Genomic DNA, 72089 nt, shown 5'->3' with positions numbered 1-72089 from the left:
AAATAGAGATGAAGCAGAAGGAATTGAAGGATACATTCCTGGTGGCACAAATGAAAGCCGCTCAGAGAGGAGGTCTGAGTCACCCTTCTGCAGAACATTTTCCTCCTATACAATGAGTGTATTAGCAGGGAGCTCCTGGGATGCAAGGTGGAGGAGGATTCCAGACACAAGGTAGAGGTTGTGTTGTCTCAATTAACCCGAGTTCTGGGATTGTTGTAGCTACCTTGAAGAAGCCCAACCCATGTCACTATTGCAATAAGTTGGGGCAGTGTAAGTAAGAATGTCATCTTAATCATGCTAATCAGGGTCAAAATTCTGGATTTGCACAGCCTCAGAATAACAACACAGTGCAATAACACAATTTGCAGAGACTAAAGTCGCAAAATTTCAATGTGCCCCAAGACCCAGTGATGCAAGTTCCACAACCCAAGATGCCACAGCAATCTTCCAATGATCCTAGATTTACTTACAGCCAACTTCCAAATATCAATCAGAATACTTTCCAGAATAACAAGCCTTTCCAGCAGTATCCCTTGTTTGATATGGTTGGCAATTATAGCTTTGATCAGTCTGCCTCACCGTATCTGAGGAGGGAGCAAGATTGCGTGCTTAGCGCAGTCTTGGCGGTAGACCGTATAGGTCCATTTATAGATGGTAAGGTAAATGGCCACCCCATATCATTTCTGGTTGATACTGTTGCTACCCACTCTACTGTTTGAACAGTGAAGGTGCCAAACCTACCCCTCTTTGAAAAGGGAATCAAAGTTGTAGGAGTTGCAAATAAACAAATGACAAACCCTATAACCTAGGAGTTATCTTTGAAAATAGGGAATTTTAGGACAACCATCAATTTTCTGTATGCGATTCCAGTCCTGTTATTTTGTTGGGATGGGATCTGTTGTTTAGGATGAATTGCACCATTTATTGCACCCCACAGAGTGTGGAGTTCTACACTCATGATGATGTTTCTTTCAAACAGGCTAAACAAACCTCAGCAGTTGAGCTGTTCTCTATAATGACAATTGAAGAACTTCCCCTGGATCTCAGAGATACGGTGCAGTCATAAGTTTTGGATTTCTCAGGGCAGGATTTTGGACTCATCAAAGGAGTTGGGCCGATCTGTATGCAGATAAAGCCTAATGTTGAGTATCCAAGAACCCAGCAATAAAATGTGACCCTAAAACCATTGTTTGAATTACTTCGGTATGCAAGACAATGATCCAACAAGGTATTTTGAAGGAGATTATGGGGAGCCCATGTAATTTGCCCATTATGGGCTTACAGAAGCCTAGCAGAAAGTGGGGCATACTTACTTCAGGACCTCCAAAAGATAAACAATATTGTGGTTCCCTGTTGTCCCGTGGTACCGAATCCAGCTGTGATTTTGTTTAAAAAAACATGTGAGGCTGAGTGGTTTACTGTAACTGATCTTTGCCAGGCCTTCTTCTCTATACCCTTGCATGGGGACACTCAGTTTCTTCTCTGCATTTTGGTTCATGTCTTGGCCTGGTGCTGAGTCCCACAAGGGTATATGAAGAGTCTGTACATTTTCATATGAAAATGGTTGTAGGCTAGAGGCGCGCATGGCCAAACCACATGAGCCTCTACCACGTGGGTAAGATCGCCACTACTCTAAACCCCTGCCCTAAGCTACCTCCCATCCTGAGGCCCAAAACCTTCCCTGACTCCCTCCCACCCCGCGCTGTCCCTAAAACTACCCCAACCTCTTCCACTGCTCTTAGACCTAAAACCCTGACCCCTAATTTAAAAAACAACCGCAACCCCCCTTATCCCAAAACCTACCACGCCCACCCCTAAGCCCTAAAACTATCATGACTACCCATTCCCCTCCCCCTGCCCTGAGGCCTAAAACCCTGTCCATTTCCATAAATTACCCCAACCCCCCCACTTTCCCTAAAACTACCCACCCCCCCTGCCCTTAGGTCTAACACCCTAACCCCTGCTTAAAAAAACTACCCAACCCCCATGCCCTAAAAACTACCCGACCCCCAGACTTAAAAAATATCCTGACCCCCAGCCCTGAAAACTACTACTCCAGCCCCCTCAGTCCTGAAAACTACCCTGACCACCCCCAGCCCTGAACACTACCCTGACTCCCAACCCATGCAAACTACCCCTCACTTTCCAAAAACCCATCACCAGCCCCACTTACCCCACTGCGTCCGCCACTTCCTTGTATGACTCTTTTTGCTTCCGAGTGCTGCTGAGCAGCAGCTAGTCCGCGCATTGCCTTAACCACGCATATCTGTGGTTAAGGCATATGCATGGTTAAGGCAAGTATGGTAGCGCTTGCGTAGGCGGAACACACTGGGCTGAGGCCGCGGTGTTCTGACTGTTCCCCCTGGGTTATGCCCTGTAACTCTGTCCTGATGCAGTATATCGACAACCTGTTGGTTGAATTAAGTACTCAAAAAGCTTGCATGACTGATACTATTGCTCTATTGAACCATTGGCTGAAAATGGACATTAGGTGTCCCCCAATAAGTTGCAACACTTTTTGAGAGAAATCTTGTATCTCGGTCATCACATTGAGAAAGGAGTCAGGAAGTTGTCACAGGAAAGAATGTTTGTGATTCTTCAAATGAAGTCACAAACAACACAGAAAGAAGTCAGGATGTTCTTTGGAATGGTGGGCTACAGTTGTCAGTGCATACCCAACCTTTCCCTAGTGGTCCAGCCTTTACAGAGGCTGACACTCAAGGATGTGTCAGATCCAGTACTCTGGGATAATGATTGTTTGGTTGCCTTCATAGAGTTGAAAGAAAGTCTTAGCCATACCCTGGCACTGGGAATTCCTGATTGCAACAAAATGTTTTTGCTTTTCTGCAATGAGATTGATGGCTGCACTCTCTCAGTGCTATCACAGATGCATGGAAGTGCCGTAGACCTGTCGCTTATTTCTTTCCTACCCTTGATCAAGTAGCTGTAGCGTTGCCTGGGAGTCTCAAATACGGTGCTGCTGCTGGTGTCAGCATTGAGAGTTGTGAAGGTGAAGGCATTGTTATGGGTCATCCTCTAACTGTGTATGTGCCCCATTCTGTGGAGATCCTGTTGACACGTACTCTCACTCAACACTTGACAAACACCGCTTTGACCCGGTATGAGCAGAGGTGTACTGTTTGAAGCCATGCCACATTGTTGCCTCTTCCCAGGAGTGACATTGATGATGGTGAAGTGAAACATGAATGTCTCAATATTATTGGACTGTGCACCAAGATGAGCCACTGCCTGGATCTGATTTTGCCTTGTTTTGAGATGGCTTGTGTTTGCGAGACCATGGAGGAAATGTAAGAGCTGCCTAAGCAGTCTGTACAGTTTCAGAAGTAGTTGAAGCTTTATGGCTCCAATGAGTATTTCCTGAACAAGTGGGTGAATTATTTGTTCTTACAAGAACATGCTGTCTCTCAGACTTGCAGAGAGAGATAATTTTCACTGATAGTCATTATGGCTTTGGTGTTGTTCACAATTTCAGACAGTTATAGTCCAAGAGGGGGTTTAGGACATCTTCAGGGTATCCTATCCGGAATGGAGAGCAAGTGGAAAAGCTTCTTGGGGCATAGAGTTGGCAACAGATTTGATGATGAGGTCGCAAAGTATTTTGCTCAAAATGCTTGCACTTTTAACTGGTAGGACACTAGTGAAGGAACAGATGAGACCAACTACAACCTATTGTTAACAACTGTTGATATATAGGAGGAGGTCAAGAGGCTTCAGTTAGAAGTGTTAAAGGAGGAATGAGGATGATATTTGGGTTTCAGGAGATGGAAGACCTGTGTTGCTTAATAGTCTATTGCCACGGATGTCCAGGCATTATCAAGATCCTCCTCATGTAGGGAGAAATGTCATGGTTAAGGTTTAGAGACAGATGTGGTTTAATCCTAGGTTTAGATCGATGGCTGAAGCATTGTGTCACAGATGTCTAATTTGTCAACAGAACAATGTAGGAAAAAGAACCTCAGCAACACTGAGCCACATAAAAAGATCACGTGGTCCTTTCAACAGGAAGCAGTTGGATTTAATTGAGATGCCTGCATGCAATAGTTTCAGGCATTTTCTGGTTATAGTGAGCATCTTTTCACGCTGGGTCGAGGCATACCTGACCAGAAGGAATGAAAAGGAGATTTATAGAGCGCAAAACATTAACCCAAGGGTGTCAAGGCTCTTGCTAATCAAAAACAGGATTAAACTAGATGGTTCAAAGGCACCTTAGAGACTGAACAGCCATGTCTTCAAAGCCTTCTTAAAAGCCAACATATGTGTTTCTTGTTTCAACCTCATTGGAAGAGAATTCCATAATTTGGTAGTGCCAACCAGAAAACTTCTTCCCCCCCAGGAACATTTTTTGATCCTGGGAACAATCAGGTCATGAGCAAAGGACGAACAAAGACGACGGACTGGAATATAGGGTAGTAAATTCCATTTTAGGAAACCAGGCCGTATGTCATGCGTGGCCTTAAAGACAATGCATAGAGCCTTAAACTCAATTTGTCTCTTTATTGGCAGCCAATGTAGATCTTTAAGCGCCCTTGATACAGATCTATGTCTTGGGATATTCAACAAGAGCCGAGCAGCAGCATTTTGCACTACCTGTAGTTTAGACAGGAACTTTTTCCGAAGATTGATAAAAAGCCCATTACAATAATCTGCTCTTGATAGAACAAGTGCCGAAACCACTAATTTGCGTAGCTCAGCTGGGATGAATGGGACGATCTTTCTCAGAAGCTTTAACGTGTAGAAAGAGAGGGAGGTGACCTGATTGACATGACTTCCAAATGAAAGTTTAGAGTCAACTATAACTCCCAAATTCTTCTCCTTGATTACTGGCGTTGGTAACGGACCCAGCTCCAAGGGCCAAAGATCGGAGGACCAGAAATTGGCGTGGGCACCAAAAAGTAAGACCTCTGTCTTACTAGAGTTAAGTTTTAAACAATTGGTAGCCATCCAGTCACCAACATGACGAAGGCAGGTATGAAACTGAGCCATAGTGTCAGTGGGCGAACCTGAGACTGAGACAATGATCTGTGTATCATTGGCATAAGATATAGCCAAAAAACCCAGGGACCTGATCAACCTCGCCAGTGGTGCAACATAAACATCAAAAAGGGTCGGGCTCAAAGACGATCCTTGTAGCACCCCGCATGGTAATGTAAAGTTATGTGATTTAAACTCATCTAGGGCCACAAATTGTTCCCTGCCAGACAAGAATGATTCAAATAGAGCTTTCCCTTTGACACCGATCCCCCTCAGAATTTCCAATAGTTTCTGATGGTTCATGGTGTCAAATGCAGCGGAGAGGTCCAGCAGCGCAAGTGCTACATTGCCACCCGCGTCAACTGTCTGCCTAATCAGTTCTATGACAGTGTCATTGCAGCAAAGTTGATTTTGAGGTAATTGATACCTAGATTTGGCTCCCTGGCGGCTCTGGAATAAGACTGGGAGCGCACTTAAATGATTAAATGTTGAGCATCTTGTGTGCAGTTTTTGCATTGTAGCTATAGACCTGAGACTTCAGGTCTAGTGGAGCAGGTCAATGGAACATTGTAAATTCAGGACTACAAATGTGTGTGCTTCTACGTCTCTGTAGTGGACCAATGCTTTGCCTCTTGTGTTGATGAGTCTATGCAGCATACCTGATCCGAGGACAGGATTTTCTCCCATGAGATCATCATGGGCAGAGATATGAGACTGTCATCTGTACCTGCAAATGCACTTGTTAACATTACCGATTATTATTATTACACTTGAATTCTGCAAATGACTGGCTGACGTGGTGAGATGTGTCTCATCTCATTGATGCCACAACAGCCCTGCCTCATCGGAAGCAGTGCCATGACCTTAGTCCTGGTGACTGGGTTTTGGTGACGAAACATGTACAACATAGTTGTCTGGAGCCCCACTGGTGTGGTCTTTTCCAGGTGATTATTAACAACTGCTTTGAAGTGCGGCGGTCTCCCCACCTGGGTGTAGCTGCCCCCACTCACTGAGTTCTGTGTCTCCTTGAAAATGTTACAACACCTCTCCCATAAGTGACGGTAGTGGTTGAGAGATTATGTGAGCAGGGTAGTCAAGCTGCAGGGGACCAACAAGAGCCTAAAGCACCACTTTTTTGTCCTGAGGGGGGTCTAGATGAGTCGATAGCTGTTGCGGAAGCTGGAGAGTCTTGTCCTGTGGTGACGACTGAGTCCAACTCAGTTCCAGGTGAAGGGCCTAGTACTGCAGAACAAAGAGTGGTAGCAGAAGAACATTTGCTGAGAAGGCAGGAGAGAGGGAGACTGAACCCGCGAGGAGAAGGTGTGCTCCAGACTATTCCAGACGACAGTGAGGATTCTAATCTGCGTGACAGAGGAGGTGAAGGGATTGCACTCAGAAGATCAAAATGAGCTAGAGTACCCTGTTGGAGGTGCTTATCTTTAAGGGTGGGCGCAGTGCTCCGCTCCGCCCACGGAGTGTGCGTAGTACTGCCCACTTTGCGCTGCGCAAAGTAGGTGTAGCAGGGGGCAGACTACGCACACCCCGCGGCGGAGCAGAGTTGCCCGCCACCCGCCTCCCTCCCGCCCTCATTTTACAATAACTCAGAAACATTAGATAAAGAAAATTACTTACCTGAGCTGCCGCGTCCCGGGGCTCCATCTTGCTGCTTCCTGGATAACTTCTTCCTCACGAATGCGCATGCGCGGACACCCGCGCATGCGCATTCGTGAGGGCTACGCGAAGTGTGCGGGTGGGCGTAGATTTGCCCCCACTCCGTAATGCTTCACGTAGCCTCACTACGCCCACTACGCCCAGGGCTGCTTATCTTCTGAATGGACTTACTTTGCCACAAATGACAGAGAAAGAGTTCTTGGAATTTTGAGATAACAGTGCCCAATCCAACTGAACCTCCTTGAACTGAATATTTTGTCAAATCGACTGAGACATTTCATTTTGGATGTGATTATCAGTGAATTTGAACTGTGCATTTATTAGAGACATACATGTAGATTTGGTAGGAGAAGTGTACCGAGGCCTGAGGCAGCTGAAAGAGCATGAGGTTGCCCTTTAGAAGGCCACAGACTAGGGCTAAGGAAGGTTCATAAATACCTTGTACATAATCTTATTGCATATTATTTGGACTTTGGTTTTGTTATTTGAACAGGTGGAAATCAATAGAGAAGACTCTGCTGCTGCTAAGTTCCACCCAACGGTTCGGTTTCAGAGAAAATAATGGAAGACAATCCTAATATTAGTAGACATAGGCATATGATAGCAGCCACATTAATAGTTGTAGTACTAATCATTTTACTTTTCGGATTTTATCCAGCTACATCTAATTTAGTAGAGACTAAGGGCCTGAGTTAGATCTCTGCAGATTGGTTATTCCATTACAATGGTGACAGATATCCCATCCGACAAAATGTAAATCTCATAGGATACAATGGGATTTATATTTCGGCGAATGGAAAATCCGTCCCCGTTGTGACGGGGTAACCCGTCTGCTGAGATCTAAATCAGGCTTCTAGTCTGCAGTCATTTCCAAATCCTCACACCCAAGAGATAATAGCTTGTATTCATTAGATGAGACAGAGTTGCACATAGCTACATCTAGAGGCAATTATGTTGCAAATGCTTTTTTCAAACTGCTTTATGAGTATATTGGCACTACAGATGCCAGGGATTGCTATGTTTGTACGCAATTGCCTGCATCAGCTGCGGAGTGTATCACTTATCACCATATTCCTTTGACTTATGGTGTTACCTGTATTATTTTGAGGAGCCCTATGTATGGAAGGGAACATTTTGAATATTACTTTTCCAATCAGGATTTAGTTTTTAGTCCCTATACTTGAGCACATAAGTCGTCTCATTGATCCCAATGCTAAGTTTCTTGAAATTAAAAAAGACTCAATAAACCTGTCATGACAATAGACACTGCCTACGCTCACAAATATAATTTGATGTGCCATCTGACAGAGGTTGAGAAGGCATTTTTACATTTGGTTGAAGACAGGAGGAGAAATTTGGAATCTAGGTCAAAAACAGACAAGAACATTAAGAATGAACATAAGCGGACCATGGAGGAAATAGAGCATTTAGAAGCAGGGATTTAAGCAGCATTGACACTAGATTGGAAACATAAAGGGAATTCATGTATATTTGGGGAGAGATCTTCATTTGACAATCATTATGTGGGAAAAAGTGAGTGTGACCATATATTTGAAATTAGGAGAAATTCTAATGAATTTTTGGTGTGTGATGATCCTGTTATTCTTGGAGTCTACTATATTTTTGGAGGCCATGCTTATTTCATGTTACCCAGAGGATGGTATGGTAATTGCTACCTAGGTGTAGCTATTCCAAAGATTTATCATGTGGAAAATCCCAATGTACCTGTGATGAAACAGAATTCCAGGCCTAATCGAGGTGTCATAGCTGGAGAAGTAGTGGGAGATATTTTTGGTGTGGTGATCCCACTTGTGGGTGTGATTTTGAATGATAATACGATTAGAAAGTTGTCCAATATAGTGGATAAGTTGGCTACTAGTACAGCAGGAGCTCTATTAGTTATAGAATACAGAAATGTGACTGTCAGTTCCATGGTTTTGCAAAACCACCTCGCGTTAGACATCCTGCATGCAAAAGAGAGTTGAGTCTGTCGGACGTTAAAGGTCCAGGTATGCTGAACCTACATTCCTGACAAGGGTAAGAATTTGAAGAAGTTTATCAAGAATATTTCTGACTTGCACAAGGATTTGAAGGAGTTGGAAGGAACAGATGCTTGGGAAGTCAATGGGGAGTGGATTTTCTGTAGTAGGCAAATAGTTTGGAAACCTGGGAAGTGGAATTTTGGGTACTATCTTGAAACCACTTGTGAAAATTTGTCTTTGTGTAATATTACTATTTGTGATCTGTGTGGGATATAAGTGCATGAAAGTCAAACGGGGAGTGTATAGGAAGAGAGCATATGTTGAGCTGGAGGACAGTCGGAGTAAATACTATGATGACATGAAAATTCTGGAAGAACCTAGGTGGAAAACACTAAAGACTGCAAAGTTTTAGATGGTCCATCTGATTAGAATTGTGATGGCTTGATTCGCCATCAGAGGGGAGACTGGAGCAGTGTAATTTTGGCTCCACCCTTTCACGCCATGACTATGCCATATATATGTGCATGTAGTACCATACATTTGTGTGCTTTCATTATCATTAACGTAAAGTGGTGCACTTGAATGAAATACTGAAAGGTGCATTTACTGTATAATCCAGATATTTACATGTGTGTGCATACTAATGTTTTACTTACAGTGTCACCAAACTCAGCTGAGGCCGGTGCAGGTAAGAGTGGTGGGGTGGGGTGGGGGAGTCAGAATACGACAATGAGGGAGAATAATAAAAAAATACAAAACATTTATCTTGTGTGGGCCGCATTGTCGACTCAGCAATGGAGAAAGCGCAGGGTAAGTGATTTTTTTTATTCTCCCTTGTCGTCTTATGTCAACTCCCTCCCCAATGCTATGCAATACCCTTGATCTTGGAGAACATCTACAGAAGTTCTACCATCCTCACACCTTCCTAATTTACTGGATCTAATTAGGGTTTCCCAATTCATGCTACTTAGTTTAGGCTTAGTTTAGGTAATTTAGATTTACTGATGTACAGGCAAAGACTGAAAATCATATACTGATCACCAGATTTTGTTCCTTATTTTCTGCAGTGTTATCACTGAATTACTTTTATGTTTTATGCTCTTGAGATAAACTTTTGTAAAGCGATTTGGATTGTCAGTAGTGATACTGTATTTTTACAATATTTTCTTCAGACTTGTATATAACATTTTTATCTTTGAATTTGTAATAAACCTACATTTAATCTAATTTACCGACTTTTGGATCCTCACAAATGGACTAGACTATAAATTGAACTCTTGGATGATGTTAACTCCTCTTTATTTCTCAGGCATCCACAAGGTTCCATTGCAGGGGAATTTGGATATTTGACTCAGTGCTTTGACACAACCAGTGCCCATAATGCTAATAACATTTACATTACAGAGTACAAAGGAAATCATATGCTTAAATATTTGCTAGCAGTTAGTATACAACATACTTTGTCAAACACAAAACCAGGAAATGTTGTGATTTGCTTCGCACTTTGGGTTCTGATTGTGGGAGAGAGGTTTAGTTCAAGCACCAGGCCAAAGTTGCCCATCTTTAGTATTTGGTAGTTATTTACCCAGTGACTGGCTCCTCCGCTATGGCGGAGGAGCGTCGCCCCACTGCTTTTAAGCAGTGCGAAGCAAAAACATAAAATGATAAGTCATGCACATTTCCCCCGTTCTCCTGAAGTACTGGGAATTTTAAGCCCAGCGGTTCAGGGGAACACACCCTATGACTTCGGGTTCTTCCTGTTTCAGACCTACAGAAACACAGAGTCTTCTGGGTGAAGTCAAAGATCAGTTTATTGGCTGCAGACCAATTACAGGTATCCAAGAAGTACAACAGCGTGTATGTTCTTAGGAGACTGCTCAAAATTACAGAAACGGGCTTCTCCTTAAATACAAAATATCCTGCTTCAGGCACACATTCCTTGGTTTACGATATGGCCATCTAAAGGTATACATTACAAACAAAAGGCAGTGTCATGATGACCATCCCACATTCCAGTTAAGCCAGCCCACAATTATTTACCCAGCAAGGCTCAGATGCCACATCAGATATCGATAGGCCCCAATAAACAGGAGCATCTCCTGTTTGGAAAACAAGCCATAAAGCAGGAACAGTCAGGTGTGAAAGAGATTAGCTGGAGGCTCGTGTAGGATGAAAAGGCTTTATGGTGTGTCAAGCCCTGATGCTAATCACAGGTGGCCAGAGGACGGGGAGCTCGTGAGACCGGACTGACCTGGGGCAGCGGAGCCATGCTGCCCAGGTCACAGAGAAGTCAAAGGAAGGCACACGTGCTCTAAAAGGCCCGTATTTGCTTCATGATATGTAGCCTATGTGAGGGCAACCATAAGATGGCCACCGCTCTAAGATGGAACCCACGGAGTCAATGTATAATAACGTATACACAGTGCATTCATAGCTAAAACGTTACACAAAGCACTTGTACATACCGCATTGACCATTCGCGGTTCGCTAATACCGGGATAGACAGGGGTAGGGCCCTGCCTCCTACGCGGTCCCAAATTGCAAAGTACGACAGACCCTCCTTTTGCCCTTACATAGGCAATAACTATACTCATTTCAATCCGAGTCTAGGTCAATATTCACGAAGTCATGGAGATGTTGCTGTAGCATCATCCTATTACTTAGCTCGTCCCTCGATACAGGTTTCCTTACACATAATGTAGCACAGAGGCCACATATCGCAGGAGCACACTGTATGCACAGACAGAAAAGGAAAAGGATGGCTAAGATCATTCCAATGACCATCAGAACTTTCCAACCCCAGGCAGATATCAGTTCCCAGAACCACCCCAGCAGTGACCAATCTCCTTTATCCACGTGTATGGACTCAGATATTTTATGTAGTTTGGAGATGGCTTGATAAACTGTTGGAGCGTTGTCTGGTATGAAAATGCAACAACTAGATTGGATAACCTTACATACCCCACCGCGGTCTGCAAATATGACGTCTAGAACCAAAGTCATGAGGCGATCCGCTTGGAGCTCAGCTGTCAAATTACCAAGGGCACCAGCCGTAACATTAACAGTGGATTCAACCACACGAGTCAGTTGTCTCAGGTTCCTACTATTAACCATAGGTCCCCAAAACGGCAGGAAACCCAAAAATAAATCTCCCGCTTCCTGACCGGCAGTATCCTCCTTACTAATCACGCCTTTCACAACTCTGGTCTTGTGATAGTCGGAGGCAGCAGTGAATGTTGGCGGTAGCAAATTTGCAATATAACATGTGCCCGAGAAGTCAGGGGGCAACCATGTATATGCTCGGTCATTGCAGATAAAATATGTGCCCTTAGCAGCCAAAAACGCTGGGGAAAACTGTGACGGAAAAGTGTACGTTTCAGTACAGTCACTTCTCCCCAGCTGAGCTCTTGGATTCTGACCATTACCTTGTAAACAGAACCGGCCTATGTGGGGTACAACCCAGATTGGGGATGACATTTTTCGTTGTCTTTCACCCAGACTAATACTATACCCCGTCGCGTTCCACCCTACATAAGCTCTCAATTCTTCCTTGGGTATAGATGAGTATGCGTCGATATCTCTGCTCATATCGGCAACTCCTTTCATTAAAGCTTTATTATTTGTGCTAGGTCTGATGGAACGCGGTTGTCGCGGGGAGTAGGCATCTAGTGCAAAGAGAAACATGGTCTGGAATGCCCATGACGATCCATTGTAACTAAACGGCAGCACTAGATAAGGAATACCCTTATTAATGGTATGTGGCATTAAACCACACACCCAACAATTGGTTGTATTCATAACTAGTTGGTGCTGGTGCAGGAGCTGAATAAATGAGTTGTTTACAAATTCTGATCGTCTAGCTTGTTCGTGTTCAGGCAGAGGGTGAAAAGAGTGTGAGCAGACAGTAGGAGGAGGTATAGGCTGTACAGTGGGTGCAATGGGCTCTTGAGAGGAGAAGAATACAAATCCTACAGTAAACACTACCATACTACATAATATAAACAAACATAAAAATACAAAACGTTTGCTCTTCATTATTTTACATATTTTTGCTTTAAAGGTCATTTCCTCAGCGAGTCTCTCCATCTTGAAAAACTCCATCCTCTAATCGTGCCGCTCGCGGCGGGTGAGTATCTTCTGCTAAGGAGTACGCCTGTCAGTCCAGGGAACGCCCTAGACCAACCAGAACCGTTGACCTAACGTCTTCGGCCTGTACCCCAAAGTCTTGGCACCACGACCCTGCGGCTGAACCCGGATGGTGGTTCGAAAAACAAAAATCAAGAAACTCCTTCAGATGGGAGAGCTATGGTTATCAAAAACCAAAAAGGTAAGGAAAAGAATATTTATTTGTCCATAGGCCTTGGTCTTAGATTGTAGTGGAGACAGCCAGGTACTGTCTGATCTTGAAACAAGAGTTCAGGCTCTGTGGTGTCCAATCGAATTGACGGTGGCACAGCTTCTTGCGAAATATCGTCACTCTGTTGTGCTGAAGTTGTGCCTTTTATGCGTGCATCACTGAACGGCACAAAACGAGGTACAGTGTCTGTTTCAGAGTCAGCGATACCCTCCTGGACCCACTGGTCATACGGCAGAGGCAAAGGTATCCTATTGACGTGGGCGCCGTGGATCCAGTTCTTTTTCCCCTTTACTCGAACAGCTGATCTTGTAGACAGAAGTACGAGATGAGGGCCGATCCAACGAGGCTCATCGTTGCTTTTGCGCTGGAAATTTTTCACCAGAACCCACGTGCCAGGGTCAATAGGGTGTCCTGGAGCCTCAGAGACCTGGGGAAGAGTATCGTGCACCTGTTGGTGTAAAACACGCAATTTAGCCGTCAATTCATACAAGTAATCAAGCAGTACTGGATGTTCTATTTCACTGAATTTCGCCGGTCTTGGCACACCCCATACATTGGCCGGGCGGCCAAAAATAACCTCGTATGGGCTAAGTCCCACTCGTGAGTGTACGGTCATTCTGGTGGACAGGAGTGCTAGAGGCAGAGCGTCAGGCCATTTAAGACCTGAGCTCGCCTGGATTTTGGCCAGCTTGAGTTTTAGAGCGCCATTGTAGCGCTCTACTAATCCAGCTGATTGGGGGTGATTTGCAGCGTGGAACTTCTGCTTGATCCCTAATCCCTCACATACATTCTTCATTACTTGGCCCACAAATTCACTCCCATTATCACTCCACACCATTCTTGGCATTCCAAACCTAGGGAAAAATTCCTCGACAAGGGCTTTGGCTGTGGATAGAGCAGTGTTGTCTCTTAGGGGATAGGCCTCTATCCATTTTGAAAAAGCGCAGACAACCACCAATACATATTTCAGGTTGCTGCACCTTTCCATTTGGATAAAATCTAGCTGCAAAACTTCAACTGGATATGATGGAGGCGCAAAATGACCAGCTGGAGTTGGGGTTCCCCTACCAGGGTTGTATTTCAAGCATACCATACAATTCTTGACCACATTCTCTGCACACTTGGGAATTCCAGCATTCTGCCATACTGGAGCCAACAACTTACAGATTCCTTTCATACTGATATGTGCCATCCCATGTGCCATAGTAACCACTGGAAGCACATATGCATCAGGTAACAACCATCGCCTATGTTCTGACAAATCGACCCAACACCCATTCTCATCCAACTTACCCATACTTTCTCTCCACTTGCTCAACTCTTTCTCTGTGGCTTCAGCTTGAAGGGACTTTACACTTTCTATTGTGTTTTCACACATTCCAACATCACCAACCCATCTGGCAGGGCCTGCAACATACATTCGAGTCTTCACATCTTTTGCTGTTTCTTTTGCGACTTCATCAGCAAACGCGTTACCACGACCAACATCATCAGTGATTTTCTTGTGCGCACTGCATTTCATAATCGCAACTTGTAACGGTAGGGTCAGTGACTCAAGAAGATCATTCACCAACTTGCCATTCTGAATCTTAGCTCCATGCGAAGTCAGGAACCCACGTTCTTTCCACAATCGCCCAAAACTATGAGCCACGCCAAAGGCGTACTGGCTATCCGTATATATGTTCACTTTCATTCCTTCAGACAACATGCATGCTCTCGTAAGGGCAATCAATTCTGCTGCTTGAGCCGAATTTTGTGGCACACGTGCAGTTTCCACAATCGTGTGCAAAGTCGTGATAGCATATGCAGCAGTCGTATCATCATTTGGAAGCTTAAAACACGAACCATCCACCCATAAGGTACCATCACACTCAGTCAGGGGAGTATCTTTAAGATCTACTCTCCCTCTCGTCTCTTCTTCGGTTCTGAACAGACAATCATGTTGCTCAATCTCATCTAGGTCTGCTGGAATTGGTAATAGTGTAGCTGGATTCAACGTGTTGCATCTCTTTATGTGTATATGATTTGCTAACAGTGTCAGCTAATAACCGGATAATCGCGCACTAGTTAAGTGCTGTGTCTTGGTCCTGTTTAACAATGTGTCCACAGCATGTGGAACCATAAAAATCAATGTATTATCCATTACTAGGCCAGCAGACTGTCGAATAGACATAGCTGCGGCAGCTGTAGCTCTCAGACAACTTGGCAATGCCCTAGCTACTGGATCCAAGGTTGACGAAAAATATGCGCATGGACTTTGTCTATTGCCAAAGGGCTGTGTTAACACTGATAATGCGCAACCATCTTTCTCATGAACATACAATGTAAAAGGCTTGCTGTAGTCAGGGGTACCCAACACAGGAGCTGAACACAATGCATTAAGCAATTCCAAGAAACTTTTCTGACACTCTTCAGACCATGGAATAGGATTCGGTGTGTCTTTGCATGTTAATGCTAACAAAGGTTTTGCCAGCAAGGAAAAATTGGGAATCCAATGCCTACAGTATGAAGTAATGCCCAAGAAAGCGCGCACTTCTCTCTGTGTTCTTGGCACACTCAACTGTGTAATGGCTTGAATTCTTTCTGGGGTCAGTTTCCTTCCCTCCTTCGATAAGAGATGACCTAAGTAGGTCACTTCTTGTCGACAATATTGCAGCTTTGAGAGAGACACTTTGTGATGGAAGGCAGACAAATGACGCAACAATGACAATGTAGCTTCTTTGCAAATCTTTTCAGTATCCGCGGCGATTAGCAAATCGTCAACATACTGAATAAGGATAGCGCCACTGGGTAAAACCAGTGCATCAAGATGCGCTTTTAAATCCTGACTGTATATTGATGGACTTTCACAGTATCCCTGGGGAGCGCGTTTAAAGCGGAAGCTGCGACCTCCTAAACTAAAGCCAAAAATGTCTCTGCTCTCCTCTGCAATTGGGATGCTAAAGAAAGCATTCTTCAGATCGATCACTGAGAACCATGCAGCGGAGGCTGGAATCATGGTTAACAAGGCAGTTATATCAGGGACAACTGGAAACTGTGGCACAACAATCTTATTAACCTCTCTTAGATCAATCACAAATCTGTAAACAGGTGGCTGTGAAGGGTCCGTTCGTTTTAAGACAGGTAAAACAGGACTATTGCAAACGTTGCCTCTTGTCTCTTCAATTACACCCTTTTTAATCAAATCACTGACAATTGCTAACAATGCTTTCTGACCTTCATTGGAGATCTTGTACTGGGGAATGCGTGGCAATCTGACATTGGCTTTCAAAGTCACCACATATGGCGGTATTTCCAGGAGACCCACATCATTGGGACCAGTAGCCCAAAGGACATCCGGAAGGGACGATAATTCAGGTGGCATTGCATTCTTAGACAAATACATCGGGGAAATCACTTTCTTACCTAATGTAAGTTGTACTCCTGAGGGAGAACAATATAACGTTGCATGCAATCTTTTTAGCAAATCCAAGCCTAGCAAATTTTCACCACAACCTGTCGTTAGGGTGAGGGGTGCTTTTAGCTCACAAGGTCCAACAGAAAGTGACATAGGACTAGAAATCGGGTTCCTAACTGGGGCGCCAGAAAAACCTACTGAAACATTCATTTCGCCAGACAAAGGCGCGCCAGGGAGTTTTGAATGCATGATTGAACTCTTTGCAGCACCAGTATCCAGCAGAAAGGGCTCCGTTACATTTGCTGTAGTTACTTTAACATAAGGTCCGCTCTGATCCACTGGCACTGAAACAACTCTCTCTCTCTGTCTATGGCTGTCCTAGTAATCATTATCTTCTACATTGTCGTCTTCTGCATAATAATCATTATTGTAGTACTGAGCTGTATTACCAGTTGTGTTGGCTTGCTGATCAAAGCTATTTATGGTATTTTGAGGCGGAAGAGGACGCGCGTTCTGGGGAACATTTCCACGCCCTCTGCCTCTAGGAGCTTGCTGACCACCTCTACCTCTTGCGCCATCCGCATTACTGTTACGCTGCATTAATTTAGGGCAACTATATTTAAAATGACCTTCCTCTTTGCAATATGAACATTGGTTGGGACCTACAGGGATACGTGGTTGATAATACCCATTCATTTGTTGATTATTCTGAAACTGTTGGGGTTGCTGATAGATACCTTGGGTTTGCCTATAGTTATTCTGTCCTTCACGTGGCGGATAGGCCTGCTGCAAAAGGACCTTTGTCTTCAGTTCTTTCGTTCTCTTATCTGTTCTATCTTTCTCATCTTTGTCTCTATTTTCATAATACTGTGCAGTAGCCAGTATTTGCGCTGAAGAGGAAACAGCCCAAGAACTTTCTGAGTCTTTTAATTTCTTACACAACTCGGGAAGTAGGTTCTGTACAAATTTATCAACAAATAACCGCTGGTCACCTTCAGTGCTCATGTCTTGACCACTGTGGTCGATAAACGTTTCTTCAAACCTGGTAAAGAAATCGGACACTGTCTCATCTATCTTCTGCTTACATGCGGATAGTTTATCCCAATTTACGCGCATCGCAGGCATTATAGTTTTCATGTAGGTAATAATTCGACCAGGGAGTTCTGCTACTAAAGGGTCAGGTTTCGCACCACCAACTTGGCCAGCATCTGCAGCAATGATATTAGCCCATGTGTTACCCAATTCTGCAGCGTGATCTACATTACGAATGGATCCCCATAAAGGCTGTGGAACAACATTCCCAAACAACATGTCTATGTCAGCCAGATTCATTACACATGATTCTGCAGTTTGTGATAACTCCTTATAATAACCTGTAGGGTTTTTACGGGGGTCAGGCAATGTCTGTTTAAGCGCTAAGACCTCAGAACGCTTCCAAGGGACATGCACCCAAACACGCTGAAAATGTGCTGGAGCAGCAGCAATACCTTGAGCGGCATTAGCCGCAACGGCTTCTTTCCATACCGGAGGGACTTCTCTCATAGGGTATTGTCGCGCTTTTCCCTTCTTCCCCACAGGGAATTCCTGTTCGAACAATGATTGCTGACAATCCCCATTTCTGAGGGACAGTAAAGTCGCAACTGCTTTATCTACATTGGGGCCCACAATTATACCTGTTTCAAAATCAAATCGCACTCGACACAATTCCTGTGGGTTTGGGTTTACACCATTATCCTCCAATTCCTCACAGAGGAATTCACACATCTTATCAAAGACATACCTCTGCTTTGGGGCATCCCATTGGTGAAAAACGTTAACAACTGATTCCACATCATAGAGTGAAGGGAAACCAATCCACCTACGCGCCAGATGATCTAACACCTCTTTCTCGTCGGGACCAGGCAGCTGACTGCGCAATTGCTTACGCTGTAAGCCAGGAGTCGCACTAGATGACCCAAAGAGAGGCGACATTAAACTAGTAACTACATTAGCTAGTCGTTGTCGTGCTGAAGGAGAAGTGGAGGCGAAAACAGGGGGATAGACAGAGGGAAGAAAAACGGATTCAGATACAGGTACCTGGGTAGTGTAAGAAGGAGCGCCAGGGGAAACCGCTGGCGTGTTAGACAAAGTCGCAGGAAGCGCGGGGGTAACAGGTAGCAAAACTGGCGGCCCTTGAGAGGGCTGCACTGCAGGGATAGGAGCCAGCTGAGGAGGAGCTGGCGGCTGTGGGAAGGCTTGCGGCATATTTACTGGAGGCTGCACATTTACAAGCTGTGGAGGTGCGGTGGCATTTTGCGCATACGGGGGTGGCGAACTTAACAAATGGGACATTAGGGAATCTTTTTCTTTCTCTTTTGTCTCATCTTGCACAAGGGGTGACAAAACAGGGTAACATTTATCAATCCCTAGTTTACGCTGTCTGTGCAATTGCTCATTTATTTGTTCCTCCTCATTATCTTTAAATTGCACAGCTGCTTGCATCACTGACATACCTCTTTCTCTCTTATTTCTTTTCGCTAGCTTAATTTCCTTCTGTTTGGCTTCCTTTCGCCATAGGCGGAAAGAATCAAACATCGCCGCCCGGGCTTTCTTTTTAAACAATTTCACTTCCAAATTATCTAAGATATCTGTATCGAAACTACCATTTTGGGGCCATTTTAAAACACCGTCCTTTCTGGTATATCGGATCCATACTTCATTATATGCAATGGGGCCCACGCCATGTTTTACATAAAGCTCATAAGTTGGAGTTCCAATTGGAGGAACCGGACATGAATCCTCTAACTGGAAATCCCTTCCACAACTCAAACAAAACAATCTTCCAAATACACTAGCACCAGGCATCTTTGCTCACTAGTCTAGTTCCAAACTTCAAAGGATTATCGATTACGATAGTCTCGTGAATACACGAGTCCTCTGGCTTTGGCGTTTGCAAACTCCAAATCAAAATAATCCCGAAGGATACCAAATTCAAACTGGGAGACGCTCCACTTATACTTAACTGAATATCGATGATCAATGGCGTCACCAGAAGACTCTCTCGATTGTTTCGCTCTACCAAAATCGTCAAGGGTCCAAAACAGGGCGATTAATCAGGGCAGCAGTCCTTCGTAGCCGTCGGGACGCGGAGAACCTCGCAGAAAAGACTTTCGGACCACGTCGACATGCAGGGGTCGATGAAGTGGCGGCCTTCCTCCAGAATTTCCACACGAAGCTCCTCACGAACCTCTGGCTTGGACCGGTACCGCTGAAATCGCGCCGAGTTGGGCGCCAACTGAAGTACTGGGAATTTTAAGCCCAGCGGTGCAGGGGAACACACCCTATGACTTCGGGTTCTTCCTGTTTCAGACCTACAGAAACACAGAGTCTTCTGGGTGAAGTCAAAGATCAGTTTATTGGCTGCAGACCAATTACAGGTATCCAAGAAGTACAACAGCGTGCATGTTCTTAGGAGACTGCTCAAAATTACAGAAACGGGCTTCTCCTTAAATACAAAATATCCTGCTTCAGGCACACATTCCTTGGTTTACGATATGGCCATATAAAGGTATACATTACAAACGAAAAGGCAGAGTCATGATGACCATCCCACATTCCAGTTAAGCCAGCCCACAATTATTTACCCAGCAAGGCTCAGATCCCACATCAGATATCGATAGGCCCCAATAAACATGAGCATCTCCTGTTTGGAAAACAAGCCATAAAGCAGGAACAGTCAGGTGTGAAAGAGATTAGCTGGAGGCTCGTGTAGGATGAAAAGGCTTTATGGTGTGTCAAGCCCTGATGCTAATCACAGGTGGCCAGAGGACGGGGAGCTCATGAGACCGGACTGACCTGGGGCAGCGGAGCCAAGCTGCCCAGGTCACAGAGAAGTCAAAGGAAGGCACATGTGCTCTAAAAGGCCCGTATTTGCTTCATGATATGTAGCCTATGTGAGGGCAACCATAAGATGGCCACCGCTCTAAGATGGAACCCACGGAGTCAATGTATAATAACGTATACACAGTGCATTCATAGCTAAAACGTTACACAAAGCACTTGTACATACCGCATTGACCATTCGCGGTTCGCTAATACCGGGATAGACAGGGGTAGGGCCCTGCCTCCTACACGGTCCCAAATTGCAAAGTACGACACTCCATGCAGGCTGCATTATAGCCTCCATGGAGAACATGCCTAGGCCCCCATTTCCTGGTTGAGCGTCAAACCAGGACGCTCAAAGCTAATCACAACGCTGCAGCGTTGTGTTTGGTCAGTGGAGCCTGCTTCCTGTTCCGCGATGTGCACGAGGAGAGCAGGAACAGAGACGGGGGACCCGCCGACAGCAAAGTAAGTTTCTTTTTTTCTTTTTTTAATATATTTTCACCATGCGTGACCTCCCCCCATGATTCTTTATCGCCTGTCCTGCCACCCGCAAACCCTACCAGCCACCACTGTATATATCTAAGGTATGTAAAAAATGTATATTAATCAGACAGCGCTCATTTTATACGGAACATTCATAGAAAGATGGATTAGGAAGTCATGGGGTGTGTGTGTGTGCGTGCGCGCGTGTGTGTGTGTGTGTGTGTGTGCGTGCGTGCGTGCATGTGTGTGTGTGTGTGTGTGTTCCTGCTAGTAAAATGCTGCTAAGCAACTTTTCGAAGCCAAGTGGAAACAAACACAAGCTCACCTGGCATTAATTCATGTGTTTGTCATTTGATGTGTTTTTTGGGTAAATGAAAATACCTGCAGATAAAACCACTCCACCTATTATGCTCACATTTACCAAGCTGAATGTTTACTCTCATCCTTCCAGTTTAAAGACTGTCACAATTCTAACAAGCCACTGCAGCTTTTTTGTTAACTTCGCCACAGTTGTGTGTTTAGTATGGAGATTGAATAGAAGAAAGGAAGACGTTTTAAGCAAAAGTGACCTTGGAGTCCATCAGGATAATTTGTTTTCTGCAGTAAATGAAATGAATATCACTTTCAAAGTCCTGGAGTGAAGGTACATAAAAGCAGCTTCAAGCAGTGACAAAGTAAGTGACTCAGGACTGGAGGAAATATTCGCCCACTGAGACAGGCCACTGAAGCTGAGGTAAAGCTGAAGATTTTGCAAGAATGGCGGTAGAGGCACATCAATTGTAAACCTTGAGGCTTCAGAAGGCACATCAGAGCCCCCAGTGTGAAGGCTGGCAGAAGCTTCAAAGGTGCAACACATGCTCTCAGGTGGTGGAAAACAGAAAGCTCGGGAAACAGGCTGCATGCAAATGATCATAAAAGCAGAATGCATTGCACAAGACATTTAGTAAATAAATGGATGTTTCTTAAAATATAACTTCCTTCACAACACAACCACATATAACTTTAAACGTTAATGGTAAAAATGAAGGGGCATATCATCAAGGCCCGGTGATAATTATCGCTAAGCGCACTTAGCGCTAGGATAATTATCGCCGGGCAGCGTGGAATTTTATCGCTGAGATAGCATGCTATTAGCAACACTTATCTCAAAAGCGATAAAATTCCAAGCGCTAACTGCCAAATGTGAGATTATCGCTGGAAATCCAGCGATAATCTCACAAAGTTTGGCGATAGTTCGATGATAGGGCAAGGCATACTTAGCCGTGTTATCCACCTTACATAGGATATCATGGCTAAGTCAGTCTTGAAGCAGGCGTAAGGAAAGTAGCGATAACAGAGGTTATCGCTACTTTGCTTGTCGCTCTGCAGGTTAGCGTGCCCATTGATAATTGGAGGAATGTAGCTTAGCGACATTTCTCCAGTTATGTCAGGGCGGGAACGGCCACTTTGCATCTCATTAGAGATGCAAAGCTGGGCGTTCAGAATACAAGAGCTAATGCAAGGTTTCACGCAATAGCATTATCGCCGCTTTTCGTCCGAAAACGGACGCAAAAGCAGCAATAATTTTTTAACGCCTCGTTGATGATATGCCCCGAAGTAACTATTTGCAGAACTAGGAAAATAATTAACATGTAGTGATGTAAGGAGTATCTGAGCATCTAAAGAGTAAGGAAGCAGCAGCGTTAGAATACTAAGGGTGCCTCCCTGCAACATAGGTTGAGGGGGCACCATCACCTCACCATATTCATATTACACTGAATGCTCTGTCACACCAAGTATCCATCACCTCACTGCCCAGTCTCTAGAATATATTAGACTTAATTGAAAACCATTCCTTGAAGATAGTTAATCAATGTAATGACAGCCTAGGATTTTAGAAAACACATTTTCATCTAAGTCAATTTTCCATTACACAATCTTACACCATACCAGCCTTAGACTGCTTCATAAGCCTGCCTGTTCCAAAAACGGACCTACACAAAGCATCACAACCCTGAGATCTGCGTATATATACTGATATAATGACTTAGTACTACAGCCCAGATTAATGAAACCTTTGCGGTATTGTTGAGTCGCCCTAGGCGATGCAAGGACATCGCAAATTCTTGAGTATTATTTGCAAAGCCACACAAGGGTCCCTTTGTTCCACCTTGCGTGGATTTAAAAAAAAAATGTACAGAGTAAAAATAAATCCAATATAGTTTTGTAAAAAATATGCAAGAATTTGTGTAATAATACATTGTACATAGAACAACTGGTTACTTTTATCAGAGCTTCATGTGCAAAAAGGCGTATCAAAGCATAATAATGATTAGCACATCAGATCAGAGCTAGAATACCAAATCACATTCCATAATGAATTAAAGTGCATTATATAAAAAGTGCATTCTCTGTGTTCAAAGTGCAATGTGCGAAGTGCAAAGATGGTTCAAAAATATAATTCAATGACATTTACTCCAGCTCATATTCCACTCAGACTTCAATTCACATATATAGAAAAAGAAACAAGCCATCCATAATAGGATTAAAAGCTTTCTGAATGCTCCAAATGTTGCCATATAGCAGTAAATATCTTCAAACCCCCCACCCGCTTAGCATACGCCTCCTTAAATTTCTCAATACGTATTATTTCAGCCGTCCAGTCCTGTACTGATGGAATAAAGCTGGCTCTCCAATTCTTTAAAATAAAGGATCGTGCAATTGTCAGAGCAATAGCACAAAATACTGTCCTCCCTTATTTAACCGCTGTCTTCTGTAGAGACCATGGGGCATATTATCAAGGAGATGCGATAATTATCGCAAATCGCGATATACTTTATCTCTGGATTACATCGCTGTGTTAGCGACGTATTATCAACGTTTTGCTAACAGGCGATGTAATTCCAGCGATAGAGGCCGATTATCAGGAATAGCACGTGAAATCCAGCGATGATTTATCATGGCTAAGGAGAAGCTTGCTGATAGGGGAGTGTGGACCTAACCTGGCAATCCACCTCCCAATATCAGTATGCCTAAGTCAATTTAAAAGCAGGCGTTACATTCCTGCAATAACCGCGGTTAGCGCAGTTATTTTTATCGTCTGCTGCATGACTTATAAATATCGCGAAGCCGTGTTAGCGAGGATTCTCATGTTGTTGTGCTCACGGACCGCCTACTTTGCATGTCTTAAGCGATATTGATTGCTGACATGCAAAGTCGCAAGGAAACACGTGCTAACGCTTGCTAGCGTGTCCTTGTGAATAGGGTGATAAAAAAATCGCTGCTTTTTCGGTGCTATGTGCCGAAAAAGCGGCGATGTTTCCTTTGATAATAATCCCCAATGACTTCTTCAGAGATATTGACTAACACAAGACTTGCCTTTGTAAGTATTGTGGACTGGAGAGCCTGACTAATGACCTCAAATAATTCAGCCATAATCTGGTAAATTACGGGCAAGAAAAAACACATATGGACCTAACCTCTTGCACCTTGATGATGACGACGGACACAGTTATCAGAAAAAGATGGATATATTTTATGAAGAGTCACTGGGGTATTAATACGCCATACAGCGAGATAAAAGTGACATTCTTTTGCAGAGGCGTAGCTAGAGCTTGTGGCGCCCGGGGCTATCCCTCAGATTGCCGCCCCTGGAGAGGGGGATGAGGGGTGCTGGGGAAAAAGGACCGAGAGACACAAAGTATCACCGCTAATAGTTACCTCGATCATGCAAGTTACTGCACATACATGACACCGTCCAAGGCTACACAGTTAAATACACCGGTGACCGGCAGTACAAAGGAGAACACACAGACTGCCACCCTGCAGGATTTCAGGAAGGGCCTAAAAACATGGTTATTCGATTAACGTCCCTAATCAGCAGCACCGCCCCCACCCTCCAGCGCCTAGATACCCTCACAGGTGATAAGTAGCGCTATGCAAATCCTGTTTGTTTGATTGATTGACACCCGATTTCCACACATCGTTTGTGCGCTACATTAGTTTTATCTGTAAAATTGTATGTCTTTGCAAGTTAAGTGACCACTTCAATGGAGATTGTGCTGTCTATAAATGACACTGCGCGAACACACCATGCTTTAATTATATATGTTCAACATTGTGAGTTCAGTGATGAAGCACTGATGGCAGCGACGCCACTCTGAAAATTGTTCGAGCACCACTGGGTGTTCCCAATCCTGTTTCTCTTGGTTATTACCTTCTCTGACTCAACGAAATTCTAGTCCCCCTCCCATATGAATGTGTCACAAGCCCTCTGGGCATTATTAAGGCAGGTATTGGCCTGATAATGTGGTAACCAGATATTTTACTCATTTGCATTTTTAAAGAAGGGCGCATGTTGTGTGTGTTTTTAGTGTCTCACCAGAGTGACCAAAAAACAGAAGCCTGCTGTGGTAGGCCCTTTATAGTTTTCAGAGCTTGATACAGTCTCTGACAATTCTATGTTGTTAGACCTGACATCCTTGGCGTGGGTTTTTCCCCTATCTTTTGCCTCTGCTACATGGATTTTTGATGCTCTGCTGGATTTCGTTTTGCTGGTTTAGATGCTTTGGACACTCTGCCACTGCTAATCAGTGCCAGAGTGTAAGTGCTCCCTGTGTAAAATATCGTATCGATTGGATATACCTGATTGGCATATCTGTATCACCATGAAGTCCCTAGTAAAGTGCACTGTGTGTGCCAGGGCTGGTGATGACGGATGCTACTAGTGGGTCTGCAGCGCTGATTGCGCCACCCACCTGTGTAGCCCTAAAACAGTGTCTCAGGCCTGCCGCCGCAGGCCTGCCTGCAGTCCCCGGACTGCCATGTCCCCCTGGCCAGTGTCCACACTGGCCGGGCCTAACCCTTCCCTTTTCATACACGTCAGTCATCCCTATGGAAGGCCCAAGGTACCCCCCTGGGCAGGGTGCAGTGTATGTAGAAGGTAGAGCATGTACTAGTGCAGGTAACATGTTCTGGTAGTGAACACCGGCCATTTTGTGTGTTCACTACTGCAAGGCTATCTTGTTCCATAGGCTAACATGAGGGAGGCGGGTGCCAATGGCTATCCGCCTATCTTCTCATACGAACAAGATAAGACATGAGTGTTTGATATCCCTGAGCTCAGCATTTAATAACACATCTTTTAGGAGAGATTGTTTTTAAATCCTGAGTTGGAGAACAGTACTTTTTAGAGAGTAGCTGTTCTCTTGTCTGACCCTTCTGTGTGCCTGGGCGCGCTTGTGGATTGACTGTCTGGTTTGAGAGTGACAGGGGCTGGGGATCCCCCGGGAGGTTGGCTGAGTCAGCCCTCTGCTGAATGGCGACAATCGCAAGGAGAGTGGAGGGAGGAGATAGCACCTGGGATTGAATAGGGCTGTGCCTGCCTGCCACTCTGCTGGCTCCACCTCCTGCTGGGCGGCTGACGACCTTGCCCCTCGCTCTGAAAAGAATGTAGGAGCCAGGAAAACAAAGTGCTCCAGCAACACCCAGAACTGGATCAGACCGGGCTCAGGACCCACTTGCACAAAGACTTCAAAGACTTCTAGGGGTATAAGTACAAGACCCCTGACAACAGATTTTTAGATTCGACCATCGAGAGGAACCTCTGCTGAAAGACGGACCGCTGAAGAACTAAAGGAAGATTGCCGTGCTGTGTGCTCTAAAGGCTGACCTGTTCTGGCGTACAACTGAAGCTAAGGAGAAGAAGGGGTCCTGCTGTGTGCTGACCCTATCCACTTGACCAAACAAGACTTTGCTGTGTGCTGTGTCTTCAACTGAATCTCCAAGGGCCTGAGAAGAGCTGGCCTCCTGTTTCGCAACCCAGGGATAGAAAGGTTGCCAAGAACTCAAGACTCTGCTGTGTCCCACCTGCGCTGCTGTGTGCCGCAGGGACCGTGGACTGTTCTACCAAGCTTCTCAACATCTGCCTGTGAGGTGGGCTGGCTGCTCTCTGTCTTACTAGAGAGTACCACACCGAGCCGGGCCCGACACCGGTTGCCGCATCAAGAAGATCGACGTGCTCCTCGGCACGTGCCTTGCCGCGACCCGGAGGCCTGAAGCAGATCGAGAGTCGTATTTCCCTGCTCTACGAAGCCGCGCTGTGAGTGGCTGACTCCGGTGACGTCGACATCGTCACTGGGGGCTCGTCGAGGGAGTTGTGGAATCCTTGCACCGAACAGCCCGAGGAGCGCTTGTATAACGAGCGCAGTGACACCGCCGGAGCAACGTAGCTGCCTAAAACATCGAGAGCCTACAAACTGATTCATTCTCAGTGAGTATCGAATCACTCAAGAGACTAGAGACTATCGTCTGACGGTCCCGACCAACTAAGAAAGCGACTATTGTGTAAACCTGTGATGCTTGATTTCAACTGCGGAAACTAGATAAAGATATATTATTTTTGATATAACTCACCTGTGTGGTCTAAGTTTGTGGTGTGCGGAGGAGGGGTCATTGTGGTGTCTACGTGCAAATACCTTACACATTGCCTTGGGGATAAGCCTGTCTGCTCGAGCCAAGCTACCTAGAGGGTGAGCAGGGGTTATCTACCGTGTGTGTCCCTGTACCCTGACTAGAAGCAAGGGTCCCTATTTGGTCTAAGGTGAATACCTCTGCCAACTAGAGACCCCCAGATCTAACATATGTTTATTTGTAAATTGCTGGCCTTTGTGCTAAGGCTGGGTGTTAAGCAGTCTGGATTCCTCCTTGCACAATTGTTGGCTCAATTACTTTAACTGTAACTCTAAACCTAGAACACAAACCCTAACCACAAACCTGCGGTAAGACCCAATCGAAACACTTGTGTTCATCCAAACCTTAAAACTAACCCGCAATCTAAGCATAATCATACATGTATCTCTAAACCTATAGTTAATCCAAGCGATGCTAATAACTCCAGTACTCGTTCCACCCCGATCCCATTCATCTAACCATCACCCTCATCCTAGTTGTAACCTAATTCTTTCTAACACTAATATTGACTGTCACTCCAACCCAAACACTAATACCAGCTTTAAGGCAACCCCTATCTCGTGCCCTAACTCGAGAATAGCAGATCTTGTTTCAGTGCAAGATTTGTGCATGCTGTGGTGCCTTATGTTAAAAACAAGATCTGCAAACTATAGTCCATTCTCTAGATGTCATCAGGTAGGTATGTGAAACTGCCCTACTCACTGGCCTATCGAGCCTGGCTTCCCCAACATTATTATTAATCTCAGCAGCAAGGCTTACTGCAAACATGGAAAAGGGCAGACCACAGCTCATCAGTTAGAGAATGTCTGAGCTCGCTCCCAGTAGAGAAACACTGCATACTCAGGACAGTGTGCATAACCTTCAAAGCCCTTCACCAACCTACCTAGCATCAGCAATTACACGTCACTCGGCAAAACAGAAACCCCAGAAACAAAGAAGCACTGATGCTTGTAGCTCTGAAATTCAACATAAAAAAAATTGTATGGCCTTATTTAGAGATTGGTGAGTGGAATATTCTGCCACACAGTGGCACATATCCTGTGCTCTGTATACAAAGGCTATAGGCTACAATGCACCTGTAATACATTTGTGTCTGAGCATCCCATCGGCCAAACTCCAAAGTAGGCCCTTACTCCATCTCAATAACAGCACCCAGAATATGGATTTTCTATTTATCCAATAAAACTCCATATTCATGCCTCATAACACCTAACACTTACGTTTGTGACATTTAATTGCAGCTCTCTCCAGCACCTGCACCGCCACATATGCAGTGTCATTCTTAAATCAAATATTGTAGAGTGAAGAACAAACTGACTACTTAACGTTCACTATAAGACAACACGTCTTTGCTAACATGGATTTATATGACTTGGATGCATTTCTCAAAATATGTATCTACAAATTGCAAAATGCTCTGACATCATCCTGAACATTTCTTTGTAAATATGTATGTTTATTATTTGGAATCATTTCTCACAATTTTTTGTAAAAATAAAAAACTGTAGAGTACTTTAACATTGTCTGCGTGTGGTATAAAATTTCAAATAAAGAAATAAAAACGTAGAAATTACCAGCATTCGCAGGGTTCTATATTTTATGGAATGCTCTCCGACACCCCACTGTACAACCGGTGGCCATGTCTACGTTTCTACAGGGCAATGCCTGCAATGTTCAGCTCATGGTTTGTGCACGTGGAGGGGCGCAGCTGGCCCCGGAAGTACAGCTAACAGCAGCAGGCCGGACATAAAGGAAGCATAGCAGCCAAGGTTTCAGATTGCTAAGTGTGACATTTTTATAATGTCAGCGTAATTATGAGTGACATTTCAACAACTATGAGTGACACTTTTTTCGCAAGGAAAATCAAGCAATAGAAACAAGGGCAACATAAATATCAGAAATTACACCCATTTGAGTAACGAGAAACTCCTTTTGCATGCGTAAAACTAAGCAATGTAGTCCACAGAAAGACATTAATATCAGAAATTACACCCTATTGATCAATGAAAAGCTCTAAAAAAAAAAGACCTTTAAACTATTGCAAAATCCTTGAAATAGAAGATCACTAAAGTACAGCTGCTTTTTAAGACGACTATTGCATTTTCACACAGTGCTTTATTTGCTGGTTAGGACCTCATGGCACTATGAATAAAGAAATCAGTAATTCCCAAAGCACAAAACAGGGCACAAATCTGTCTCTCTCTAGTTACACACACAACCTACATTTGATTGTATTAATCAGTTGGAGTTTCATAATGTAAACGTAAAAGAAAAAATAATTCATTTTCCCATCAATTTAAATTTGCATGATCTATGAGCATCTTTAAATTAAAGCATATCATGTTTGTATATATGGTTACCTGAAGAACAAAGACCAGAATAGGTTTAGAACATTCAATAGCCATATGATGTCTTTTACACCCACAAACACACTCTGAAAGACATGATTATTACCCCATGATTATCCAGCACTTCACCTTCTGTGCTCTGCTGGACTCTCACCTCTTGTGCCACCAGAAGCCCAGCGAGCGTCTTTTCTTCGGCCAGGTTGTTGGTCAGGGTGGGCAAGTAAGCTTCACACAGTGCTGAGAGATAAGTAGCAGGTTGTAGGTGGCTGCATGCCTCTCCCCTAGAGGACCGTCGGCCAGGGTCCCTCGATGTAAATAACTAGTCAAGCACCTGAGTAGGTGAGGGCTGGCAGGCCTCGATACGCAGGCAGACTGCAGGGAAAAACAACATCCTGCCAACACAACTCTCCTTCACAAGCTTGCTGAGCTCTTGAACTGGCCTCTAATTTAGCAACCAGGGAAATGTAACAGCTGCCAGCAGTGGTCTTAAACTGCAACACACATCTGCTCTGCCAACTGCATTTCACTGTAGTACAGTTTATTAGAAATGTTTGCACTGCGCACAATCCATAACTCACAAGTTTGAATGTGCTCTCATATGTAACAATAAATAGAAGTAGGCCCAGTGAAATTAAGTATTTGCCCAGGATCACAGCACTTGGTCAAACCGGAAAGAGCGGGTGAGAGGCAAAACCACGTTGAAAAGTGGCCTTTTTTACTGCAAAGCAGATCGGAAAGGCAGATATGATTCTCTGTCTTCCTGCTACCCGGTGTCCCTCTTCAGACTCTCCAAAAGTGCATGTGTGCATGCAGGTGATAATTACTGCTGCAGTGCTGAACGCACACATTTAAGGCGCACAGGACTCAAATCACTAACCTAAGAGCAGAATGCATTCTTCCAAATAGGTTTGTCTTTTTAACCATAAAATTCAGGCATGCCCAATACGGAACTCCCTCAATTTAGGGCTTTGAGACAAACATTGGGAAAAGTGAACTAAGTGTAACCAGGACTTTAAGTGGGATGAAGAAACTGGGGTGTCTCTCAAAGGGGCTAGATCAATGTAATTAAGGACGTGGCTTTAAAAACATATCAGCTAAACGTGCCGTCCGACTTGTATTTTGCTGTTCCTGTCATTGCATCCAGATATATGATACAACAAGTCACATCATACCTACAAGTCAGGACTATTGGCTTTGTCAATGGTTGCTAGTTGCATAAGATAAATAAGCAGCAATTATGGCTTGTATATAATATTGAAAAAACTTCCACTTAAAGCCCTGGTGACGCCACGACAATGTTGCTTCTCCGGAGATTAAAAAAAAAAGGGAAATCCAGAGAGAAAATGACTCTTTTTAAAGGATTTCCCTTCACCTACAACCCTCACGACACGCACATCGATGTGCCTGCGGTCACTGGAGTCTGGAAAAAAAACGGACCACCTGTGCCAGGGCACACAACAGAGCCCGATAGAGACCCGTTTTGATGCCTCCTTAAAAAAACTGCCGGTGCTCAGACCCGGTGAGACCTGGCCCACTTAAAGCCCTGCCTAACTGGATAGAGCTGCAGAATTTGGAAATGGGGAACCAGATTCGAGTCCCGGCATCGGCTCAACAATATTGTAACCCTGGGCATATCACTTCATCCTCATCTCCCCGTACCTTTAAAAAATACATTCTAACTTAAGGCATTCATATGGAATGCCTGGTTCTCGTGTATAGCGCTACTGCCTTGGGTCAAGTTTGCGCTGTATAAACTGCAATTATAAATACAAATAATGAAATACCCCTACCAATAGTCTTGGCACCTGGAAGTTTCCATTTGCGTGTAGTTTCAATCTGCCAAGCCGGGGACAGAACCTGCAACACCGAGTTCTAAGAACAACTATAGAGGGCAAAGGGCTGGCTGTTGGAGAAAAGGAGGCCACAGGACTGCGTCGCAATTCAACTTTCATTCTGGTAAATGTGCTGGGGTGGCCCAGTTGGAGACTGGATCCCTCCCTTTGGGAGAAGTTAATCTGTCCTTGAAGGGAAGTGCATGGCTGAAATGTGGCGTGTGGAGAGGGCTGGGCTGGCGGCTGAATTACAAGGTATTGTTTGGGAAAAGGGGGTGACAGGCGATGTTCAGAAGGGGTGGCAGCAGGCACAGGTAAAAGCTTCTTGGGTCTAATTGAGTCACCCCCTCCCTCTGTCCATGGCATGTCTGTCCCATCGGAATGGCCCCCTCTACAGCAGCAGCGTTACCGGGATGGTGTTTCTCTGAAATGGCCCTTTAACCTTAGCTTTGATCTACATTCACGACCCCTCTGACCACCAGCCGATGCATCTGAAAGGCCATCACCAACCAATTACCGCTGTGACTTTCGGGCATAGACCTAATTCTCTTTTCGCCTGCTCAGCGTCACGGGATTACAGCTTACTTTGGCACCTGGGTGAGTGTATGCAGAGCCATCAGCAGGGGTTGCAGCCTCAAGGGATTATGCTTGAGACCCTACACTGGCCCAGCCTTGCCCCACCCTATGCCTCCCCCTGAGGGTGAAAACCACGCCGCTGCGTGCTGCGCATAATGTCATCACGTACGGTACGCGCCGGTTTATTTATGAGGCGCGGCGGCGGAAGTAACTTTAAAAGTACCCTACTGTCGGCAAATGTACTGTGTGCCGAGGGGGCCCCTGGAGCTCGGGGGCCTCCCCGCAACGCGGGGGCTCCGGGGGCCTGTGTTACGCCCCTGGTCCCCACATAAATTATAAAGGCCGCCGCAATGGGCCGCCGCCTCCAAAACAGTGCCGCCTGGGGCGGTCCGCCCCCCTCGCCCCCCCCTAGCTACGCCACTGTTCTTTTGTAGTTTGCAGCTCGTGGGGATTTATATTCCACCTCTGAAATCGAGTGCCAGTCACTTTCGGATAAATTGCATTGTGTTTTTTCAAGAACCCTTGACAGAAATCTACTGATGTCAACTTTCCAGGACTGGTTCTGAAGCAGTCTGTACTAGTTTCCTATCCCTGTCAATGTGCTGTTTCCCAGTGCAGGGCTGCTAGTCTGCTGCCCTTTACTATCACCCTGGATATTGGCTGCCAAAACATGGACTATCCGTCCAAAACTCAAGGAGAAAAACTTGCACTGTTCCTCAGTCCAGGAGAGGAGCTAATCTCAAGAAATGCATTTGCCCTGTAAAAGAAATCCCAAAAAACAATTGAGGTCCAAAAAATCTCCATGTCTGATAGCAATAATTCTAAGAACTTACCCTCCTGTAAAAAAGAACAATCAAAACAAAACTGATATGATTTACTGAGGGCACTCATCCATACTCTGATCTCCAGAAGAAGTTTGTATCTGGTCTTTTTGGGTAGCATTGCTGTTTTAATAAAATCTGGTAAACTTATTTCGGATTCCTGAGCCATTTTAATTCAAAAGAAATCATTTAGTACCCTGCTCCCATCTAATTACCTTGCTAACATATCCATTAAGGCTGTCTCGTAGTAGCTCTGCATATGGGAAATTACCAATCCACCCTGTGATTTCCCTAATTTTAGCACATTCAATTTTCATCCTCAGTGTCTTTTTTTATTCCAAATAAAACTCCTTATTGATGAATCTAGCTCCTGAAAAAAAGCCATTAGGAATTTTGATTGTACGTTGGAAAAAGGAAATAAAAGCAATGGTAAAACTGACATTTTGATCATTGTGACTCATTCAAATATGGTCAATGGGAGCAGAGATCATTCCCTCAAATAGCCCATTAATTTTTTTAACCTTGTCTTATACTTCGGATGAAACAAGTGGGTAAACATATTTGTGACAAATATCCCAAGATACCTTATGTGGATTTGCAACCTTAATTGGGGCTGAAATGAGACTGGGAGATCTGCAGCTGCCACATTAAAAGCAGGAATTCTATATTACTTTGCCTTATCTTATAGCCACCTATGCCTGTGAATTCCTATATCCTCTACATAGCTCCCTTTATGTTTACCTAATCTGGCTGCAAATAGAGAATAATATCTGCAAAAAGCTTAAGCCTGGCCAACCCCTCTATTGGTGCCCTAGTACCTCCTTTACGTAATCCTTCCACCAAGGGATCAATGAAAAATGTAAAACAATTGAGGAAAGAGGGCACCCTTGTCGTGCACCTCTTTTTATTAAAATGGTGCAGGTCATTCTAGAATTTACCATTGCTTTGCCCTGTGCACCCTGGTATAAGTTTACCAGCTTTGAGGTGAAATGAGAGGGGAATCGGAAATTTTGCAGGCAGAGCAAGACGGCATCCCAGATCATAAGATCAAATGTTTTTTCAGCATATCTATTTGATTAGTTGAAAAATATTCTATTGCGCTTGTTAAAAACTGGTTGTTTGCTGACATAAGACAGCCTGCAACAAATCTGCACTGACCTTTATGGATTAACAGTTGTCCAGCCAGCATTAGTTGAGTTGCCCAAACTTCTTTCTAAAGTTTGTGGGTTTATGACAGAGGCACCCATGGCTAAACCACACATGTCTCAACCACGCAGCCCGAACCACAAATGCATCTCAACCATGCATTGCTTTACCACGTATGCCTTTACCACGCAATTTCATTGTAAAAGCATGAGTGGTAAGGGGGTATGCGCAGTTACGATCTCCACTACCCCGACCCCCTTCCTCGCCCAAAGCCCAACATTTCTATCCCCCTACTTCTGCCCCACCCTGGGGCCTAAAACCTGCCCTGCTGTTAAAATTACCCCTTCCCCTCCCCTTCCCTGAGGCCTAAAACCCTGCCCCTACCATAAACAACCTCAACCCCAGTCCCCCTGCCCTGAGCCCTAGGACTTACCCCTGCACCGTCCATAAAACTATCCCAACCTCTTCCACTGCCCTGAGGCCCAAAACCCTGCCACCAATTTAAAAAACTGCTCCAACCCCCATGCTATGAGCCCTAAAATCGCTGCACTCCTAAAATCTCTCCCACAAACGGAGCCCCAGCCCTCAAAACTGCACCGAACCCCACTCTGAGCCCTAAAACCATGCCCCCTTCCTAAAATTATCCTAACACTCCCTCCCTGAGTCGTAAAAGCAAAACCCCGCCCCTAAAAATTACCCCCCAAACATGGCTGCAGCCCAACTTACCTGTCAATGTCCAGAACTTCCTGTTCCAAAGCTTCCTGTTCTTCTCCGCGCCCATCCTGAACACTATACCGCTATCTGCCATAGCCACGTATATGTGTGCTTAAGGCAGATGCGTGGTTCAGGCAAGTGTGGGAACACTTGTAGGGAAACGGCACGCGTTGCTCTGCTCGCGCTGTTTTGGCCTTTTCCCGAAGTTTGTAGTCTGTATTTAAGAGGCTAATGGGTCTGTATGAGTTCACATTCTTCAGATTCTTACCTTTCTTAGGGAGGCTTACAACAGTCAATTCTTTAAAAGAGGAATATATTTTGCCACCCTCTTTAACATAGTTCTCTGTGAAATTTTGAAATAAATTCTGAGGGATATCCATCATTCCCAATTGCATTAGCATTAGGCATTCTTTGAAGTGCCTCATGAATTTCATTAGGTGTGTGTTAGAAATGGAGGTCTCTAGTTGGCAGAGATAGGTACCTTTGTCCAAATAGGGGCCCTTGCTTCTAGTCAGGCTAAGGGGGATACACTTCTAAAATAACCTCTGCTCACCCCTTGGTAGCTTGGCACGAGCAGAAAGGCCTATCTCAGAGGCAGTGTGTAAAGCATTTGTGAACAGATACAGTAATACAGTGAAAATATTACAAATGGACACCACACCAGTTTAGAAAAATAAGTAATCTTTATCTAAACCAAAACAAGACCAAATGACAAAAATCCACAGTACAGTTATCAAGATACCTTTAAAATTAGGTTATTCACTCAATTAAAGTTTGTAGCAACAAATAACTCCACGACGTTGTGAGAGATGAAAATCCCAAAGAACGGCTCTGACCGCGAAGGGACCGGTCAAGCAGACCCCCAAAGAACAGTACCTTGGAATTGATGAAAGCAAAGACGGTGCACGGCGTCGTGGAGGTGATGCTTCGTTGGCACTGAACAACATCGCTTCCTTTCGACCCCAGAAGAGGTGAAGCCTCGGTTCCTTACTGCGGAGCAGGGGAGGTGAGATGTCGGTTCCATACTGTGTAGGGGAGGTGAAGTCACTGTGGCGGCGAGGCGGTGGTTCCTTACGACGGTGCGGTGTCGGTGATTCAGGAGTCACCCACGTCGAGTATCGGCTTCGCGTTGATGAAGCACCGGTGTCGATGAAGTTGGGGGTGCGGCGAAAGTCAGGACATTGCGCCGTGTACGTCACAAGTGGTGTCATTGGCTCCGGTGCAGGCAGCAGCCTCGTGACCGCTTCAGAGTCGATGTGGCATGGCGTCAGCAGGCGTCGGGCCTACAGTGCAAGTCGGGGCGGTGCGCATGCTCTTCACGAGTGGTGCCCGCGGCTTTGGTGCAGGTTACGGCATCACTCGCCGGCGTCGGTGTTGCAATTTCCTTCTGTGACAGCTGAAACAGCAGTTCCAATGCAGTTCCAATGCAGAAGAAATGAAGTCTTTGTGTCCCTGAGACTTCAAAACAAGAGGCAAGCTCAATTTCAAGCCCTTGGAGAACTCTTCGTCAAGCAGGTGACAAAGCAAACAGCAAAGTCCTTTTCTCCTTTCCTTGGCAGCAAGTAGCCACTGCATTGTGATTGTGGATCACAATTTCTAAAATCACATCTGCAACTATATGAGCCAAACAGACTGCTCAGATCCAGCCAAATGAAACTCATCAGGGTCCCTAGATTTAGGAAAACTAACTGGGGCGGAAGAAGCTTCCTGGTACACGCAGCAAGAATATGGAACCAACTACCACTAGACATAAAAACCAGTCCATCCCTGAAATCCTTCAGAAAGGAAGTTAAAACATGGCTTTTCTCCACACAGCTCTAGTCAACATCATCAGACCCAGTGGTATATCTCAGCGCCAAGACGCCCTCGGGCAATCGCGCGCTATACAAATAGATAAATCAAATCAAATCAAATCAGGCCAACCCCAGACAGCAAACAGCACAGGAGCAGTATTCCTCCTCAGCTTCTCCGGCTCTTCTCCATGACAAAGGTTCCTCTTGATTCTCAGAAGTGATCTAAAAGTCTGGGGTCTGGGCCCCTCTTTTTATACACCAAACTCCTTTGTTCTCTGAAGGCAGAGAGTGTCTGTACTCAGCCAAAACCAGTTCTGTCCCCACTGGGGCAGCTTCCTGGCAGGAGGTGGAGACAGCATTGTCGAAGGCAAACCAGGCCCATTCAGGTGAACGGAAATCTCCTCCCCTACTCTAAATGCAGTCCAGGTCTATTCAGCCCAGCCCTGACTCATAAGACTTCTGGAGCCACTGCCCCTCTCTAGCCCGTCATTCAAAAGCCAGACATGCAATACAAAAACCTAGCAGAGGCACACTGGATGGTTAGGCAAGAAAATACCTACTTTCTAAAAGTGGTATTTTAAAACACAGAATGTAAAAATCACCCTTACTAAAAGATGCCTATTAACATTCTGAGTTCAGACATACTAAACTTCATTTTCCCACCTTGATCCCAGGGCAAGTTATGTTTATTAGAGGTTATAAACAAACTCCCCATTCTGTCCTATTGGAACAGGTAGCCTTGCAATAGTGAAACACAAAATTGGCAGTAACTCACTATCAGGACATGCCACACACATCAGGCTTGTCCTACCTTTCACATACACTGCACCCCGCCCACAGGGGTACCTTGGGCCTACCTTAGGTGTGTCTGATATGTAAGAAAAGGGAAGGGTAGGGCCTGGCAAGTGGGTGCACTTGCCAAGTCGACATGGCAGTACCAGACTGCACACAGGCTCTGCAATGGCAGGCCAGAGTTACATTTACAGGCTGCTCCTGTGGGTGGCACAATCAGTGCTGCAAGCCCACCAGCAGCATTTGATTTACAGGCACTGGGCACACACTGTGCACTGTACTAGGGATTCACTAGTAAATCATATTGCCAATCATGGAAACACCAATCCATAACAGTAATTTAACAAGGGAGCACTTGCACTTTGGCACTGAACAGCAGTGGCAAAGTGCCCAAAGCATCTAGACCAGCAAAATGGAGTCCGACATACAGCAAAAACAGAGGAGGAAAGGCAAAAAATGCAGGGGAGACCCACGCCAATGGTGCCAGGTCTAACAGCGTGATTATGTCCAGCATTGTCTGAGATAGAGAATTTGGCAATTGAGGGAGCTGGATGGAGTCATACTACTATTCTATACTAGCCATGGAAACTGTATACTACATTTGGTAAATATCCCTGTAATGCTGAAGAAATACTTGAGCAACTTCCTCCTGTTCTACTACCCTTCTACTGGTGGTAGGGTTCTCAATGGATTTTATTGTAGCCTTCTCAACCTTTAATTCAGGTAGACCAGGCTAGTAACTTGCTTACATGTTGATTTTCTGGAAAGCATTAGAATTATTTATTTTTGACAGCGTAAACAAATCTCTTCGATTTTGTTTTGCCATAGCTAGTCGCCCGGCACCGGGCTCTATCCCAACAACCCCCTTGTTTGCTTTTGTGGCGTTATCTACTGCTAACTGTAGTCATGTTATTTGGTGTGCACATTCTCTAGCTTGATTCGCTTTAAAGACAATGACTCCCCCTCTCACTGTGGCCTTAAAGGCATCTCATACTGCAAATAGGGAGGCCGTATTCCTGTTGATAATAAAAAACGTTGTAATGAACCCTCTCATCTTGGCTACCCACCCTGTATTCAACAACAGAGAACTTTTGAGCTGCCACCTCAGCCAACTCCAATGGATGATCCGAGGTCCACCAGAATGAGAACACCGAGTGATCAGAGAAGACATTGCCCTAAGTATTCGTCTGCACCATGCTGATTGCCAGAAAGACTAAAAAATATCTAGGCGGGAAGCAGTTCTAAATCTGTGTGAGAAGCATGTATTGTGCGAAGCCTGGGTGATCTTCTTCCTAAGGATCAACTAGCTTGAAGCTCGCTTTAAGTACATCAATCATTTTTTGTATTTTTCAGTTTCAGCTGCTTTTTTGCTTTGTTATAAGTATCCATAGCCAGGTCCTGAATGTAATTAAAATCACCCCTCCAAATAATGGGCGTACTGCCCCGAAGCTATATCATGGATCTGAGAAAGTGAGTCTATATCATCGTTGACAGGACCGTAATAACTGACTACATTTAAACGCATCCCCTCCACAGCAACTTTTATCAATAGCCATCTACCTCAAAGATCTCTAATCACCTCTTCGACATCCCAATCAATGCCTCGACCCAAATAAATCCTACCGCCCTTACTGCAGCTTGAGCGGATGCAAAGAGTATTTATGGGGAATATAAATCTTCGGAGCATTGCTCTTGAGGTGGGTCTCCTGTAAAAAAAAATAACTTCAGGTGAAGGAGATGAGAGCCACCTCATTAAACTCTCATATTTACGCTTAATAATAATGCCATTAGCATTACAAGAAAGAATCCTAACCTTCAACATCTCAAGAGAAATAGATCATACCATATGCTTTCTTAGGCACCTTTGCACCCACCGTTGCTAAGGAGCCCGCCGCAGCTCTATCCCAACATTGGTGGGATACTTTAACCAAGCCCTGTAAGCTATCTATTAACTTTTTATCCACATCCAACAATGCCAGCTTTTCCACCACAACCACCCTCCTTCCTGCCGATCGTATTTTGGCTCTTATGCTGTTTGTGCAAGTGCTCTCCACCCCTTCCAACAAACCCACCCTCTGGAACCCATGTGACCCCATGGTCATCTCCCCTTCCCTGCCAGGAGGGGGGGAATTACCTGCCTTACCCCGCTTCCACTCATGGTATTTTGTGACTGGGAATGACACTTAAGACCTACTCACCAGTGACGGCCGCCACTCTTCCACTTGTCTAAATAAAGCACAGTTGTAGGCCTTGAAACAAGACTAGAGCAGCAACAGTGAACATTCTAGCTTTTATACACATGATTTCAGACATACATAAAACCACTTATTCTCATAAATCATTTATCATGATCTAACTGCTGCAGAAGTACGTTTGCCTTCTTCATCAAACCTAAAATGTGAAACTGTCCCTTCAGAAGAACTTTCAGTTTTGATTGTTGCGTCATAGCCACCTGAACGCATTGTTTCTTAAAAATTTCAAGCATTTATTTGAACTCCAGATGGCACAGCGCAGCTATTGCTGACATATCAGAAAAGATAATAAATCAGAACTTGTCTGGTGTCTGGAATCCCTTTTGCTCAATGGCAGGCAATAAAATTGATTCTTTTATACAAAAGTTTCCAAAGTTGACCAAAAAGGAATGAGGATATTTAGCATTTTCTGGCTGATGAAATGGACCGCGATAAGTCCTCATGATTGAGTATTGCTCTGTGACAGGGGTACAACCTGGGAAGACATAGCTTTGGATTAAGTCATGGACACATTTTATGGGATCTTGTCCTGCCTCCTGCCCTTCTGGGATGCCTGGAAGCGTAAACTTGAGCACTTAGGGAAGTTCTGGAACTCATCAAGCTACAACTGAATTTCTGACATCTTCTAGATGGGATATTCACTGTTCTCCTTGCAGAAGTCTTTGATTTAGTTGCAGAATATTGTCATTAATGGTCACAAGCTGGATGTGGACCTCCCAGTGAGCCTTCTCTTGTGCATTTTTCATCCTTTTTATTTCCTCTAAGATCACTTAGAGAGTCTATCCCAGCTGAATGTCATTGACTGGAATTTCCACGGCGGCTCCTCCTATTTAACTCTACTCTGGGCACATTCATGAGCTTGAGAGGTCTGATAAATGATACCTGTTTGAGTTGCTAACCTTTCTTTTAACGTGTTTACCACTTGTGATAACTGGGGTGCTTGATCTCTGACTGGAGCCAGGGGAGCCAGAGTATACAGGTCAGTCGTTCCTACCCCCACGTCCACAGGCATTATTGGTACCCTGCCATCCCCTGCTGATAATTTTGTCCCCTTAGACCCAAACAGTGGGTATGCCAGTTTCTCACTGGGTCTTGGGTTCGGCAATGAAGTTGGTGCCAATGTATGGCTATCACCCAGAAAATTATCGTCGTGCCCTGCAAGAAGAGTTGGCCCCTGCACTGGGGGAGTTTTGGGAAAAAAGGCGCCAACTTAATAATGGCCATCCCTGCAGTCGAGGCACCTGACTGATGTTCAGCTGAGCATCTGATAGTATCTCCTGAGACAATACTATGCACTAGATTTGACAAAACCCCACCTGTCATGCTCAAATTCGCAATTGGGCTACCTTCGCCTCTCTCTTCTTCCATATTTGAAAAACCAGTTTGCTTAGCCTGATTTTTTCAGTCTTTTGCTACTTTGGCCGTTTTTTATACTCATGTGTTTTTTTGTGCACTTGAAGAAACTTTGGAAACCTTTGATTATCATTTCCTTCAGAGCCCCAGCTGTACCTGTCAGAACAAGTATTCAACTGTGTTAGATTGGATTTCTGATACATTCCCCCCAAAGGTCGCGACACCTTCAAAACAATTACAAACCGCCATTTTTTGTTTTGGGATTTAGACATTTTTTAACAAATAAATCACTAAAGTGCCAGCTGGACAAACCTGTTTCAAGTAACTGGCCTTCAGTTCCACAACAGTGGCTGAGATTTCAGCAGCAGCCTGTTCAGGGAGGATTTCTCTTCTCAAAAAGTGATAAAGTCAATTTCTGTGTTAGGACTTAGAAGAGATTTCAATGATTTTCTTCACCAAGGGGACAAAGTTCCTTTCAAAAGTGGGACTTATAAACGTTTTTGAACTGTTTTAAATTTCAGACTTTCACCTGGATCAATCCACTTTTTGTATCCTACCAGGGCTCCATCACGGTTGGCCTAAAATCACAACTAGGTCCCAATATACTGCATTCATAACTATAATTGGTGTTTTGCTGTTTTTGGCACTATTTTGCTTAACTGTTCATAAATTCATATCTCCGGTTCTGTCTACTGGATTTTTGTCATTTTGGTGTCAGTTTACTTATTACATTTTTATCTCTTTTTAGAAAATCGAGTGGGATTTTTGTTGTGTTGCGTCTTTGAATTTGTAACTGTTTTCTTTACGTGTATATGCTGTACACATTTTCTTTATATTTAGCCTGTCTGCTCTGTGCCATAGATACCCTGGGTTGACCTCTGGTTTAAATTAATGAAACTCATTACTGAGCCTAACAGATTAGTGACTTTGTTACTTGTGGTGAACTACCATCCACTCCAAATTATTTTTACATATTGATTTCCACCTTAAAAGGGTGCATCACTAATTGCCATCAAACATGTTTAAGGACCCCTGCCCCACTTTTGGCAGGTAAGAGAAGATGGAAACGTTTTGAACACAATGTAAGTGCTTTCCTGATAACTAATAATGTATATTCTTATAATTTCTTTGTAATTGAATGGCACATGGCTATCGTGCCGCAACTTGGAAATAATAACTTTTCTTAATGTGGACAAAGGCACTGCCATGAAGAAAGACTATACAGTGAACTTCTGCTTTTACCACCTAGCAAATACACGTCCTACTCATATTCACACCAGACACGCACACACTTTAAGTGTGCTTTCTGTATATCTCCCCTTGACTTTCACTAGGAAAATTCTCATTCTAAGCAAGTCAGCTACCATATCTCACCACGCTTGGTGCTATCCAAGCTATACTAGCAGGCTGGGGTTTTAATTTGGCAGCCGAACTGCTCCAGCCCATCATCTAAATCAAGATAACTTTTACATAGTCTATAGCACTATATATATTCCTGAACGTACCAGACAAACATAAAGGTGGGCCCTTGCACCATCCAGAATGAGATGGTCTAATTTGAATGTAAATTAAAAAAAAGGGAAGACCTTCATCAGCACTCCAAACAGAGGTTGCAAGGAGACCAAAGACATGGCCATCAAAGAAAAATGAAGCAGAGAGGGTGTTGTATGATTTATAATGAATACCGATGGTACAGAGCAAAGATTGCCCACCTTTTATACGTCACAAATGTCACTGATATTTAAGAAACACACAGTATCTAAGTGCACTTAGCACATGATTCATGTATGGTCTAACAAAATAATGTATGTGTTGCACTTGACATATATTAAAAGGGGCCATCACTGTAGGATTAGAAAACTTACTTACACAAACGTTTTAGTTGAATTAGTGTGAGTAATAAAGAATCATCTTCATTTAAATATGTATTCACAGTAGAGATGAAAGGTGGCTTTCTAACTGTGTGTGCTACTTCACATGAATAACATATAGCACATTGATACTATGTTTAAACACTTTCTTGCATATAGGGAATGTAATTTTGCTAGAAACGACAATCCATTTTAGTAATGTGTGTATTATTATTCCAAATATTTGATTTAAATGTAGTTCTTAATCATAGTTATTATTGACTATTATGATGAGTTATGTGCACACGCGTATTAAAATGTGCACCATTGAAGTTAATGCTAAAAGTAACATGAGTAGGCCTGTATTTTACCAGGCTGCATAAGGCTGATTTTATTTTTCTGTTAACTTGACATATCTTGCAGGTATCCACATGCATTGTTAGTTTACAATAGATATATAACTGTACTAGAGATAGGGGGAACAGGAGCCTGAGAAAAGGACCTTGATGAATTGGACACAAAGAAACAGAGCCCTAACTGTAAGAACTATTGTCCAAAGGTTTCAACCTGTGTGTGTTTGGGAGAAAGATGTCATTCCCATGTCCAGTGTGGGACAAACTGGAAATGTTGCAGTCTGCAACATAATGATTCGTGGATTTTGATAGATCCCTGATGGTGTGATCAAGGTGGGTGCCGCCCATGGACTTTATACGTTATAATATACTGTTCCCTTTGGGCTTGACTTTGATCAGATCCCTTTCCGACTTTGATCAATGCTGATCAGATTCCTGCAGACACCTTTTATTGATTCCCTCGTTCCCTGAGACATTGATAGCTTAATGGGCTTTGAGAGGTTTTATGCCCCATGTTTTTCCTGATTTTTGCTCAAGTGCGGCTTAGGCTGCCACATACACTTGACCCATTAAAACACTCATGACTGAGCTTCTGAGACGCTAATGCTTTGCTAATTTGATTTCTTTTGTCCTGACCCCACTTTCTTTTTGGAGTTTCCTTTATTACTAGAACCATTTTCCCTGAACCAACCACTGGACTCTGAATTCTAGCTTGCTAATGTTTAGGAGAGAAAAGCTTAGATTATTGTTCGGGCATCAAATTTTAATGTTGTTCTGCAAGGCAGTGACAGAACTTCTTGTCAGTCTTATAGTAATTTGCCTTAATTCCTGTCGGTGTCTGGGAATACCTGTTGTCATTTTGTATCTTTATAGCATGGTGCTGAGAGTTGTTTATTTGAATTTGATTATTAACTTGTAATAAACCTTTTAGAACTTGTCTAATTGTGTAGCCAAATGGGTTACACTGTTAATTGAAATTTGATTGTCTGGTGATGCTATCTCCCATCACCTCTCAGACAGAGAGAAAGGTCCACTGGAGGACCAATGGTGAGCATGTGGGCCCAGAAAATGCTGGATCACTGTCTTCCTCCATAGAGGAAGTCATAATAGTAAGAAACTTGGATAAGGAGTGTAGGGCTCTAAAGAGAAACCCTAGCTCATTGCAGTAAGGAATGAGATGAGGAAGGAGATGACGAGATAATAGTCATTATATCTTAAAATGATTTTAAAATTCTCATTGAGCAGAATCATACAAGTAGATCAACCTTAGAAATTAATTTTAAAATCTTAAAAGTTAAGCATTGACTCCAAAATCACTTGAATGGACTAATTTTGAAACATTTATTTTAATTCTGCAACAAAATATGTTCCATATGAATTATGTAAATCCACCTTTTTGAAGGGGTTCCATGTAGCCTTTAATAAATAACTTCAAAAAAGACAGATGGCTTGTTTCACAAAGCCATATTCTGCTACTTTATTTCTTTTAGTATTGACATTCGCAATTAGTGGCCTTGCAAGATACAACCATTTTCTCTTGTAATATTACCCAAGAGTCGAGTAATACTGCACAAGAGCAAATTCTATACATGAAGTGGGGAGTGGGTGGATCAAGAGGCAGCTTACCATGTGAGTGCATAGAAATGTGTCAGTTTGTAAGCTTACACAAACTACTCTCTAACCCTTTCCCAACTTTTAGATTGCCATAGATTCACACCAGTCAGGGACTGGAGGAAATCCCTTGCAAGGGTGAAAGAGGTTGCAAAAAGCCCCAGACTTCACAAGAGTGTAGTGGTTTTTCCATGGGAGGAACAAAACAAAAAGGAAAAAAAATGCAATTTCGCAGTAGAACTACCTTTGGCACTTCATGTATTTTTAAAAGATTAAAAGACAAAACTGATAAGGTTCTCTCTCCGTAGTATGTAACACCTGTTCCCATGGTTAGAGAATTGGCCTCAATGTATTCCTATGCTTCAGCCATACATTTCATTATCAATTGTTTATTTATCAGGACACAAGTGTGTTATAATTGATGGTACATTTTTATTAACAGCATTTGTTATATTGTTTAATGTATATATTTGAAGTCTATTGCATATATGAATTGTGATAATTGCTATCCACTGGTCTACACCCAACTCAGATGACAATTTATGGTTGGCCATAGCAATTCCACTGTACTCTATATAGAAACGAACTGTGATATATTCCCTTGTGGTACCAAATGCAAATATATATCATTAACATGAATGATATTTTCACTGTGGTTGTAATTCAATATATGTAATCGTTAAATTATGAGCACCCAAATTAACCATCACTATATTCAGCATGGGCATCTCCACTTTTGCTCTTTCTTCCCTCTATATATTTTGCCTTATAGAAACGGTAGCATAAAACCTTCTTTTCATGTGATCATGTTACACTGGCTTGTTCTATTTCGCCACAACGTGGTAGACAACTATTGTGTTCATTATTTTTATTTACTTTTACTCAGCATATTAATTCGGATATTATACTCTTACTATTTACATATATTTGCGTCTTATTTTGGCGCCTATATCTAATGGAGACTCGAGATGTGATCTTAATTTATAGTTTGTAGCATGCTACGCGCTATTCACAGCGTCACTCCATCATGGCGGCGACTATTTCTATTAGTCCGCCCCACCTTTTCTAACGGGTTCATTATACGTAACTACACGTGATACGTCACGTGACTTCAGCAATTTACCTGTTAAATGGATGGACTTCGTGGCGTTCACTCAGTAATTGAACGGGACGGAAGACGGTGACACCACTCGACCGGCAACAACTAGTAAGACGTTTTGACTATGACTGTATAGAACGGTCACACCTTACTATTGATGCTACAGATACAGGATATATGTGGTTTCTTTATATTGTTCTCTCACGTTTGATTCCAGGAAGTGAGTGTGCTCGTATCACGGAGCCAGCACGTCACTTAGAGGATACTATTTTGATGCACGCATTTACATTTGATTGAATTTTGGAGACGCAAGAAGCGCATATACTAAGATTAGGTATGCTCATTATTCTTAAAAACGACACGACGTGTTTACGTTTTTAGCTTGTTTATTTTAGGTTGTGAGATTGTCCTTAACCCTGCAATAGTATTTGCGCACACACTTTTACAGGACCCATGTATAGTGGATGATGTACTTGGCTTTTAATGAGAGATAATATATGTCTTTGAGCGCTACAATATTTAGCTGGTGATGGGAATGTTCCGCTAAGGTTTCTTTATATATATATTGCCACTTCCAAAGGTACTTCTGGTTTACTAATGGAATCTATTCACTATTGATACTTTGGCAAGCCTTTCCACTTTACCCATTATCTCGTTTGCCGAATATCCATTATGGATACTCTGTTATACATTATAATCATTGCCTTTGTGGATCTCGTTTGGCTAAGTTGGGACTTTAGTGTGCACTTACACTATTGAGCCATATTATGATCTTTTACTGCGAACAGTCAGTTTTTTTCTATTATTGTGTCCGTCCTCTAGATGGTGTGACATATGATGATTTTATATGAGAATTCGTGTTTACGAACCACATGATTGGATATTCTACCAACTGCTTCGTTGATCTTGTTGGTGGGTGGACTATTTTATTGTTCTTGCATCCTCGAGTCTTTACTCCTTTCTGGTTTAAGACACTCGTCTAACACTTTCATTTTATTTATACGTCCTTATTATATATTTTTTCTAGACTACTCCACTGTTTTTTCAGACTTTGGATACCGTGGACAGGGTTCTTATGCTTTGTGATCCTTGTTCTATTCTTCAATCCGATTATTTTACTAAACAATTAATTTTGGGTAGTTTGGTTCTTTTTCTTACCCACGTCTTCTTTCTTTCTTATCACCCATTAAGGTGAACACTTAGTTATGGCATTGTGAATAACAAAAACTTTCACCTTCTTTTAAGATGTTGTATAAGAAATGGTTGTATTCAGTTCTTATATTTACTTTTTCCAGCCTTGAAAAAGTCTTTTGCAAGACGAAACACGTGTCGGCTGGTCCGTGTATTTGGAATTGACTAAACATGTGTCAATAAAGAAAGGATGAAAAAAACAACCACCAATCCAAGGGTCCTGGATTGAACTTGTGACTGGTTAATGATTGGAAGCAACTGTTTTCATCTCTCTTGACATTGTAATAGGCTTATATGATCTAATTAAGAAACTGACAAACTTGTATCAGTTGGGTATTTTACCCATACATTGTGTAGGTGTGCAATATTAGTCTTCTAAAAATTGCTGTATGTTAGACCTGTCAGCCTTATGGTGGTTGTCACCCAAACTTTTTGTTTTCTCCCCTTCCGTTTTGCTGAATGTGTTTTGCTGGCCTTAGGATTCTGTATACTTTACCACTGCTGATCAGTGCTAAAGTGCTTGTGCTCACTCTCTGAAACATGATAACATAGTAACATACACTCACACCTGATTGGCATATCTAATTTACTTGTGAGACACTAGTAAAGTGGTGTACCATATACCCAGGGCTGGTAAATAAAATGTTATGAGTGGAACTGCAGCACTTATTGTACCACCTACTTAAGTGGCCCCTTAGAATGTGCCTCAGGCCTGCCATTGCAGTCTGTGTGCAGTTTCAAAATGGCCAATTCGACCTGACAAAAATTCCTTGCTAGGCCTTAAACTACCTTTTTAATAAATATAAATCACCCCTAAGGTAGACCCTAAACAGCTCATAGGGCAGGGTGCAGCCCATTTAAAAAGTTGGACATTTATTTTTAAGTTTTACATATCCTGGTAGTGGAAAACACACAAATGTATTTTTCACTACTGTGAGGCCTGCCTCTAACATAGGATAACAGCGGTTTAACTTATTACATTTATTAAGTGATACATTTTCTTTGGGAGGAAGTACAAATGTCATGTTTGGTGTCTAATTAATTGACATTTAAAATCCTCTTCACTATTAATGTTGGATTTTGGTGCCTGCAGTCTGTTCCTGGTTCACGTGACTTGGTGTAGTTGGCATTTGGCCTTTGTGTGTTCCTCACACACAGCCACACAATAAGGGGACAGGGCATTGGCAGGATTGGCCATCCTGGTAAGATGGGGTGCGAAGCTGTACAGAGCCCCACTTGCACTTCAGCGACACTGCCTCAGCTCACACACAAAGAACTTCACACTAACCTTTTGTGATTACAGACATCCCGGGACCAGGGCAGCGAGCCAGGACATTCTAGACACTTCGCTGGGGTTGAAAACCCAAGAAGTTTCTTTCACTTCAAAGATAGCATGTGGTATGAAATTAGGACCCTCAGATCCACTATTCAGTTCACGTCTGGACCTGCAGAAGGACTCTCAGAGGACTGTACTGCTGCCTGTCGTGTACTTCAGAGGACTGCCCTACTGCATCAAGAGGACTGCCCTGCTGCCTTAAACATGCTCTTGCCCTCAGAGGACATCCTTGCTGCTTGAGACCTGCTTCTCTGCTTTAACCCAAACCTTCATAATGACTCAAATGGCTAGTTAGCTGGCCTCCTGATTCAAACCTCATGGACAGAAAAGGCTCCTGCTGGACCAAGTGAGTCCTGACTCACCAAACAGTTCCCCTTTAGCCCTGGACCCTTAGAAGTGGTACTACATGTGCCCATATAGCACATTTCCAAAATGTGGGACTAAGAACACTGAGAGGACACCAAGACCTACCTGCTCGCCGATCCACCCAAGGTGCACCATCGGCCAGATGACTTTAAGGTTGCTCCCTCCATGTTCTTCTCTGCAGCAGCAAATCCTGTTCAGCGTCTGATGTCCAGAAGGGTATCTGTCCTCATGGAGCCCTTGTTGGCTACTGCATGCAACTTCGTCCTGCAGTAGATTTTCCACTTCCAAAAAAGAGGCAAAGTCCGAATGTAGACATCTTCACTTCGACTTTGTCCTGCGGCTCCCTGATGAGGATGCTTCCTCAGACATCACTGGCTGCCTTGCCCGCTGAACTTTACCTTCTCAATAATTTTTTATGAAAAAGTCAGAAAATAAGCAGAAACCAGGCCCAGTCCACTTTATGTATCAGAAAGGCACTCCATCGCGGTCAGCCATAACTTTCGACTTCACCCTGATCATGCGCGACTAAATGTCCTTGATTATCACTTTGATCTTTCAGGCACTATTTTTCACTTTAAGCTCTAAAAATTCATAACCTACTGATTGGATTTTTGTCATTTTGGTCTCAATTTATTATAAATAAGTCTATTCTCTAAATTAATGTGGGATATTACATGTGTTGTGTTTTCACTTTATTACTGAATAAATACTTTACACAGTGCCTTTAAGGTTATCATGACTGCTTTTTTACCAAGTTACAAGAGGGTAAAGCACATATTGATTGACTGACTTTTTGTGGTTCACCCTGACATGGATTGTGGCTGTTGCTTGAGAAGGGCTCACACCCACCTCAACCAACAACCCAATTTCTCACAGCATACAATACAACTTTGGTGAAATGCCAATGTGAAAGGAGTTGCATTATTTACCTAGCAGGGCATACTAATGTTAAGTTTTGTGTATTGTCAAAAGTTGTAAATCCATGCAACTGAAAATGAATATGTTTATCGATGCAGCTTTAGGACTTTTCTTGGTGAATCCAACCATAGTTTTAAAGATTAATTTTTTCTCAAATGGAGCACACTGACTAGTCTGGGTTAAATTCTCTTTGAAGCTATGAGATGGCTTTATAGATTTTTTGGCATCATTCCAGTTTTTGGTGGGATCATATTGGGCATCACAATTTAGGTTCTGCATGCCCGCGTAGATAAAAAGTAGAGCACACCAATCTCTCATGCTATGTTTCGGCAAGAAACTAACCAAGTAAATGTAACTTTTAGATGTTATTCATTTTGAAGCTCTAGCACCACCATGGCATATGGGCACTGACATTTAGTTTCACTTTTTCTTTTTCCTTAGTTCTTTTATCGGGGTTTAAGGCAAAACTATTGTAATCTCAACAGAAAATTTGTCAGTGGTGGTAAAACCCTAGTAAGCGACTTGGTTTTCCTGCCAGTTTTGTGAAGATATGTTTCTTCCCTCCTATTGTACCACTGGTTTTGATTTTTTCTCAGATCAAAGTGTCAACTAGGTTGACATTGGACTCTGGACTCTCAAACAATATTTGTTCATGAAAATGAATAAGTCTCGATTCTATTAAACAAGACACAAAATGTTGGTAGCACTCTTGCCCTTTGTCTAAATTGATTTACCTTTGCTATATGATATTTTTCAATGATTACAAAAGAAATCATGAATTCTGCAGTTACTGTTGTTTTCAACCATTCTGGTATTATCAGCATATAGATATTGGATGATCCAGTACCTGTTGTTTTGTGTTTTGACAATATTCTGCTTATCTGCATCACAAAGATCCTTGCAGAATTAGGAACTCATGTTCTAAAGGATGTTTTCTTTTTTCCTTTTGATTCTAAAGCAGAAGGATGTGTGAAAGCATTGAAGAGTTAACAACTCTCAAATTGGGAAAGTTGTCTCTGTGGAACAGCTTTGCCTTTGATAATCTCACAAAATGGCTAACAGGTTGAAGCAGGCAATGGTACAGACAGTGAGAAATAAATAATAATAATAATTAATAAAAGATCCTATTTGTAAAGCGGGAATATATCACCCCTTAAGGTTTCAAGGCGCTGAGGGCCATCGGGGAGATTAAGTGAGCCATTGTCCAGAGTCAAAGGATGCTGAGCTGTCGCCAGCGCCGGAAATCGAACTGTGAGCACTACGCTCCACAGTCAGCCACTGTGGACGCTGCGCCACACCTCTCCCTCAATAAAAATAATAGGTGTATCTATAAAATAACTCTGTAAAGGTCCAGGGCAACAATTATGAACAACTAAAATAGAAGTCAAGCAAGTTTTTAAAGGGGTGTGCCATTGAACCTATCATATGGGGAGCATGTCAAATGGTATTATGGGATTCGGCTGAAATCGTGGTGATTGCCAAATTGTTCCAAATTTTTTATACATTTTCCTTTGTGTTCTTTGGCAGTCCTGAAACATAGGTCATACTAGAAGTGGTTCTTGCTGTCCAGTACATAGGAGATTGGCCAGGTGCAACAAGTCACCACAAGAATCATGCAGTAAAAACCAGACACAGAGGATCTCAAAATCAGGTCCCATGTGCACAGATCAGCTTGACAGGTGCCCTTTCGGAAGAAGAATTCCTAATGTGAAAATAAACCATTCAGGAAAATTGTTTCAGCACCTTATCATGGAAACCCCATCCTTGAGCCCTCAATGTCATTTTCCAAACACTTAGTTCACAATGGTTGAATTATTGGATGAGTGGCGTGACACTACATCACTGATTGTATTAAAAGTATCGCAAAGGTCCCCTAAGTGGCCCATCTTGTGATTTCATTTAAATTTATGGCTTCATTGCCTCTGATGGCTGCTGAACTGTCACTGTGTTCTTTTATGTTAAGGTCAGATATCGGTACAACATGGCATCCTCTTTCTGATCACCTACATGCTTGTTCAATATCTATTGAAGAACTTGGGACATTATTTACAACAAAATGACGCAGAGCGGCGCTGCAAGCCTTTTTTTATGCGCCGAGCTGCGTCATTTTGAAAGCACAGGGATGCGTTATATTTACAACAATATGACGAATCCCTGTGCTATCCCCTGCTCTGTCGCACAACTGGCTGCCATGCACCGGTACAGGCACCCTTGCACCATGGTACAAGGTTGTCTGCACTGCGGGAATTATTGTTTTTGTGCAGGAAGGGAAACCTTCCTGCACATAAACTTTCACAAGAGGCGTTTTTTCCTCTTTCTATGTGTGCTTCAGAATGCAGCATGCATAGAAAAAGGAAAAAATGAGGAGAAATAAAAGTTTTTCTCCTTGTTGTGCCTCCTTACGTGAGGTGTAGGATTCTGACGCATTCCCAGGTTTACGAAATGTTGTAAATCTGAGAATGCGGCAGAATCAATGGGTGTTGCGTGGGAACAAACACAGCAACATCCATGGCATGCCCCTTTCATGCAAAGTGAAGTGTGAAAACAAAGGGGCCGTATTTACAAAGCCATGAAAGCCCACACAGGGTGGCTTTGCTTGGCCTTGTAAATATAGGCCAGCACACTGTGCTACTGGTGCAATAAAAAAAGTAATGCACCGGCAGCGCAAGGGGCTTGTAAATAAACCCCTCAGTTTACCTGCCCACTCCAACAGTGGCTTTGACACTGAGCTGTTGCAGTGCTGTAGTTTGTAAGCCTCTCTTTCTGATTCGTGTTCCTAATTCCAGACCCTTGCTTCAGTGAATACTGCTGCTTTTCCAATCCCTACCCCAAGTATCGATACAAACTAATATATGATGGACTGATCGACGGTCTTCGATGACGCACCCAAAATCTAGTGGGGAGGGGGGGTGTGGTTAATGCATCCCAGTCAACTCAAGATGAATAGAGCCATGTGCCATGTCTCTGCAAGGTACGGTCATTGTATATTACGCCTAGTCATTCTCATCCTTCCAGTTTACAAAATGATCTTCATGTATAGTGCACTAATAGGACTGTTTCTAACTTTGTTGTACTGCCCATTCCTGCAATAATGTATTGTTCAGTCTTTTATGCCTATGCCATCCTACTTATGTTACTTTTCCCACAAAGCAACATATTTTTGAAATGCAACTAAAATGTTTAAATTGCAATTGACATTCTTCTGATCACCAAAACAATATTGGTTCTTCAAGGTGAAGTTCTTTTGAGCAGCCATTCTTTACAGACATGTTGGAAACCTGCTGGAAACAGGACCAGTGCTGCTGAGCCTGTTCTTCTGGAGCCATTAGTGATTGATTTAAAAAGCAATCACATTTCAGAGCAGCATTCTATCAAAGTGGGAGCACTCAATAGTCTACCACAAAAACTGTTATAAGCTGCATAGACCACTCGATTGTTCTTAGGATTTTCAACCAGATTAAAAGGTCTGGCATACCACTTATACCCTAAGGACAAAGTTGCTAGTGTCAAATGCAGTCACAGCATCAGTCATGGAACCATAAGGGAGTGGCCCTTGGCCTTCAAGGGTTTCCATTTTGAAATAGATACTCATTGCCCTACCTCTAAACTAAAGGGCCTGGACATGACAACTGCTAGACTTTGCTATTTGGGGTTTCCCAGAATGTTGTCTACAATATTCATGGGGCTAGAATTTTAGGAATAATTAGTCTGACTTTTCTCCAGTTGTGTATGGAATTTGACAGGCAAGAACCATTTAAGCTGGCAATGAGATGGCATGGTGCAATAAATATCCATGAGTGTGCCATCAATCTTCTGCACCTCAAACATTCTCTAGATCAACAAGTGGCTAAGTGATTGCATTGGTGCAAGATCATTTCGAAGTGTATTTTGTCTTCTCAGATTGAGCAACAAAAATGATTGAAGAATATCATTAGTCTTTAGTTTTCCACCTTCCCAAGCCACATTCTAGAGGTCGCATAAAGAATGAACGTCTTCCATGCTGTCTAAAATATTTCTTTGTTTAGTCTTCAGCCTGCTATGATTCATGGAAATTAGTTTCTTTGATGTTTTACTTGGAGCTCTCAAGAGATTTTAATTCCTTCTTGGTATACAGAAAAGCACTGTTTTGGGGTTAAGGGAAAGATTTACTTTAATACTGGTAGCAAACAACTGGTTTCAATTTACAACCAGTGATGAATTTTATGAACCGACCTATGTACTAATAGGTCGATTTAAAAAAAAGTAAATCAAAGTGGGTGGTAATCCTACCCACCTCATTAATATTCATGTGCTAGGTTACCAATTAATACTCGCAACGATTAATGGACATCACAGGGATAGTAGCAGGCTCGCATTGCAGACCGCCACATTTTTGATCACCTTTCAAAAAGGTAAACCTTTTAAAAAAAGATGACCCCATTTTCCTTAAAGGAAATAGAGCTTTGATAAAAGAGGAGAGTTTACTCTTTATTTGTTTGAGAGTTGGCATGGTGCCATGGACCACTCCCTATTCTCCAACAAACTTTTTTTAACATTCAGGAAGGAAAGGGATCCCAAGGAGACTCATTTTTTTTTTTTGCAAAAGGTAAACTATTCCAATTCAGGAGTTGATCATTTTTCAATGCTTTGCTATCAGCTTTCAGCTGAAAAACATCGATACATCAAATAGTGATTCAGTATTTGAAAGAGACAGTTAGAAAATGTGCCTTCCAAATATCTAATTGGTATCCAATTGTGATATCATTTTAGGAATCTTTAAACCCTAAAATGGGATTTGTACCTTTAAAAATCAATTTTTGTGGTCTCAATTCTGACTTGGAGCGTTTTCAGCCGCAAAACTGGAAATGACAACCGGCCCTATATCTTGTAATTGCATATGTTTCAGAGTTGGCTTTAATAAGAGGTAGTTGTATTTCCAATGCACATGTATTAATATATCTGCAGACAGTTGCCTGTACAAGTGATTCTTTGGGTATCTGTAATTCCTTCGATATAAGACCAATAGTGATTTACTGTACCCATCTAACCATGGCAAAGCCAGTGATGATTTCATCAGGCACTGTTCTGGATTTTTCCTTTTTTTATAATTACTACTCGGGATTCCCTCAAGTCTCAGTCAAATTTCATGATCACTCAAGTCTGAAATTTGCGACTATGACTGTCCTTTCCAATATGAATGTTTAGAAAATGCATAGTTGTACCGAGGTGATTTCAATTAAACATTTCCCACCAAATTGATAAACCGTTTTCTATTAGTAATTGAGTCCTTCTTGTGTCTTAGATGTGAGTGGCACCTTCATTTTCAAGACTGAATCACAAAGTATTTTTGAATAGTTGAGTATTATTTCAGTCTTAGGTGTAACTCTCTAATGAATTTCAAAGACGAAAGACCTGATTTAGAGTTCGACGGATGGGTACTCCGTCACGACCTTAGCGGATTTCCCGTTCACCAAATTCTAAGTGCATTAGTATATAATAAGTCAGATGGGATATACGTCACATTTGTGACAGAGTACCCATCTGCTGCACTCTTAACCAAGCCCTAAGTAATGCTCTCAATGAAACAGGTGTTGAGATTCAAGCAGAGTCCTTTACTAGTAGGTCTCCTATGCAACCGTGTATTTATTTACCAGGCACCAGGGTTGAATACAGCGGAAAACAGGTTGCGCTACTCTTTAGTACAGGCCATGGCCAGCCAGATCTCAAAGACATATACTGTCTTTAGTGGGATATCAAAGCCTACGGAGAAAGGATTTGCTAGAAGCTCTTCCGGTTTTATTCACCTTCGCAATTGGGCACAGGAGATGCTCTTGAGGACAGACTAAGAAACAAGATCTTGTTGAATTACTCAGATTCTCCATTATGATTCTTTGATAGAAGGAGGGACCCATTTTGCATCTTGAATTTTCCCAGAAGGATGAGGGTTTACTTGAACAACTAAACATAAACATCAAACACATACAATTTGCCCATCACATTAAAAATAATCAAATCTCTCTGACATTCTCCCATTGTGATTTCCTGAGCCTGCGACACGCTGAGGGTTATTCATTCACTTAAACTCCTTGCCGTATTCAAAGAATCCTGCATTACAATCCAGATATTAAGACTGATGTGAACCATTGAGTTGGTGCCTAAGCATAGCTTCACATGTTTCTCATTCAATCAATGCCCGTCTGTAGATGCTAACTTTTGGGATCATTTGAACACATTAAGCGAAGGAAATAGTGATGTTAGAGTGGAAAAGAAAATGTGACAATTTTGTTATCCGGGTCCAGGGGCAGCTATGCAATGTGTTAAGAAGTTTAATGCAACCCCCTTTTGTCAATAAAATAAACACAGGTGAACACTGCTCATATTAGTGCTGTAGCTAGCCAATATCAAACACACTGCTTCTGTCCTACATTCCTTATATTAGTTGGGTTTCCTCTAGTACAAGTCAGTTGCCACAAAACCATGAGATGGTACATAAAACAATGGTGTTGAGGGTCTTTGAGATTCAGTATGGCTCACTAGGAGTCTAGGACACACTCCCAATGTGTGCTATATCTAGCAATAAAGCAGGTAAGTGTATTAAGGTATTTACAGGGACCCTAAGGTCCAACCATAAGAGTGGATGTCCCCAGGATGCACTCAATTGTACAGCCCTACTATTAAACCCAAACAAGAGTGCACATGTTAGAGTGCCTATCAAGTAGTCTATTATTTGTGCTGTCTGGTTCTTCATATGCCAACTATAGCACTTTGTGGGATTGGCAATATAGAAATTGGTCAGAACCCCAAACATTTGAGTCCTGCCACGTTCAGCATTGCAGAAAGTTAAATACCCCTCCTCTGTAACACAAATATCAGACCATAATGCAGACATGTAAAGTAATTAGCTGATAAGATTAAAAAGAAGGCAGAGGTAAAATAAAGGTGCTACTTCAGATTGATTAAGCTTTATTCACATGGGTGGATTGACCATTAATTTATCTAGCCTGTCACCTAACCACTGCCAGCCAAAACAATTCAGCGTCAATGGGTGGTTTGTTCCTGATAAAGGGGCATCTCATTATGTGTGACCACATCCCACTCTCTTGAAAACCAATCTATAGCTCCCTCAGGTGAAGGAATACATGTGAGCTTTATTAGCTTCCCAAAATCAACCATTGAATCAAATAGTGGCCACTCATCGTGTTACCACTACGTACATTTCTTCAGTTTGCAGGGCTACATATTGAGTTTAAATGCAAATACTGCATTTTAAAATGCATGGAAATTAGTAGCATGAATTCAGAAAAAAATTTCAGTGGCCCTTAACAAGTGGGTATAAATGTATTTTTAGTTCTGGGTTTTACAGCACAGCCGTCAAACTGACCTACCGCTATCAATGTACATAGAGTTGGCCTTGGGCCCACCTCGTTCAACCATGGGTTTCTTTGGCCAGTCACTTAACACCATTGGTTTGAGACTTTTTCAATCACGTTTTGGCTCTGCCCAGTATATTACTGATCCCTCACCTAATGCTATTGGCTGTTTGGCAGTATCCTTCCGTCTCGACTTGAGTGCTTGCATTGAGGGGCTATTTTATAACACTAGAGGCCACATGTATCATTCTTTCAAACAGAGACTACCTAATTGCGATTCGCTGTGAATCACTATATTCAGCATGGGCATCTCCACTTTTGCTCTTTCTTCCCTCTATATATTTTGCCTTATAGAAACGGTAGCATAAAACCTTCTTTTCATGTGATCATGTTACACTGGCTTGTTCTATTTCGCCACAACGTGGTAGACAACTATTGTGTTCATTATTTTTATTTACTTTTACTCAGCATATTAATTCGGATATTATACTCTTACTATTTACATATATTTGCGTCTTATTTTGGCGCCTATATCTAATGGAGACTCGAGATGTGATCTTAATTTATAGTTTGTAGCATGCTACGCGCTATTCACAGCGTCACTCCATCATGGCGGCGACTATTTCTATTAGTCCGCCCCACCTTTTCTAACGGGTTCATTATACGTAACTACACGTGATACGTCACGTGACTTCAGCAATTTACCTGTTAAATGGATGGACTTCGTGGCGTTCACTCAGTAATTGAACGGGACGGAAGACGGTGACACCACTCGACCGGCAACAACTAGTAAGACGTTTTGACTATGACTGTATAGAACGGTCACACCTTACTATTGATGCTACAGATACAGGATATATGTGGTTTCTTTATATTGTTCTCTCACGTTTGATTCCAGGAAGTGAGTGTGCTCGTATCACGGAGCCAGCACGTCACTTAGAGGATACTATTTTGATGCACGCATTTACATTTGATTGAATTTTGGAGACGCAAGAAGCGCATATACTAAGATTAGGTATGCTCATTATTCTTAAAAACGACACGACGTGTTTACGTTTTTAGCTTGTTTATTTTAGGTTGTGAGATTGTCCTTAACCCTGCAATAGTATTTGCGCACACACTTTTACAGGACCCATGTATAGTGGATGATGTACTTGGCTTTTAATGAGAGATAATATATGTCTTTGAGCGCTACAATATTTAGCTGGTGATGGGAATGTTCCGCTAAGGTTTCTTTATATATATATTGCCACTTCCAAAGGTACTTCTGGTTTACTAATGGAATCTATTCACTATTGATACTTTGGCAAGCCTTTCCACTTTACCCATTATCTCGTTTGCCGAATATCCATTATGGATACTCTGTTATACATTATAATCATTGCCTTTGTGGATCTCGTTTGGCTAAGTTGGGACTTTAGTGTGCACTTACACTATTGAGCCATATTATGATCTTTTACTGCGAACAGTCAGTTTTTTTCTATTATTGTGTCCGTCCTCTAGATGGTGTGACATATGATGATTTTATATGAGAATTCGTGTTTACGAACCACATGATTGGATATTCTACCAACTGCTTCGTTGATCTTGTTGGTGGGTGGACTATTTTATTGTTCTTGCATCCTCGAGTCTTTACTCCTTTCTGGTTTAAGACACTCGTCTAACACTTTCATTTTATTTATACGTCCTTATTATATATTTTTTCTAGACTACTCCACTGTTTTTTCAGACTTTGGATACCGTGGACAGGGTTCTTATGCTTTGTGATCCTTGTTCTATTCTTCAATCCGATTATTTTACTAAACAATTAATTTTGGGTAGTTTGGTTCTTTTTCTTACCCACGTCTTCTTTCTTTCTTATCACCCATTAAGGTGAACACTTAGTTATGGCATTGTGAATAACAAAAACTTTCACCTTCTTTTAAGATGTTGTATAAGAAATGGTTGTATTCAGTTCTTATATTTACTTTTTCCAGCCTTGAAAAAGTCTTTTGCAAGACGAAACACGTGTCGGCTGGTCCGTGTATTTGGAATTGACTAAACATGTGTCAATAAAGAAAGGATGAAAAAAACAACCACCAATCCAAGGGTCCTGGATTGAACTTGTGACTGGTTAATGATTGGAAGCAACTGTTTTCATCTCTCTTGACATTGTAATAGGCTTATATGATCTAATTAAGAAACTGACAAACTTGTATCAGTTGGGTATTTTACCCATACATTGTGTAGGTGTGCAATATTAGTCTTCTAAAAATTGCTGTATGTTAGACCTGTCAGCCTTATGGTGGTTGTCACCCAAACTTTTTGTTTTCTCCCCTTCCGTTTTGCTGAATGTGTTTTGCTGGCCTTAGGATTCTGTATACTTTACCACTGCTGATCAGTGCTAAAGTGCTTGTGCTCACTCTCTGAAACATGATAACATAGTAACATACACTCACACCTGATTGGCATATCTAATTTACTTGTGAGACACTAGTAAAGTGGTGTACCATATACCCAGGGCTGGTAAATAAAATGTTATGAGTGGAACTGCAGCACTTATTGTACCACCTACTTAAGTGGCCCCTTAGAATGTGCCTCAGGCCTGCCATTGCAGTCTGTGTGCAGTTTCAAAATGGCCAATTCGACCTGACAAAAATTCCTTGCTAGGCCTTAAACTACCTTTTTAATAAATATAAATCACCCCTAAGGTAGACCCTAAACAGCTCATAGGGCAGGGTGCAGCCCATTTAAAAAGTTGGACATTTATTTTTAAGTTTTACATATCCTGGTAGTGGAAAACACACAAATGTATTTTTCACTACTGTGAGGCCTGCCTCTAACATAGGATAACAGCGGTTTAACTTATTACATTTATTAAGTGATACATTTTCTTTGGGAGGAAGTACAAATGTCATGTTTGGTGTCTAATTAATTGACATTTAAAATCCTCTTCACTATTAATGTTGGATTTTGGTGCCTGCAGTCTGTTCCTGGTTCACGTGACTTGGTGTAGTTGGCATTTGGCCTTTGTGTGTTCCTCACACACAGCCACACAATAAGGGGACAGGGCATTGGCAGGATTGGCCATCCTGGTAAGATGGGGTGCGAAGCTGTACAGAGCCCCACTTGCACTTCAGCGACACTGCCTCAGCTCACACACAAAGAACTTCACACTAACCTTTTGTGATTACAGACATCCCGGGACCAGGGCAGCGAGCCAGGACATTCTAGACACTTCGCTGGGGTTGAAAACCCAAGAAGTTTCTTTCACTTCAAAGATAGCATGTGGTATGAAATTAGGACCCTCAGATCCACTATTCAGTTCACGTCTGGACCTGCAGAAGGACTCTCAGGGGACTGTACTGCTGCCTGTCGTGTACTTCAGAGGACTGCCCTACTGCATCAAGAGGACTGCCCTGCTGCCTTAAACATGCTCTTGCCCTCAGAGGACATCCTTGCTGCTTGAGACCTGCTTCTCTGCTTTAACCCAAACCTTCATAATGACTCAAATGGCTAGTTAGCTGGCCTCCTGATTCAAACCTCATGGACAGAAAAGGCTCCTGCTGGACCAAGTGAGTCCTGACTCACCAAACAGTTCCCCTTTAGCCCTGGACCCTTAGAAGTGGTACTACATGTGCCCATATAGCACATTTCCAAAATGTGGGACTAAGAACACTGAGAGGACACCAAGACCTACCTGCTCGCCGATCCACCCAAGGTGCACCATCGGCCAGATGACTTTAAGGTTGCTCCCTCCATGTTCTTCTCTGCAGCAGCAAATCCTGTTCAGCGTCTGATGTCCAGAAGGGTATCTGTCCTCATGGAGCCCTTGTTGGCTACTGCATGCAACTTCGTCCTGCAGTAGATTTTCCACTTCCAAAAAAGAGGCAAAGTCCGAATGTAGACATCTTCACTTCGACTTTGTCCTGCGGCTCCCTGATGAGGATGCTTCCTCAGACATCACTGGCTGCCTTGCCCGCTGAACTTTACCTTCTCAATAATTTTTTATGAAAAAGTCAGAAAATAAGCAGAAACCAGGCCCAGTCCACTTTATGTATCAGAAAGGCACTCCATCGCGGTCAGCCATAACTTTCGACTTCACCCTGATCATGCGCGACTAAATGTCCTTGATTATCACTTTGATCTTTCAGGCACTATTTGTCACTTTAAGCTCTAAAAATTCATAACCTACTGATTGGATTTTTGTCATTTTGGTCTCAATTTATTATAAATAAGTCTATTCTCTAAATTAATGTGGGATATTACATGTGTTGTGTTTTCACTTTATTACTGAATAAATACTTTACACAGTGCCTTTAAGGTTATCATGACTGCTTTTTTACCAAGTTACAAGAGGGTAAAGCACATATTGATTGACTGACTTTTTGTGGTTCACCCTGACATGGATTGTGGCTGTTGCTTGAGAAGGGCTCACACCCACCTCAACCAACAACCCAATTTCTCACAGCATACAATACAACTTTGGTGAAATGCCAATGTGAAAGGAGTTGCATTATTTACCTAGCAGGGCATACTAATGTTAAGTTTTGTGTATTGTCAAAAGTTGTAAATCCATGCAACTGAAAATGAATATGTTTATCGATGCAGCTTTAGGACTTTTCTTGGTGAATCCAACCATAGTTTTAAAGATTAATTTTTTCTCAAATGGAGCACACTGACTAGTCTGGGTTAAATTCTCTTTGAAGCTATGAGATGGCTTTATAGATTTTTTGGCATCATTCCAGTTTTTGGTGGGATCATATTGGGCATCACAATTTAGGTTCTGCATGCCCGCGTAGATAAAAAGTAGAGCACACCAATCTCTCATGCTATGTTTCGGCAAGAAACTAACCAAGTAAATGTAACTTTTAGATGTTATTCATTTTGAAGCTCTAGCACCACCATGGCATATGGGCACTGACATTTAGTTTCACTTTTTCTTTTTCCTTAGTTCTTTTATCGGGGTTTAAGGCAAAACTATTGTAATCTCAACAGAAAATTTGTCAGTGGTGGTAAAACCCTAGTAAGCGACTTGGTTTTCCTGCCAGTTTTGTGAAGATATGTTTCTTCCCTCCTATTGTACCACTGGTTTTGATTTTTTCTCAGATCAAAGTGTCAACTAGGTTGACATTGGACTCTGGACTCTCAAACAATATTTGTTCATGAAAATGAATAAGTCTCGATTCTATTAAACAAGACACAAAATGTTGGTAGCACTCTTGCCCTTTGTCTAAATTGATTTACCTTTGCTATATGATATTTTTCAATGATTACAAAAGAAATCATGAATTCTGCAGTTACTGTTGTTTTCAACCATTCTGGTATTATCAGCATATAGATATTGGATGATCCAGTACCTGTTGTTTTGTGTTTTGACAATATTCTGCTTATCTGCATCACAAAGATCCTTGCAGAATTAGGAACTCATGTTCTAAAGGATGTTTTCTTTTTTCCTTTTGATTCTAAAGCAGAAGGATGTGTGAAAGCATTGAAGAGTTAACAACTCTCAAATTGGGAAAGTTGTCTCTGTGGAACAGCTTTGCCTTTGATAATCTCACAAAATGGCTAACAGGTTGAAGCAGGCAATGGTACAGACAGTGAGAAATAAATAATAATAATAATTAATAAAAGATCCTATTTGTAAAGCGGGAATATATCACCCCTTAAGGTTTCAAGGCGCTGAGGGCCATCGGGGAGATTAAGTGAGCCATTGTCCAGAGTCAAAGGATGCTGAGCTGTCGCCAGCGCCGGAAATCGAACTGTGAGCACTACGCTCCACAGTCAGCCACTGTGGACGCTGCGCCACACCTCTCCCTCAATAAAAATAATAGGTGTATCTATAAAATAACTCTGTAAAGGTCCAGGGCAACAATTATGAACAACTAAAATAGAAGTCAAGCAAGTTTTTAAAGGGGTGTGCCATTGAACCTATCATATGGGGAGCATGTCAAATGGTATTATGGGATTCGGCTGAAATCGTGGTGATTGCCAAATTGTTCCAAATTTTTTATACATTTTCCTTTGTGTTCTTTGGCAGTCCTGAAACATAGGTCATACTAGAAGTGGTTCTTGCTGTCCAGTACATAGGAGATTGGCCAGGTGCAACAAGTCACCACAAGAATCATGCAGTAAAAACCAGACACAGAGGATCTCAAAATCAGGTCCCATGTGCACAGATCAGCTTGACAGGTGCCCTTTCGGAAGAAGAATTCCTAATGTGAAAATAAACCATTCAGGAAAATTGTTTCAGCACCTTATCATGGAAACCCCATCCTTGAGCCCTCAATGTCATTTTCCAAACACTTAGTTCACAATGGTTGAATTATTGGATGAGTGGCGTGACACTACATCACTGATTGTATTAAAAGTATCGCAAAGGTCCCCTAAGTGGCCCATCTTGTGATTTCATTTAAATTTATGGCTTCATTGCCTCTGATGGCTGCTGAACTGTCACTGTGTTCTTTTATGTTAAGGTCAGATATCGGTACAACATGGCATCCTCTTTCTGATCACCTACATGCTTGTTCAATATCTATTGAAGAACTTGGGACATTATTTACAACAAAATGACGCAGAGCGGCGCTGCAAGCCTTTTTTTATGCGCCGAGCTGCGTCATTTTGAAAGCACAGGGATGCGTTATATTTACAACAATATGACGAATCCCTGTGCTATCCCCTGCTCTGTCGCACAACTGGCTGCCATGCACCGGTACAGGCACCCTTGCACCATGGTACAAGGTTGTCTGCACTGCGGGAATTATTGTTTTTGTGCAGGAAGGGAAACCTTCCTGCACATAAACTTTCACAAGAGGCGTTTTTTCCTCTTTCTATGTGTGCTTCAGAATGCAGCATGCATAGAAAAAGGAAAAAATGAGGAGAAATAAAAGTTTTTCTCCTTGTTGTGCCTCCTTACGTGAGGTGTAGGATTCTGACGCATTCCCAGGTTTACGAAATGTTGTAAATCTGAGAATGCGGCAGAATCAATGGGTGTTGCGTGGGAACAAACACAGCAACATCCATGGCATGCCCCTTTCATGCAAAGTGAAGTGTGAAAACAAAGGGGCCGTATTTACAAAGCCATGAAAGCCCACACAGGGTGGCTTTGCTTGGCCTTGTAAATATAGGCCAGCACACTGTGCTACTGGTGCAATAAAAAAAGTAATGCACCGGCAGCGCAAGGGGCTTGTAAATAAACCCCTCAGTTTACCTGCCCACTCCAACAGTGGCTTTGACACTGAGCTGTTGCAGTGCTGTAGTTTGTAAGCCTCTCTTTCTGATTCGTGTTCCTAATTCCAGACCCTTGCTTCAGTGAATACTGCTGCTTTTCCAATCCCTACCCCAAGTATCGATACAAACTAATATATGATGGACTGATCGACGGTCTTCGATGACGCACCCAAAATCTAGTGGGGAGGGGGGGTGTGGTTAATGCATCCCAGTCAACTCAAGATGAATAGAGCCATGTGCCATGTCTCTGCAAGGTACGGTCATTGTATATTACGCCTAGTCATTCTCATCCTTCCAGTTTACAAAATGATCTTCATGTATAGTGCACTAATAGGACTGTTTCTAACTTTGTTGTACTGCCCATTCCTGCAATAATGTATTGTTCAGTCTTTTATGCCTATGCCATCCTACTTATGTTACTTTTCCCACAAAGCAACATATTTTTGAAATGCAACTAAAATGTTTAAATTGCAATTGACATTCTTCTGATCACCAAAACAATATTGGTTCTTCAAGGTGAAGTTCTTTTGAGCAGCCATTCTTTACAGACATGTTGGAAACCTGCTGGAAACAGGACCAGTGCTGCTGAGCCTGTTCTTCTGGAGCCATTAGTGATTGATTTAAAAAGCAATCACATTTCAGAGCAGCATTCTATCAAAGTGGGAGCACTCAATAGTCTACCACAAAAACTGTTATAAGCTGCATAGACCACTCGATTGTTCTTAGGATTTTCAACCAGATTAAAAGGTCTGGCATACCACTTATACCCTAAGGACAAAGTTGCTAGTGTCAAATGCAGTCACAGCATCAGTCATGGAACCATAAGGGAGTGGCCCTTGGCCTTCAAGGGTTTCCATTTTGAAATAGATACTCATTGCCCTACCTCTAAACTAAAGGGCCTGGACATGACAACTGCTAGACTTTGCTATTTGGGGTTTCCCAGAATGTTGTCTACAATATTCATGGGGCTAGAATTTTAGGAATAATTAGTCTGACTTTTCTCCAGTTGTGTATGGAATTTGACAGGCAAGAACCATTTAAGCTGGCAATGAGATGGCATGGTGCAATAAATATCCATGAGTGTGCCATCAATCTTCTGCACCTCAAACATTCTCTAGATCAACAAGTGGCTAAGTGATTGCATTGGTGCAAGATCATTTCGAAGTGTATTTTGTCTTCTCAGATTGAGCAACAAAAATGATTGAAGAATATCATTAGTCTTTAGTTTTCCACCTTCCCAAGCCACATTCTAGAGGTCGCATAAAGAATGAACGTCTTCCATGCTGTCTAAAATATTTCTTTGTTTAGTCTTCAGCCTGCTATGATTCATGGAAATTAGTTTCTTTGATGTTTTACTTGGAGCTCTCAAGAGATTTTAATTCCTTCTTGGTATACAGAAAAGCACTGTTTTGGGGTTAAGGGAAAGATTTACTTTAATACTGGTAGCAAACAACTGGTTTCAATTTACAACCAGTGATGAATTTTATGAACCGACCTATGTACTAATAGGTCGATTTAAAAAAAAGTAAATCAAAGTGGGTGGTAATCCTACCCACCTCATTAATATTCATGTGCTAGGTTACCAATTAATACTCGCAACGATTAATGGACATCACAGGGATAGTAGCAGGCTTGCATTGCAGACCGCCACATTTTTGATCACCTTTCAAAAAGGTAAACCTTTTAAAAAAAGATGACCCCATTTTCCTTAAAGGAAATAGAGCTTTGATAAAAGAGGAGAGTTTACTCTTTATTTGTTTGAGAGTTGGCATGGTGCCATGGACCACTCCCTATTCTCCAACAAACTTTTTTTAACATTCAGGAAGGAAAGGGATCCCAAGGAGACTCATTTTTTTTTTTTGCAAAAGGTAAACTATTCCAATTCAGGAGTTGATCATTTTTCAATGCTTTGCTATCAGCTTTCAGCTGAAAAACATCGATACATCAAATAGTGATTCAGTATTTGAAAGAGACAGTTAGAAAATGTGCCTTCCAAATATCTAATTGGTATCCAATTGTGATATCATTTTAGGAATCTTTAAACCCTAAAATGGGATTTGTACCTTTAAAAATCAATTTTTGTGGTCTCAATTCTGACTTGGAGCGTTTTCAGCCGCAAAACTGGAAATGACAACCGGCCCTATATCTTGTAATTGCATATGTTTCAGAGTTGGCTTTAATAAGAGGTAGTTGTATTTCCAATGCACATGTATTAATATATCTGCAGACAGTTGCCTGTACAAGTGATTCTTTGGGTATCTGTAATTCCTTCGATATAAGACCAATAGTGATTTACTGTACCCATCTAACCATGGCAAAGCCAGTGATGATTTCATCAGGCACTGTTCTGGATTTTTCCTTTTTTTATAATTACTACTCGGGATTCCCTCAAGTCTCAGTCAAATTTCATGATCACTCAAGTCTGAAATTTGCGACTATGACTGTCCTTTCCAATATGAATGTTTAGAAAATGCATAGTTGTACCGAGGTGATTTCAATTAAACATTTCCCACCAAATTGATAAACCGTTTTCTATTAGTAATTGAGTCCTTCTTGTGTCTTAGATGTGAGTGGCACCTTCATTTTCAAGACTGAATCACAAAGTATTTTTGAATAGTTGAGTATTATTTCAGTCTTAGGTGTAACTCTCTAATGAATTTCAAAGACGAAAGACCTGATTTAGAGTTCGACGGATGGGTACTCCGTCACGACCTTAGCGGATTTCCCGTTCACCAAATTCTAAGTGCATTAGTATATAATAAGTCAGATGGGATATACGTCACATTTGTGACAGAGTACCCATCTGCTGCACTCTTAACCAAGCCCTAAGTAATGCTCTCAATGAAACAGGTGTTGAGATTCAAGCAGAGTCCTTTACTAGTAGGTCTCCTATGCAACCGTGTATTTATTTACCAGGCACCAGGGTTGAATACAGCGGAAAACAGGTTGCGCTACTCTTTAGTACAGGCCATGGCCAGCCAGATCTCAAAGACATATACTGTCTTTAGTGGGATATCAAAGCCTACGGAGAAAGGATTTGCTAGAAGCTCTTCCGGTTTTATTCACCTTCGCAATTGGGCACAGGAGATGCTCTTGAGGACAGACTAAGAAACAAGATCTTGTTGAATTACTCAGATTCTCCATTATGATTCTTTGATAGAAGGAGGGACCCATTTTGCATCTTGAATTTTCCCAGAAGGATGAGGGTTTACTTGAACAACTAAACATAAACATCAAACACATACAATTTGCCCATCACATTAAAAATAATCAAATCTCTCTGACATTCTCCCATTGTGATTTCCTGAGCCTGCGACACGCTGAGGGTTATTCATTCACTTAAACTCCTTGCCGTATTCAAAGAATCCTGCATTACAATCCAGATATTAAGACTGATGTGAACCATTGAGTTGGTGCCTAAGCATAGCTTCACATGTTTCTCATTCAATCAATGCCCGTCTGTAGATGCTAACTTTTGGGATCATTTGAACACATTAAGCGAAGGAAATAGTGATGTTAGAGTGGAAAAGAAAATGTGACAATTTTGTTATCCGGGTCCAGGGGCAGCTATGCAATGTGTTAAGAAGTTTAATGCAACCCCCTTTTGTCAATAAAATAAACACAGGTGAACACTGCTCATATTAGTGCTGTAGCTAGCCAATATCAAACACACTGCTTCTGTCCTACATTCCTTATATTAGTTGGGTTTCCTCTAGTACAAGTCAGTTGCCACAAAACCATGAGATGGTACATAAAACAATGGTGTTGAGGGTCTTTGAGATTCAGTATGGCTCACTAGGAGTCTAGGACACACTCCCAATGTGTGCTATATCTAGCAATAAAGCAGGTAAGTGTATTAAGGTATTTACAGGGACCCTAAGGTCCAACCATAAGAGTGGATGTCCCCAGGATGCACTCAATTGTACAGCCCTACTATTAAACCCAAACAAGAGTGCACATGTTAGAGTGCCTATCAAGTAGTCTATTATTTGTGCTGTCTGGTTCTTCATATGCCAACTATAGCACTTTGTGGGATTGGCAATATAGAAATTGGTCAGAACCCCAAACATTTGAGTCCTGCCACGTTCAGCATTGCAGAAAGTTAAATACCCCTCCTCTGTAACACAAATATCAGACCATAATGCAGACATGTAAAGTAATTAGCTGATAAGATTAAAAAGAAGGCAGAGGTAAAATAAAGGTGCTACTTCAGATTGATTAAGCTTTATTCACATGGGTGGATTGACCATTAATTTATCTAGCCTGTCACCTAACCACTGCCAGCCAAAACAATTCAGCGTCAATGGGTGGTTTGTTCCTGATAAAGGGGCATCTCATTATGTGTGACCACATCCCACTCTCTTGAAAACCAATCTATAGCTCCCTCAGGTGAAGGAATACATGTGAGCTTTATTAGCTTCCCAAAATCAACCATTGAATCAAATAGTGGCCACTCATCGTGTTACCACTACGTACATTTCTTCAGTTTGCAGGGCTACATATTGAGTTTAAATGCAAATACTGCATTTTAAAATGCATGGAAATTAGTAGCATGAATTCAGAAAAAAATTTCAGTGGCCCTTAACAAGTGGGTATAAATGTATTTTTAGTTCTGGGTTTTACAGCACAGCCGTCAAACTGACCTACCGCTATCAATGTACATAGAGTTGGCCTTGGGCCCACCTCGTTCAACCATGGGTTTCTTTGGCCAGTCACTTAACACCATTGGTTTGAGACTTTTTCAATCACGTTTTGGCTCTGCCCAGTATATTACTGATCCCTCACCTAATGCTATTGGCTGTTTGGCAGTATCCTTCCGTCTCGACTTGAGTGCTTGCATTGAGGGGCTATTTTATAACACTAGAGGCCACATGTATCATTCTTTCAAACAGAGACTACCTAATTGCGATTCGCTGTGAATCACAATTAGGTGATCGCTATATGAATGTATGAAACTCCATGAGTTTCATTTAGCGTTTCCTAATGGGTAGCAAATCGACCTACCTCATTAATATTAATGAGGCAGGTCACAATTTGCGACCCATCAGGAATCACTAAACTCACAAGGATGGTGGCCTGCTGGGGTCAGCAGACCACCATGTCTGTGATTGCTTTTAAATAAAGCAATATTTTTTTTAAATGCAGCCCGTTTTCCTAAAAGGAAATGGGTTGCATTTAAAAAAGAAATAAGGAAAAGTTTTCATTTCATTTTTCGAGAGCAGGCAGTGGTCCGTGGGACCACTGCCTGCTCTTAAAAAACACTTTTACAAACATTCACAAAGGGGAACGAGTTCCTTGGGGATTCCTTCCCACTTGCAAATGTGTTAACACCTACTTGAAGTAGGTGGTAAAATGCAAGTGTTTTGCTACCGCATTTCGGCCTCAATAAATTCCTACATACCGCTGCGATTCAGTATTAGGAAGGAAGCCCTAGACACACCCTGTCTTAATACCAAATCGGTACATATTTGCAATTCCAAATTGCGATACGGTAACATGTTACCAAATTCGCAAATTGGAATTCATACTTACCAAAATGCATTTTACTGGCCGCAAACGTCACTATTCAGGGAATTGGGTTGTTTGCAACTGGTAAAATGCATGATAACTGCAGCCCTAACTGCCTCTGGTGGCTCTGTCTGGCTCCCTCTTGTGTGCCTTGTTCTAATGTGTGAACACTGCATCTGTTAGCTCATCAAGCCCAGACCTATTGACTTTGCTAATGTATGTTTTGTTCCAGACAAATTAGGCAAAGAGCCCTTCGCAGTGACACATACGATATGATTGCGACTGCACCACAGCATTGCAGTGGCAACCACCAAAGGCGGCTGGTGTCATCCTAGTCTGCTCCTGATTGGAAACAGTTATCTTGTATATCTGACCTAACACAATAGTCAAGTGCACTTACAATTTGCTTTTGTGTCCATGCATGGATGCTCCCCATAGTCCAATAATAGCACAGCGTTAAACGCCCTTAGGCACATCACTGCCTTCAGCCTTCTGTATTGATCCTAAAATAAATGTGTGTGATAATGCTTTGAGCTATGGACTCTGCAGATAACATTTCAAAAGTTGCAATGCAAATGTGGTATCACACGCAGAGAACTGCTGGGAGCCCGGGGGGGGGGGAAGGGGGGGGGGGGAGATGAAAATGATGCCATGACATGATAAAGAGCCACAACACGGTGTGTCCGTGGGGCCGATGAGCACAACATTACCCTGTAAACGAGATCTTATCTCTGGATCCAAGGATGATTAGTGGAGTTTAGGAGCATTATTATAAATAAATGATTTGATAATGGTGAAATCCGGGTCATTAAATGATCCCTTGAAGGCATGACTTTCTTAATTATCAAGCTAAAAAATGATTTAAAGAAAGTGCAAGCGGATAATGTTGCAGCCTTATTATAATAAATATAATTGGATCTCGCATGCTGGCAACCGACAAGGACAAGAATGCCCTGCCTCTGCGCTCAGTCGGAATGAGCATGTCACACCTGCAGAGCGAGAGCAGCAGGCTGATTGCAATGCCGCCAGCACAGCCTCTCAATGTTTAGAAGACAGATGGAGCAGGATGTTGCCTGAACTTCTTTAATGGGGTCAAAGTTTATCTGACAATATTCATTTCTAAGTATCATTATTTTAGTTGACATACATTTTCGAAACATATCAAACACAGCAGCTCCTGATATTAAGCCACAGATGTGTAAACAAGCTTAGCATCATGACATACTGATGGTATAGAAATGGTCAAAAGAACAATAGCAAGCACAGCAGGGGGCTAGGGAGCATGCGCCAGATGAAGTGAAACTGATTTAACTTGTGGTGGTGGGGGTGAGGAGGCGTTTAATAAGCATTTGTTACCACAAGCTACTTCTTTTTTTCTAAACAATTTAGAATCTTGATTCCATGATGAACGATACATTACTAAATGCTGTTTATCTTATTTTCTAGAATCTGGTTCTGGATGATTATAGCAAAAGAAAAAAATAAGAAGAATAAAGACTTAGGTGTTTTGTGTGTGTTTGTGTGAGAGTGTGTGCGCGTGCGCGTATGTGTGTGTGCACATGCATGTGAGTAAAATTCCCATGCGTAATATTCTCTTCGCATTCATAACATGCTTTGTGTGCTTAACATGGCAGTGCTTGTACATGAAAAATGGGCCTGATCAAGGAAAGGATAAGGGCAGGCAAAACAAATGTGATTTGCAGTCACAGAGGAGTGATACAGCATTTTCTGGGCCTGCTTTCTTACCATTGGTCCTCTGATGTACCTTTAATTTTCCACCTTAGAGGTTATGGAAGTTAACATTTACATCAGGGGCGTGGCTTGACGCCCACGGAGCATGGCGGCATTCAAGTGAGGCTCTCGGGCTCGCCTCGGAGACGCTGCGCTACCCGCCAGTTTTGAATGAAGCTTCCTGCATAAATTATCATCGGAAGGTATGCCGCCTGCAATGCGGGTTTAATTTTTCTTGAGCGCGCGTTGAAACGTGCATTTTTTCTCAAGTTTCAAGCCTCCTCACAGAAATGTTTTCAGCGGCCGCCATCTTCTTTTTTGCCGCGAGCGGAGCTTGACAGGACACAGCTTGCCCCTGCCTGCCTTCTGCATTATGACTCACTTAGCAGTGTAATGGAGCAATGTTTAAACCTGTGCTATACGTTTTTAGGCTTTTGTGCCTCATTTTTCAACTAAACTCTGCCAGTCATTAGTGGACTTCTCTAGCAGCCATTTTAAAGTGACTGGTTGTGAGGAATGTTCCCAAAAAACTTTGCGCATTCTGCTGCTTGCAAACCTGATTTTTGTTGATACTTTGGCCCAGTCGGCAGTCGCTTTCCATATATTTCACGTACTAATTACTTTTTTGTTGGCCCTTCAAAGGAGAATACAGTTGTTTTGAGCACTCTTCTTGACATTAGTTCACTATTGTTTTACCTCCTAATTAGGTTGATGGGCAGAACGAAGACTAAAGTGCGGCGAACCT

Source organism: Triturus cristatus, chromosome 11, assembly GCF_964204655.1.
Source record: "Triturus cristatus chromosome 11, aTriCri1.1, whole genome shotgun sequence".
Lineage (NCBI taxonomy): Eukaryota > Metazoa > Chordata > Amphibia > Caudata > Salamandridae > Triturus > Triturus cristatus.
The sequence above is the reverse complement of the archived record's forward strand: the minus strand, read 5'-3'. Positions refer to the sequence as shown.